This window comes from Parasteatoda tepidariorum, chromosome 10 (assembly GCF_043381705.1).
Source record: "Parasteatoda tepidariorum isolate YZ-2023 chromosome 10, CAS_Ptep_4.0, whole genome shotgun sequence".
NCBI classification, from domain to species: Eukaryota; Metazoa; Arthropoda; class Arachnida; order Araneae; family Theridiidae; genus Parasteatoda; species Parasteatoda tepidariorum.
Window position 1 is genome coordinate 54,755,015 of NC_092213.1, and position 72,089 is coordinate 54,827,103.

A 72,089-nucleotide genomic window follows, 5' to 3' on the forward strand; every position below is an offset into this window, starting at 1 on the left:
GGTTTTTTTATTTTATTTTTTACTAAATGTATGGTAGCAAGAATTATAATTTTGAAAACCAGAATTTCCAGTAAATCGGAAAGCCTGTGCTTTGCATAGAAAGTTTAAGCCAATTTAGATCATTTTAACAGATATTGTAAAAACGGATTTCGACAATATCGAAGCAACTTAATTTTTTTTAATTCCGTTGTTATATATAGAAAGTTTTGACCAATTTAGAATGAACATCAGAACAGAAAATGTAAAAAAAAAAAATGCACTTAGTTTATTTTGAACCAAAGCAAATTACTTTTTTTACTTTCGATGCTTTGTTTAGAAAGTATTTTTCGTCGAAAAACGATCATTACACTGAGGAAAAAAGTATGGTAGATACTACGTATATGGTAAATATACTACGTATATGGTGAATATGGTAAAATTTAACGAGTTTTTGGCTGTATGGCAACACCAGAAAGCTTGATAATTTTTGCCGAAGCGCTTTGGTAATAAAATATAATTATCAAAAATGTAAATTAATATTGTACTAAATGTAGAACTTGATATTAAATGTTTTATTATATTAAATTTATTCCTGCGTTATTTAAAATGCAAAACACATTAAAAGCCTTTAACAAAAATAATAAGGTACATAAAAGGAGTACTCTTAGCTATTATTTAACATGAATTTAGATATTGTAGGCTACCATATATTTGCCCTAAAATAAATCCTGTTAATTTTAATTAGATTATATTAAAACCAATAATAAATGCTTTATATTTTACAATAATAAATTGTAAATATGACATTCAATTCGTGAAAACCAATCCTCTTATATTTAAAAAACAATTTTTAAAAAAAATTATATGGTATTTGGTAAAAATGATATTCCTGATAATTACAGTTAATGACATATAAATGAATTGCATTTTATGCCAATAAAATATAGGAAAGTGATCATTATTTCCTATGTATATTTAATATAGAAAAGTGAGGCATTATTTCCTATGTATATTTAGACAAAATTGTAAAAAAAAAATCAGAATTGATTTGATAGATCTAATAGTTTTGACTTTATAAATATTTTATGAGTAAAAGGTAAAGCAAAAATTGTATATGTCATACGTGAAACCCTCACTTCTTCTAAACAATTAGTTCAAAGGACTATTTATATTGGATTTAGCGTAAAAAAATTATATTTGAAGCAATGTTTTATCTAGTCACTATCACTAATGTCAATTGCGTTAATTGGTATAAGTCAAAGTCAAAAAATAGTACTTAGTACAAACGAAACCTTTATAAATTTTATAACTGCCAAACAATTAAATCAGATTACTTGGTTCTATTCTTATTCGATTTAGCGTAATGATATACATAGGTAACGATACCTCATCTGTCTAGATAGCAATATTAGATACGTAAATAGGTATAAATGAAATACTGTACGTTTAATACATTAAACATAAATAACTTCTAAAATATTACTCACTCGCATTCAATGTTTAAAAAAAAATAGATAGCTATTTATAGATAGTTATAGAAATAGATAGTTATTTAAGTCTATCCTCTTTTAGCCCTTCAATCTTTTAGAAATAGAAAATGAAATTTCTTGATATCTTAGAATAATTTTCACATTATGGGCTAGAAATGATAATCCTTTTTATACCATGCTGCTACAATAATGTGATAATGAAGTGCTCAGAATCTTTAACTGCAGCTGAATAAAGATTTAAAAATGCACAAAATTAAACGAATATCAATCAATATTCTACAAGGTCTGTGATTTCCTTTTTCTTCTTTTACGAACGTCGTTGAGGAACTATGAGTTAATAGCCTCAGACGAGAAAAAAAATATTAGCCAGAAGTTAAGATAAATAACAAAAAATGGTAACCCATTACGCGCCTACGTCCGGGCAAATAAGCAACCCTATGGGCAACTGCTAACCATTAAATTGCCTATAGAGTTATGGATAGAGTGGAGGTAAATTGCTCATATTTTTCTCTATTGTGATAACCGCATTAAAAAAATATTTGCCACTGTTTAAATAATCAATGAATTTTTCTTTTTATGGAAATAAATTGTAATTTCTGAAATTCATTTCGATTGCATATAAATCACCTGCAATTTCCTTTCAAATAAGTTCACAAAACTTCCATCTAACATCCGGAAATATATCATACTTGCCATAAAAACTGTTGCCATTCATTTTTTTTTCTAAATAATATTTAGCTTAAATGCCAGAAGAAAAATAACAGCAACATGTTTGAGGATAAATGGAATATTTTTTCTTAACATCAACGTTGCTTCTTCTGTCTTTTCATTTTTTTTCTTTCTATCTTATCTCTTTTTTTTCTTTTCTTCTTTCTAACGGAACTGGAATTATGGGAAACCCCAACCAAGAGCGTAATATGACGTATTACTATATACATATCTGTGATTCGCAAAAAAAAAAAAGTTAGGAAAGAGTAGACTAAAGCAACTTTAATGTACATACTTGGATTTCCCATTTAGATTGCCTTTTTCTGCTTACGTCAGACCAATGGTCATTTTGTAAGAACAGGGTCAGAGAAACCGATTATTTATTTCCTTTATTGCTTCTAAATAGCAATTATTTCCAGCTATACGCGACTGGAAGAGAAATTAGATACCATACCTCTTAGAATACCTTTTTGTCGGAATTCAAAACAATAAATAATTAATCTGTGATCATCACCATCATTTTTTTTTTAATCGTAACTTAATGTTCTCAATAAGTAAAATGAAATTTTTACAATACTAAATATAAGATACGGAATGTGTAAACTAACTTTCGTTTTTTTTTTTTTAACTCGATAGTGATTTTATTAAAACTATATCTACCGTATTAATTTTTTTTCATATTGATCGAAAGTAGTTTTTCTTGAACTAACATAATATGCAGGAATCTTAAATAATGGAAGAAAAAATCTATTGCACTTAAACACAATTTGTTATATATTAGTTCGGATTTTATACGAATATTACTTAAATGCTAAGATATAATTTTTCACTTTTTTTGGTCACATTTCGCAAACTAGAGTCAAGCCAGACCGCCATTTTAAAATATTAAGTTTTCATGAACTCAAACATTTTCTTTTCCATTCTTGTCTTCTCATCCATCGAATAAAAACGTCATTAATTTTTTAATTCTTTCAATATAAATGCGTGGAATGTGCTGTTGTTGTTGTTACTAATGCCATTTGCCAATATCATCAAGCCTGCTATGTGAATGCAAGCGACTTTTAGGCAGAGGGTGCGTTTCTTAGTTTTCAGTGGCGCCATCTATGGCCAAGTATATGACTTAGTCTCACATACGCCATAGTCGGTTTTACAAGGAGGACCCATTCATACGAGTGATCAAGTGAGAGATCTCAGGTTGTGGTGTTTTGCTCGACATTATGTGACCGGACATTTTACATTCTTAGCGTTGTATCAGTTATTAAAGTCCAGACATTTCTATTCACCAAAATAGTTCTAACTGGTTTAGAATTATAGCATTGCCTCGAGTTTAAGGCACTTGGCAGTGAACTGTTGGGCCTATTTCAGGAAGCATGGAATAAGTGCTTGTGGTAGTCGAGTACCCTTGAAAGCAGGGTCTACAACAGTTCAAAGTTTCTAGGAAAAAGAGACATTTTTTAATAGGCAGCATGTTACGGTATGGAAATAGGCGTAACAGTTTCTTACTTTTAGAGAGTTAAGTAAAAACAATTAATATTTTGATTGGTTGGTTCCAATGCCACTTGCCACACGGGCAAGCCTGCTTGGTGAAACCGAGCAAATTTAAGGCAGAGTGTGCGATTCTTGTATTTTCAGTGGCGCCCTCTATGGCTAAGAATTCGACTTCTGTCACATCATACGTCACACCTGTTTATAAGGCGGACCCATTCATGCATCCATTCATTTATCCACAAATCGTAATTTTGACCTGAATCAGAGAACGATCGATCTCCAATCCAGTATCCCCAGAGGTATTGATTTGTTATGAGAACATGGAGGACTTTGCTACTCGACAAAATTTTAACGTGTATCAGTCACCAACTACACGGGGAGTCTTCGGACGGCGGGGTTCGAACCCACGAACTCTCGGACATGGACCCAGCGCCCTACCGACCAGGCTATCCCGGCCCTTAATATTTTTCAATTAACAATAATCTTAAATAATTAAAAAATAAATAAGTAAACAAAAAGGATTAAATAAATAAAGTGAGCAAAGGTATGATTTACAATTTTATAGCACATATAATTAAACAAGCTAAAAAATACAACAATTATACAAATTACATTTGGAAAAAAAAAATTTCCATGGTAAAAACTATAAACAGGTAAAATTATACTAAAATACTGGGGTCTAGTTATAATCTTTAGGCGCTGTAGTGACGGAACACCTGAACCCCGTCTTGAAATCCGAAAGAGTCAATGAGTCTTANAGTTAATTCTCCATTTACTTCTATACATGCTTTGCTGTTATCATACATATCTTTGATTATGTTAATATATTTTTCTGGTATATTATAAAGACATTATGCATTAATCAACTTTAAAAATAAATAATTGAAAGAAAAAAAAATGTGCCATTCCACTGAAGTGTTTGACTTGGAAAACAATAATAGTTTTTTATACACCTTCAGAACATTAAACAAGTTCGTATCATTGTTCTGGGCTATTCCCAAGATGTTGCTTTAACTAGAGCATGGAGTAAGAAATGACGTAAGGAAAGTTCTGGAAACACCGAGTGGCAACTTGTTTCCAGTTTATATAAACACTGAACTTAACTTCTTGCTAGAGTAATTCCACAACAAGAACTGAGAACAGGTTCACGCTAGAAGCTGAAATTGAAGTTTTATCTAACACTGTTTAGTTCCAGTTGAATAATGACTCATCATCGGCACTCAGTAAGTAGAGTTTAATGTTTCGTAAAATATATTGAAATTCTTTAACATATTTCGAATTTCTGCAATGAACAAACTAGATGCATTTTTCGAATTTTCTAGAATGTTGAGAGAATCGGCATGTTAAGATAGTTTCAAATTTCATTTTTTTTAAATCATTAATCAATTTTTCTCCAGAATGCAGTTATTACATATTCATCCATTAGTAAATATGGTGGGTGCATTATGAAAAAATACTTTTATAAAAAGATGAATTTCTCTATCATTATATTAACAAATATCAAAAGATTAATTTTATTTTCGACGATCATTAACGTGCTATGATGTATTTTTATATTTTTTAAGTTATTGTAATATTTAACAGATAAAGATAGTTTCAATTTTAATTTTTGATACTTTTAATCAATTAGTTTCCAGATGGTAACTATTATATATTTATGTATTAATGGATGAAAGAATAGTGATGGTGGCTAACTTGGAAAAAATGCTGAATTTTTTTTATTATTCAATGCATTTTTGAATTATATAAAATTTTGAAAGCTCTAACACATTAAGATAATTTGCCTTTTTTCATTTATGAAATCATTAATTGTTCCTAGATTTTAACCATTATATATTTATCTACTAATGAATATAAGAGTGAGATGTGGATGGATAAATTGTTGAATCTCTTTACCACATTAATTAACAAATATTAATTAAAAAATATTAATTTTGTTATTTTGTTTTGTTAATATTAATTAAAAAATATTAATTTTTAATTGTTTAATCTAATTTTTATTTTCCTTTCTATAATTGCTAATATACTACAAAACATTTTTTAGTTTTCTAAATAATTGTAATCCTTAAGAGATAAAGATCATTTTATTTTTAATATCCGAAATCCTTAATCAATTCGTCACCAGTTATCGACCATTATATATTTATCCATTTGTAGATATAAAACTGAAAAAGAGCAATTAATAAAATGTTTAAGTTCTTTACTGTTATAAAAGGTTTAACAAATTTCAAAAACATAATTTTAATTTCTGCAATCTTTAACAACATATTTTGGCATTTTTGAATTTTCTAAAATATTAAAAGATTAATAATTTCCTTCTTAATCATTAAATTCCCTAATCATTTTGTCTCCAGCTAAGCGACAATTACATATTTATCCATTTGTTGTATCCATTTGTAGATAAAATGTTGAAGTTCTTTATCGTATTAAAAGATTCAACAAACATCAAAAACATGACTTTAATTTCGGCAGTCTTTAACATACTTATGCATTTTTGAATTTTCTAAAAGATTAAAAAATTTATGATATAAAGATGGTTACCTTTTTAATCATTAAGATTATTAATTCGTCTCCAGCTTGAGACAATTACATATTTATTAATTTGATGTATAAGTAAAAATAAGCTATACTCAGATAAAATGTTGAAGTTCTTTATCGTATTAAAAGATTCAACAAACGAAATGTTGATTCAACAAACGAATGAAATGTTTATTATTAATGTTTATATATAAAATGTTAATTATAATAAAATATATTATAAAATATATACATTNCGTACTAAAAGATTCACCAAACATCAAAAACATGATTTTAATTTCGGCAGTCTTTAACATACTTATGCATTTTTGAATTTTCTAAGAGATTAAAAGATTTATGATATGATATAATACCTTTTTAATCATTGAGATTATTAATTCGTCTCCAGTTTGAAACAATTACATATTTATCCATTTGATATATAAGTAAAAATAAGCTATACTAAGATAAAATGCTGAAGTTCTTTATCGTATTAAAAGATTCAACAAACGAAATGTTGATTCAACAAACGAATGAAATGTTTATATATAAAATGTCAATTATAATAAAATATATTATAAGATATATGCATTATATTATATATTATAATAAATGTATTATAATTTATATATAAAATGTTAATTATTAATGTTTATAATTAGTAATATGCTATCATAATTTTTTAAAATATTAAAACAAAATATAACATAACTGTATGGTTTTATTTTTGATTTTTGTTATTTGTTAACAAGAAAGTGATATAATTAATATACTTGAGTAAAACTTAATTTTCTGTAAGATAACTTTGATAAATATACCACTTATTTTTATTAACGACATAATCTATTTAAAACTCAATTTAATCATCAACAATCGTACAACAATCTCAATTTAATCATTCAACATAATCTATTTAAAATTTCAAACAAAAAGGGAAAAAATTTCATTTTTAAGACTTAGTTTTTTTTTCCTTCTAACTTTTCTTTTCTTTTTTGAAAATTTTTGTAAGCGAATGTGAGATTTTTTTTATACTCTTAAAAAATGTGGAATCTACTATTGACTTTAATTATACACCTATGATATAACGAGGTAAGGGAAAATGAAAATAAATAAATTAAAACTTCATTAAAAACTTGTTTCCGTAAATACACTGCCTACAGTTTAAGAAATTCACGATATTTTGTGTTTTGATAGTGTACTTATGGTTTCCTAATTAGTTATGGACTTCTAATATAATTATTAATTTACTTTTTTTACAAAGAGTAACCTTTTTAACAGATGTTTAACATTTTTATTAGTTTTATAATTAATTGAGAAACTAAATCATGCTATTTATATTTTAATTGTTTGCCAACTAATACGTCTACTTNATTAATTTACTTTTTTTACAAAGAGTAACCTTTTTAACAGATGTTTAACATTTTTATTAGTTTTATGATTAATTTAGAAACTAAATCATGCTATTTATATTTTAATTGTTTGCCAACTAATACGTCTACTTATACTGAAAGTTCTTATTTCATGTCATATAAAATGACTTGTTTAAATAATTATTTTTATCATAATTACCTGATTACTGAAATTATTTATAAATAGTAGTAGTAGTACGTCAGTTACGTCACACTTGAACTACAAAATGAGCTATTGGCGACGGTACCAAACGAAAAGTACTGCTGACTCTGGAGAATTGCGATTTTTTAAAATGGAATAGTTACTAAAAAATTTGAGGTAGTGGAAGAAAATAAAATGATTTTCTTAACGATTTATCAAACCAAACTATTTAATCCTAGGGGGACCGGGAGGAAATGTCATTTCGGTGCATCTGATATTTGTCATAAAGATTTTATTTTTAATCAATAATGTATTCACCTCGTTAGCCACAACCTTTCAATGCGGAATAGAAAATGAATTGGTTTTTAAGACAAACGAATATTTAATGCGCCGAAACGACATTACTCTCCGGTCCCCCTAATATTTTGTTGAAAACACAAACTAGTGATAGTGCCATCTATTTATAAAATGAGAGTAATTGTTAAGAAGGTAAATAAAGAAGTTCTACTCTCTCTGTTAAGTTTATAAACGGAAAAACTCATAAATTCTATTATATCTTTTGCAATAAAAAGTGTTTCTACAACAATTTTGGACCTATCAAAGATTTAAAGAACAATTTCACGCATCTTGGATAATGTAATAATTATATAATTTGTAATTATATAATTTGTAATTATATAATTTGTAATTATATAATTTGTAATTATATTATTTATTTTTTACAGATTGGATTATAAGTTTTTTAAAAAAAATGACCCGACACTCATACTTAAAATAGTTAAATCTCGTAACCGTAGTCACCGCCACTGCTCCAGAAGAATAACTAGAGGAGTTCTTTGCATAGACAAACTATACTAGACCTTGCATAGTCGGGCGACAAACGGTTCTGATAGGTCGGTATCCTGCAGTTATAATGAAAAAGTGACCTTACGGTAAAACAATTTAACAACGATCGATATCGATGTAATATTATAAAAAATTTATAATATACAACGACGCGAAATAAAATAATGGCTTTCATACCCTACGTCGGATGTATACTTCTTGTATAAATGCCCCTTTAAAGACGATTGTATCCACTGTATGGGGAAAAAACAGCTTTTGGATGAACTAAAAAACAATCAAAATCTATAAATACAGTACAAATAAACAATCAAAATCTATAAATACTGTACGAATAATACAAATAAACAATTAAAATCTATAAATACTTTTTGTACAAACGTTAATTAGCGTTATTTTGTATGAGTCAAATCTTTTCCTACAATAATAATAGAATTTCACAAAGAAAAAAAAGTAGTAATAAAGGTAGTTTTATTGTCTTTAGTAGTTAATTGGATACTCTATCAACAGAATGTTTTTAACCTTTTCCCCCTTCGCTCCCCTCTGTAAAATTGTAGTATTCTTTTTCATAATTAACTATAATTAATTTGATACTTCTTGATCTATTAAATACAGTTGCATGTTTTATAAATTCACAATTTATTTTTTTCTTTCTTATAATTCGGTATGGAATTTTAGGAAAAATTAACCATTCATGTAATACTTTTTTTTTTACACTTGAAGAAAAAATCCTAAACACGTACACATATTTAGATCTAAGATACTAAATAAAAACGTGGAAAAAGTTAGTATTTATTATGCTTCGTGCAGAGTTGGTTTTGTTATAAAAGTAATAAATAAATAATAAAATATTACCCATGTTTTGTCTAGGAAGAATTGTTCCTAATTTCCCCGGCTAACCCTACATCATAAAATCGATGTCTTTCTTAAATATCAGTTTGCCTGAAAAATCGAAGAAAATTTATCTTTTCTTTAGAATGAGAAGATAGAAACTGACGTCATAATACATAGAATCAATTTTATAGTCTATAGTGGCCTTAAAAAAAAATTCTTGACAAGTTCAAAATTGCTCCAACTGTAAAGATTTCGTAGTCAACAAAGGAAATTTTTTTTAACAAGCTCAGTGGAGAAGGCGTGAACTTTTTATCGGAAGCAAAGCTTACTGTCAACCAAGCGAATGACCAAAATATAAATATCTTCTAAGGAAATACAGGTTTTGAAACGTTCTTGTTCCTCACACATACACAAACAATCTAAGTTCATAACGTTATAGTGCTGGTTGAATCTGAAGCTCTATCATGGATTCGAATATCAGCAAAAGTTAAGACTGATATTTATATTAAACATGAAACTGTTATTAAGGTTTTTCGAAGCTTTTTCGCCAAGGAAAATAAAGTACCATAGTTTAAGCGTTTTACCCTTGAAGCAAAGTCATAATTTTAAACTGTATATGTGATTTTGCTGTTAAGAACTATCTGGATTTTCGAACGAACAAATAACTAAAATATTTTAAAAGTTATTAAATGTTTTTAAAAAACGTCAATTTTTGGAGACATTTTTTCACCTAGGTAAAAATTATCAAAATCAATGCCTCATTCCCTTTTAGAAAATTTTTTATGAGCCCAAATAATGCAGCATTGGAGTAAGTTTCTAAACATTGAAAAATTAGATTACAAGCGCTTTTCATTTTCTTAAAACTGTGGCTTTTTTATATATTGGCGTCTTGCGCCATTTTCAGATTAAACATAGACGACACTGGCTAAAGATAGGTTAAACTTGACCTAACGGTCACAAGTAACTATTTCAAACTCATATCAGTTATGAAAATAGCATGTTATTCACAAATAAGCATCATTTCATGCTATGACAAAATCTTCGAAAAACAGCCTTAAAGAGGCTTCACCCATAGCTCTTTGTCCTCTTGTTCATACAACAAATGTTAGGTTTTCCTGGCTAGACAGCATTTTCTCACTGCATACGATTTTTTTCGCATGTGAATGAGAACCAGATTGGTAGAAAAAATTTACCCGCCAAAAATTCATGCGTGAGAAAAATCACACCCAGTGAGAATGGCCTTTAAGAGATTTTATTCTTTTCATAGAATATCCCATAGATTTTGCTAATCCATAAAGGGAAAAAAGAAGTCATACTGATAACTGTAAGTGAATAAGAGAGATGCAGTGTGGTTCTGCAAAATCTGTGTTACAAATATTAGAAAAACAATTTAGAGTACAATAATATTAATATATATATTTTCTTTTTGTGTAGGGGCTTCTTGCTTTCGTCGTTTGCGTCTTTCTCATCTTATCGACCGTAAACTGTCAAGACCAAAAGGCGACAACAAATGAGGGATCCAGGACAGAACCAAAAATGTTGCGGGCCCATCTAAGCGGTGGTGCACAGCCTAGGTTTGCAGACTACCCTCTACTCTATTCTCTAGGAATACAGAGGCATCGATAATCACAACAACGATATCAACCAGCGATTCATCTAATCATGTCTCACAATTCCCTTGCCCTTATACAGCAGGACTGTAAGGACAACCCTGCCATCGTACCTATAACCAAAGACTTAATGCGGAGAGCACCACCAAGTTATTAAAATCCGGATTATGTTTTTAAGATTTATTATTTATATTACGTACATAAAATGATATTAGTTGTATCAAGTGCAATATGTTTATTTGTCAATAAAAGTTTTGTAATGTGCGTTTAGAACATTTTTATGAATTAAATTGTACTGACTATAAATATTTCAAAATTATTGGATATTAATTTAAGGCGTATTATATTACTGCTTTATTTTTTTTATTAGTTTTAAAAATAATCAAATTTCGAAAAATTGTAACTAGAGTTCACATGTTATGAACTACCACTTCATTTTGCAAATAGAATCTTGTTTGATTCGATGTGCTGACAACCAAAACGCGCAAAATAAAAGCGAGAATTGAGTTGAATGCAGGGTTTAATGACACAGAGTCCAAAATAAAACATTCTGCACCAAACAAATGTTTTTAAAACAAATCAGTAGGTAAAATATGTGCTACAGGTACTCTTACTACAATGCATGAAACTCATAAACAGTAAAAGACGAAACACGTGCATTTAACAGCGAAATTGTAAATGCGATGAAACAGTTATACACAATATAAAATACCAATTAGATAACAGCAAGTGACGTCATCGTAGGTAAATCATGACATTTATCGATTCAGAAGCCAATCAGGTTCGACACAACGTGACGTTGCTTACAGGTATCCAATTAAATTTAACCTAACAAATCCATCAGAGATAAGATAGAACTACCAAAAAACTGTGTGAAAATTTTAATGTTTCTTATGTCTAACTCAAAATATGCTAAAATATTTGGTACAGGCGAACTTTAACTTACAAAATCAGACACAAAAACATTTTGTAAATAACTTTCTTTTCGTTTGACCGTTCTGTCTCTCAACAATAACTCATAAAAATTAAATTTTATTGTATATTTATTTTAATAGTGGTCAATTTTTTTTGAGTGATAGGACACAGATTTTTGCAATTTTATGACAAAATCCAACATTTGAACTGTCAAACAGCTACAGAGAAATGAAAATTTAAAAAGTTTTTTTAAATATGATTTTGCAAGAAAGAAAAACATTTGCAAGATATCCTACAACATAAACCGTTCTCTTGTTAAACAATTAGAATCAGGACTAGAGAATTGCAGCAATCTCCCATATTTTGCGGATAAGGAATCCAAATCCGCCAAAAAGAAGTATGTTTATTCAGAAAAAGCATGCTCTTTAGTCTGATTTCTTAACTTAAAATATCGTCTGCGCAAGAAATTTAACATATTTCCTTACTTTGACTTGGTCAAAAGAAACAAGTAGTATAAAAAAAATTAAAGTCAACAAAGAAAACTTTTACTTTAATTTTTATTAAAAATTTATTTGATCTTGAGTGGATGAATAAAATGTTATTTTTATTAACGATTGAAAATTTAAACCAGATATAAAGTGTGTGAACTAATAGTAGGAATTAAAAATCACTACTTCTATATCTAGTTGCCTTAAATTTTTCTATAATGTACCCACTTATTGATCCACCTAAATTAAATTCTTGAATTAAAATAATTCCCAGCGTTCCCCATTTCAATGTTAAACAAAAACTTTGAAAAAAAAAATCTTCTGGCTGCAATTTTAAAAATCTTAATTGCATCAAAAAATTCTTTTAAAAAACATTTATAGCAAATAAATTTTAATCAAGTTGCAGTAAAAGTTTAGCCCATTTTATAACCACATAAGAATTTTCATTATCGGCGGCTCTGTTGAATGGCGACAGGAATTATAGCTAAAATCCATTTTTTCTCAAAATTCAATGTTAATTTTGTCTTCTCAAAATATCTAATAATGTTCATTTGATATTTCATTAAAGAACACTATCAGGGGTCTGTCTAGGTTTTTTTTTAGGGGTATCTATTTTACGAAAATTTAGACATTCATTTGTGAAAATTATATTAAAAAATTAACACAAAAATATAGAGTAAGAAAATATTTTCAAAAGTTGTCACTACGAATTAAAATTTATGACTGGTAAATTTCTACATATTTTCCCCCATATATTCAAAAATAATTTTGCTGTTGTTAAATCTTAGGCTTTAATTCGTACCATAATTTAATTGTACCAAAATTAAAAATCATTGCCCATAGTTAAATTTCAAATTGAATTTAATAAAATCGTGCATTTAACAGTTAACTTAAAAGTTATTTTCATTATGAGAACATTTTCGACCAGGTCATACAAAAAAAAAAAAGTTTCATAAAAAATAAAAGGTCTATTAGAATAAACTTACAACAGTGTTTAAGATAATGTTCGAATTTCGACTCCTCGTGAAGTTCATAGAGGGCTCGTCGCTTCATTTTTAGGAACTCTGCGGAAAAAAAAAAAAACTTTGATAAGGCTTAAGTGACCAGTTAGGTTAGGCTTATCACATTGCACTATCTGACCAAACATGTGCTACCTTTTCGTAAAAGACAGTTGGCAGAAAAACTCAGGTCCATGGATTGCAACAAGAACGGGTTTTGCATTAGAATTTGCTTTTTCTATAAGTATTTTGTGAAACTACCGTTTTTCCTTTGTGAAGGTATCGCAAAACGTAGTAAATATACCCTGGCTATGCATCATATAATGTAAATTGACACATTTGCACCCTGGAATAATCCAGTGAAAAAGTTAACATTCTCAACCAATATTTTTCATCTTCATATTGAATTGCTGAAGGATATCCTTAAACTTAATCGACCAGTTTTATTTGCAGTTCTCTTAATTTATCATTCGTTTAAGATACTAGCAGATGTTTATAGAAATAGAAAAAAAAAGTGAGTGAGGGCTTTTAAATATTGTGTATTTAATTTTTCAAGGGTTTTTTCTGTTAGCAATGTAAAATTGAGCACACAGCTTTCGTTTACCCGTGCAATATATTCAAAATACTTCACGCAAAAACCAACCATTAAAAATATTTTTAAAGCAAATTTTACATGATGCTAAGCTAGTCATATTTAATGCTAAACTGTTTAAATAAGGGACCTCAACTTAGCTAGTTTTTACTAAATTATTAGAATTAAACATACCTTTATATTATTTGATTACATTTATGCATCACACTTCTCAGTCTATTTCATCCTTTCCATCTTACTTAAATGTTAAATAAAAGAATAAATTGCCTTAAATATAAGTTTTTTAATACATAGATAAGTAAACAAAACCATTGTAAGAGTAACATATAAAAAAAAGTTTTTAGAGCTATTCCAGAGTTTCCACTTCATTTTTTTTAATAAAAATTAAGAACTTTTCAATGACTTTCAATAATTGCTGCATACTAAAAGTACATGTCAATCAGATTTTATAATTACATAGCAGCAGAAATTTTAATGACAATGCTTATCTGACAACAAATTCTTTTAAAATTAAATTTAACAGCTAATAATACAAATGGTTGATAGTTTACATTGCTGTTTCAAAACACTAGCATCAGTGAGACTTTTTATGAAAACTCAATGAAGTGAATTAGAATTAATGAAACTGAATGAATGTATAATGCACATTATATCTTAATATGAATTCTGATGAGCAATTTGCAAATCACTTAGTAATATTAGACACGTGATTCAGTAATCACTTTCAGGTAAACCGTAATTCGTAGAACATTTCTTATGAATTCCCATCCGTAAATCAAGAATCTTTTTAATGTGAATTACGATGTTTATTCATAATCAATGAAACCTGCAGAACTAAATTTTATTTATTAGCAGTAAAAACTTGACTGTAAATTAATTATTCTTTGTACACAAATTAAAAGAACAAATAGGATAACAATAACCTGCTGTAATAATGGAGTTAAAGTTTTCAAATGATTCAATGTTTTGACTAAAAAACCTAAAATTCGCTAGAAATTTTAGCTTTCAAAACATCAAGTCTGAAAAATCTAGGAGAGAAAAGTTTTGCATCCTCTTTAACCCCTTTTGCACTTCAAGCATTAAAAATTGCATCAATCAGAATTTCTATAATTTTCCTTTGAATCTATTTATTACTCTTTTGGAAGAAAAATCAATAGTATTTTAATTCCTGTAAAATTAAGTACTTTTCAAGAACCCTATGGCAGAATTCAAGGATTTATCAGGGCCCTGATTCTTTTCAACCAAATTCAAAGACTTTCAAGTACTGGGGGAACCCTGTATTATGACAAAACAAAATCACATAAAACGGTCAATTCTACGCAATGAAGCAGATTAATTCCTTTTATTTTGAAGGCAGCTAAAAATATACCAACACATTTTAAATTAACTTTGGTACAAACAGTAGATGAGAGATTTCACCGCACTCACAATTTGGTTGGACAATATAAATATAAAGTACCCTGTGCACAAGTCAGTATAGTTTATAAAGAAATAAATCAAACAAGACTTTTCTAATACTTTTTTTTCATATATTTATTCAGCGTTATACAGATTCCAGAACAGGTGGTTCATAACCTTCTGGCCTATCGATCTTAGTACCTTCTTCACCCACTTTAGCTGTGGTAGTTGTTTTTCCACTACCTTCACCATGTAGCTCCATTAGTTTACTTACTGCAAATATAAATGATTTAAATTGTTAAAGATTACAAACAAAAAATATATAACTATACAGAAATGAATTTGTTTTTAAAAACTTGTATCATTATGCAACGAAGCGACAAGACGAATAATAAAAACCTGATTTGACAACTAACTATATCAAACCAATAAATACAACATTAGATTATACAATTGTTAACGAGCAATAACAGATTAGCAAACCGCTCTTCACTAATTCAATAGATATAGGATTGATAGACTTGAAAGAGAACAATTTAAAATAAAGCAAATTTAAAAAACAGAAGTATCTTTTTTTTTTTGTCATACAATTTCAAACATTACTTTTGCTTATACTATATATTGATACACGGCATTAAAAGTATCAGTACTAAACTAAAGTACTAAAAAGTAACTAAAATTGTGAAAAAGGGGAAATTATCTGGGAAGAATAGTATAGTAATACATTAGGCTTTGAAAAAAATAATAAAATTGATAAATAACCCTCGCATTTAAAGATAATTTTTGAAATTTATCAACTTAAAACAATGATGGCCAAAGAAGTGAAGCGTATGAAGCTCTTAATTGAGTAATATCTTGTCACTTTATTTTCTTGGGATTATTTAACAGTTTTAAATGATAAGAGAAGAATTACAATTCTCAACAACCATCAAAATATATATATAATATACAAAATGGAATACTTATTAAGAATTCTAATTCCACCAAGTTAAAAATTGTAGTTCTTTAATATAAATAAGAAAGCTTAAGAAACCATACAAAATTCTGGTATGATAACCAGAATTACTTGTCTGTTGTAAATTAGTTCTGATAGTTGAAATTCTATTTTTTACTAACCATAAACTTAAAAATAACAACTTTCCATTTAAACACAGATTATGAAAAATAATATGATCCGCGATAAAAAAAGATATTTTAATTTTTATAACGAAATTTATATTTTAACTTGTTTAAACTTCAACAAGTCAAAGAAACAATTTTTTTCACGTTGGACTTTTACTAATGAATTACAAAGGCATAATTCATTTATCAAGTAAGTGAAATTTCATAACACACTAGCAAAAATGGCTACATAAATTCATTATGCAACACTAACAAATGTGTACAAATGAGAAGACAATTTTTTTATCACAATTAAAAATAGAAGCTTGAAATCACACCCAGCATTTAAGGACTTATACATAAGAAAATCTAAGGCATTCCATAAACACAATAGCAGATTACAGACAAATAGTGTTTTCACTACAGCGCGAGAACCTCGCATATCTTTTTATTTTCTCGCATTAAAAAATTATTACCGTGAGAAATTAGCGCATTCTATAAATTAATTTCAAAATTCGCGAATTTCTTGCATTTTGGAAAAAGCTTCGAATTACGCCATTTAGAATAAAACCCGTTTCACTTTTCTTACTGGATCTTCCATTATTTTCAACATCTGCCCCATTATCTAGCCTCCCTATTTACCAGTATTGTTCAGAACCTTTTCGAACAACAGAACACAACCACGGAACCCCCTTCAGAACACATTTGTCTGCAACCACGCGTATACCGTAGGTAAGGTTTCTTCACGTAAGACGTTCAAATTTTTTATGCACTTATGCAAGATGGACAAATACCTTGTAAAGGCAAAATCTTCTATGATGATGCATCAAAAATATTCAATGCTTTAAAAAATAGAAGACGTTAAAAATGTATTATAATTAAAGAAATGATTTTTTTTCAAGAGTTTGTGTTCTTTTTAGAAATCTCACTTAACTTTTTTAAATCTCACCCTGTGTTTGAGAAAGGGTGAGAAATTCTAACCCATTTTTTCCTATGATGAAAACAGTGAGTGGACAACTGTACAATTTATATTGTAAGAAGCTAAAATTGGCAAATCCAAAACAAGGGAGTTATCACCTTTTAAAAATTAGATCAATTACTGCGAAGGCTCAATATAAAATTTCTAGTAAGAACTGAAGAAAAACAAAAATGTGCAAAATTAAGAGGTGTTTCTTTAACTTCTGCCTGTTTTACATTGAGTAAATAAGAGGATGAGCAAAGAGTTGATTTAGGAGAATTACTATCCCTGTTGACATATCAATCAGAGGGGGGTAAGCATCTCCACAGTGCATTTCAAAAAACTGGATTTTAATACTAACTATTAAATTTAGGTTAAAGGTCAAAATTAGGTCATAGTCAAAGAAATAATTTTGTCACATTGGACTTTTACTAATGAATTACAAAGGTATAATTCATTCATCAATTAAGTGAAATTTTATACACACTAGCAAAAATGACCACATAAATTCATTACACAACATTAACAAATGTGTACAAATGAGAACAGAATTTTTATTATCACAATTAAAAATAGAAGCTTGAAATCACACCCGGCATAATTTCAAAGGGTTGTTTCACCACATATATCTAAACAATTACAATGGTTTAATTTTAAATTCATACTTACTATCAAATTTAGGTTTCTTTAGCACTTTAACTTTTCTAATCATTACATCGTGTAATGGATAAATACCCTGGCAGGCTTTCTCTATATCTCGACCAATGCTGTCTGGAATTCTGAAAGAAAGTTAGCTGGCTTAGATATAATTTAAACCTGTCTAAGTTTTGGTACATTCCTTGTATATAAAGGGAAAAACATTTACGGGCACAGGCACAGCAGCAGAGGTTCTTGGTATTTCTTTGAGAATACATTTATATCATTTACGTTGATTAAATCTGCTAATACATTTTGAACAGAAAAAAAAAAAGAATAAATGGCTAAATTTGAGTTATCTTGCTCAACATGTAAGTTGCTTTCCTAGTACAGTACTGAGCAGTTCCCCGCGTTACTTATGCATTCAAAAAGCTGAACTTTTCTTTTTTCTAGTCTTTGTGCAGATTTCAATGCAGTATCAAGAAGCAAAAATCTGCCAAATTGCTAGAATCAAATTCAGAAAAATCACATGGATACAAATATCCTGTTGAAGGGACTGAGCTCTAAACTTTCATTGGGAAATAAGTCCCTGATTTGCAGAAGCCCGCGAACCAATGGTTTTGTACTACACAAAATTCTACGATATATACAGAAAAATGACACGCCTAGCTCCTTTGGAATTTCAGGGTACATCTGGAATATTATCACCCATATTTTTTTTTTTAAAGACTGAATTTTATTTCTGACATAAGTATTTCCTGTGCATCGTGCTCTACATTTTACAAGGCTAATTATTTTAAAAAATAAATAAATTATAAGATACAAATTATAGGCAGACAAAAATATTTTACAAATTTTAAAAGGTTCAAGAATCAAACAAAATTGTATATAATCAGTCTGCCTGATATACAATTAACAGCTATATATCAGAGGATGAGCTTAGAATTGCTATAGGAGTATCAATATCCCAAGTAATATTAATTCAATGGGAGGTAAGCAACTCCAATATATTACATCAAAAAACATAGCCACAATTAAATACAAAAATATTACTTACAATTTATTGACTACTTCCTTTAAATCTGAAGAAGAGACCTCTCTAATCATTGTTTCAGTCATCTTTTTTCTGATTAATTTTACCTACAAGGGAAAATAGGCAACCATTAAGAGATGCAGTCTCAAATTGATGGTTAATTTATAGCTGTTAAATAATACAAATGCAGAAGTTCTTTTGCAAAAAGAAATACATCACCATGAACAAAATAAACAGTTTCTGATAAATATTGCACGGAAAACTGAAAATCATTTAGAACGACAATCGACACAGCAAAGAAAAAAAGATCTTAACCCTAAGCACCTTGTTAATTTAACCGATCTGTCTCAAAATATCATTCTATCTTTAAACTTTAGTCCAGTAGAAAGACTAATAAAATATTGGGCAAAAAAAATCATATTTGCAGGAACTCACATAAAATCATATGGAACTTTACAAAAGCTTGATATACACTCCTCCCCCAAGAAAGGAAGAAAAATAGCAAAGTTCTTTTATGAAAAAGACATACAAAATTAAATGCCTTTTCATAACAACTTAGTTTCATTACTTGCAAATAAAGCAGCTGAAAAAATATATAACTTACACATCATTAACAGTGTTAGCAAAGCAACATTGAAATTTAATTAATAATGTATCTCATTTGCGTAACAATTGAAGGAAAAAAAAAACTAATGGCAAAAGTGAAATTAAATACCTAAAAACAAAATTAAAAGGCGAAATGTATACTTAAGACAAAAATAGCCACAGATTCAATTCTTTTAATTCATGTTTATAATTAAATTATCTACTCGTGAAGAATATAATCAATTAAGAAAAAAACATACGAGATGCAAAGCTCTTAAATCATGTGTAAATACAAGAAAAAATAAATAATACTCAACAATTAGACACATATCAATATGAATAGCAACACACGACTAAAAAAAAGCACATGAATACGAGCCACAAAATTGGTCGTAGAAATATGCCAACACAAATTGCAATACAATATTTTTAAATAGCATGAATACGAATTGATATATGCAACTACAAACCAATTAAATAGTTGAAAGAATCACAAGCATAAGCCAATCAGGGGTAATTATGACACAAAGTGAAAAACAATACCAACCTTAACTAATCACATTTCATAATTTTTAAAAATAACAGCTTAAATTAAAGTACCTATCAGTTACATAAAAAAAACTGATGTTAAATGTCGCCAGATTCAAGGTATCGGGTACATGCTAGATTTTAGAATCCACGACTAACACCAAGATTTTTTTTAACGACTTAACGTGGTTACTATTTTCTCCGACAAACAAAACAATTAAAAAAAAAAAAGCATTATAATAACATTAATTGAAATGATAGGTATAACCAAAACTGTTATACTCAGTAATTCCATATTTATAGATTTCACTTTAAAAAACAGAGTAAAGAAAGAGTTGAAGCAACAATAAAGTAGCTGAAAAAAAAAATGCAAAAGCAAATAATATCCTTTTTTTGTCTTTCTCCCAGCAGAATTTTATTCTAATTCTAAAAATACTTTTCTTGTTCATCAGAAAGGAAAAAAACACTCCTTATTTTTCTGTTCATTTCCGAAATTTTTTTTGGCCAATCTTGCTTCAACTAGAATTTTAAATTGATGAAAAAATAATAATAATACTAATAATGTTCTGAAATCTAAGATGCTTGAAAGATAATTCGCTCTAGAAATGCTTATTCTTTCATCTTTTATGAGAACAGCATAATTTTTAAAGAACATAGTTTTTTTAATTAAATATTTTAATAAAATATGACTGAGCAGAGATTTATTACACATTCAGAACACAATGAAGTCATTAGACTTTCTGGTGACGTAAATCCATGACTTATTATTTCAACAGCATAAAAATCACACACACTGCATTTATCTTTTAGACCCACCCAGAACTGAAGAATGTACCGAAAAACCAAAACATTCTGACCTAAAATCCCATTTTTAGAACAAAGCTAGTACAAATACAATCAAGCCTAAATAATTAGCAGTTATACACACACAATGTCCTGTTCACAGGATTTAATGAGTCTCATAATTTTGCGGAAGTCAGGTCTTGAGAATTGCAGAATCCTATAACAAAAAAAAAATTTCAAGCCCCATTTTTAGACCAGAAATAGTGATACGAAAAAGACAAAATCCTGGATACACTCAGACTGCCTCTGCATTATTTGATAACCATTTGTAATTCCTTTTCGTTGTTGCAAAGATTGACATCATATATTATGGATCACAGACACAAGTGAGAATTCAGTTGAAAGAATAAAACTTATAAAAGCTTAAGGCAATCTATAGAATTCTTATAAATGACAAATAAAAATAAAATATTAACACCTCTGCAATGAACCACTCATTAATGATAGTAACGAAGCAAGAATGACTTCAGGTGTTTTTCTACAGCATTTTAATTCCCATTATTTTAAAGAAAACACATTAATCTTTCCAACATGATTATATACATGGTAACATATCAATACCAATGCAGATATTTATTTGAAAAAACTCAATATTATGATACTGTAAAAACAAACTGTTTCTAAGCTTTAAAATGCAGCACAACGGATGTGCACATATGATATAGCTAAGACTTTCTATAGGAGAATTTACCACCTTCATTGATACTAATTCAACAAGGGGTATACTTCTCCACAAATTTTAAAAGCAATGTGAATTAAATAATATGCTATTAATCTGAAATATTAAAAATTACATTCAGTTGTCCAAATAAATACGGATTCTTATTTGAAAAATTCAACCATATGGTACTATATAAAAAAAAAACTGTATCTAAACTTTAGATTGCAGCACAACGGATGTGCGCCACATGATATAGCTTAGACTTTCTGTAGGAGAATTTACCACCTTAATTGATACTAATTCAACAAGGGGTATACTTCTCCACGAATTTTAAAAGCAAGGCATATTTAATAATATGCTTTTAAATTGACATATAACAAATTCCTATCAGTGATCCTGCTTGTCAAGAACAAAATTATTAACGCACGTTTTATGAAAAATTTTATATTATCATACAGAATGATTTGGTAAGTTCTTTAACACGAAATAGCGATAGAAATTCAAGCGGTACCAGCCTACTTATACACTTAAACAAAATTAGCAAAAAGTAACACAGATAAACAGGGAAAAATATAAAAACTATTGTACCTGTGAATGTTGAGCGTAGCATGTTTTCTTAACTTGTGAAGTACCCCACCGCTTAGTGAACCCAATGCAAAACATCCTTAACAGATAGCCGTCGGTGGTTTTAACATCAACATTAGCCTCTATCAGTGTTTGCCATTTCTTGACCATAGATCTTAATTTATCGGTTGTTAAGTCCATACCGTGGAAATTTGTTAGCACAGCACGTCCTTGCACATCTTCAGCAATAAGGCGAAACTTTCTGAAGGCAATTTCATCGTTTTGTAGATCAGCAAGTGAAATTTCAAACACTCGGCCTTTCAAACCTTCGGATGCAATTTCTATAAACAAAACAATTATTGTGACAATCAGTAACGAACGTATATATGACATGTTACTATTCTATTAATAATGGTTAAAGAATTTTAGCCTACTTGTTCCTTGTGTCCTATTGACCAGGGTTTTTCCGATGTTTCGGATTGTAAACATTGCAGGAGCTTTAACATCGTACCAATCTTTTCGTGTGAAAGGATCAACACTAAAATTAAGAAATCAAACAATAAGTATTAGGTAAGTTTAGAAAACAGTAAGGTTCACCTAGAAACTACATCCGATTACATCCACTAACTTAACGAAAAATATCGCTTTAGTAGAACAAAAACACAATTATACAGATGTTAAAATTCTAAATTAATTTTTATAATACTTACACCTTCTTCTTAACACCCTTCTTTCCTCCCTTAGCTAAACCCTTATTTTTACCGACGGCCATGGTGATTCCGTATGTTAACAAATAATAAAATGCGAGTATGGATGGCGAGAAGTGATGCCAACTTGACGGAAAAAACAAGTAACAATATGCATGATGAAAACAGTTACAGTTAAAATGCTACTTCAGACTAAAAAATTATCTTTTAGCTTGCTTTATCTTAAAGTATTTTTTTAATTGATTTATTAAGCAAATATTAAAATTTTAAGGTAGAATAATCATTAAAAATCCATTATTTACGATGCTTTTCCAAATATGTTTTTATTTTACTGCCCCCTAGTTGTACATTACGCAACTTCATTTTCAGGGACACGGATGAATGAAACTATTGTACTAGAAGTGATTCATATTTATCCTTAATAGTTGTTGATTGACATTTAACTATATTGTTGATTTATTTAAAACGCCAGAGAGAGCCAACTAATTATACTGAAAGCAAATCATATACACTGCATTTGACATAATTTACTACTTTAAATTTTGCTAATAATGCTTTGCTAAGTGGTCGATAGGTAAAGAATCGGTACTTCTGTCACTTGAGTTAGTAACGCAAGTAAAACATATACAATTTAAGATATTTGAATCAAAATGTTATATAATCAATTTACATTTCTCCAAAAATGAATTGTGTTCTTCTACATAATCTGGATAGCAATGAACCAGTTTATGGAATGTCGTTGTATTAGTGATACTTGCAGCATCGTAAGAAATGATAGCGTTTCTTTTCAATTATGGCATTTTCAAACTCTATTCTAAGTAGTCCTGGAGCTTCTTTACGGAACATAGATAGAATATTTGAAGATGCGCAATTGAAAGGGAAACTAGAACTAAACTGTAGGAAACTAAAAGAGTTTCCGAAAATAGCTTGTAAATATGATTTATCTGACGTTGTCTCTGCAGGTAAATAATGCATACATGTATTTATTTAATAAAATAGCTTCTAAATATTTGTTTCGTAAATAAATAGTTCTTTTGGAATAAAAGTAAGATATCTCAGTTTTCTATATCAGTTACTAATTTTCACTAGTGATTAAAGATTAACTACTCTACTATTTACATTCTTGATTTACTCTACAATTAGAGCGAGCAATTTATTATGTACCATTGCATTCCATAGATGAGAACAGTAAGCAGATACCTATCTTTTTAGGATGCTTGCTGAATATTCATTAAACTATGTCATCAAATGGGTGTGGTTTGCAAAATAATTATATCTGTTCTTACCAAAGGATTGAAAAGTCGTCTTTTTTTAATCTTCCTTAAATCTTCTCTCAAAGCCTATTTTAATGGGCTTCCCTTTAAATAGTTTCTAACTTAATCTACAGTAGTCATGGTTTAATTGCTTCATGCATTTATTGCTTTATTATTAAAACATTATTGTTTAACCTAATAATAACTGTAGGTATCTAACTTAAGACTGATAACTTTATAGTTATCAGTCTTAAGTTAGATACCTACAGTTAATATTAGGTTATTCTTTGTAGTTCTCTCCTCTCATAATTATAATCTTTATTGTGAGCAAATACTAAAACTGAAATATTCCCAAGTTCTATCTATGAGTTTACTACAAGGATGTGAAATAATACATTAATAAAAGCTGTCCATAAGAACTAACTCATTGAGAGTTAGTCCGGCTTTTTTCCAATCTTTTAGATGCAGGCTTTCCTGCATCAAAATACTAGTTTCTTAATGTAATTGAATAGGAAGCTAGTGCAGAGCAATGAAAATGTTGTGCAATTTTATGAAGGGGTTTGGAGGGTTAAAAATTTGCATCTTAAAATTGTCTATTTAAATTTTATAGCATTATTAGGTTGCAGATGAGGATATATTGATTTTTATCTGAATTTATCAGGCCTGTGTTGTATACACTTAATTTTGTAACTGGAATAAAAATCATTAAGCACACTACCTTAGATTTTAATTTAAAAATGAGTCAATTCATAGTAATTTAATCAGTTATTATATGTATATGAAGCATTTTAAAGTCAAAGTATGGCATTATCTTTTACACTGAAAAAATATGAAAAATATCTCATAAAAATTCCATTTTTGCCTCTATAATATTAGATTTTTATTTTAAGAAGATTCTTACAAAATGTTTATAAGCTAGATTCTGGAATTAATGCCTATTAAATTAACTTTGAAACCTTTTTTTTTTCAAATGTGTCATTACTGAAATCTGTGTTATGTAAAAGATGTATTATAATACGATACTATTTGATAGCTGGATACAATAATTTGCATAGTGTTAATTAATTTTTAATTTTTTTCTTCCATTTTTAAATGTGTAATTAAAAAGTATCCGTGCACCCGGAAAGTCATGAATTTCATTATTGAACAAAATTTGTAATGAAATGTCATTATTTTAACTTATTTATTTGTTATTTAATTTATTTGTCATTATTTAACCCCCCAAATTTCATGATGTTCCGAATATCTGAATTTGTTATAAAATCCCTACTCACACTCTTTATTTTATTCAAATATAAAATTTTTCACACAGAAGCTTAAAAGATAATTCTAGAGTGAATTATCTTTTAAACTTCTGTGATTTCTGATTTTTGTAATTTATTATTTTTATTTTGTCAGTTTCAAAGTCTAGCTGAAGCAAGCCAGTCATTGGCAAATTTCTTTTATTCTGAAATGAGAACAGAAAAATCAGAAGTATTTCTTTCCTTTCCGAAGAACAAGAAAAGTATCTGTAGGATATAATTCTATTGAAAAAAATTATTTGCTTTTGTATTTTCACCCCAGCTATTTTTTTGGTTCAACTCTTATTTTTACTCTGATTTTTGAACTTAAAATTGATAAATATGAAGATGTACAACAGTTTTGGTTATATCTATAATTTAAATTAAATGTTATTACAATGCTTTTTCAAATCAATTGTTGCGTTTTTGTCGGAGAAATTAGCAACTTCGTTAAGTCATGAAAAATTCTTGGAATTAGTCATGGAAAGTTATGAAAAGTCATAGATTTGAAAATCTAAAATGTAGCAAATACCATGTATAATTACTTTTATCAAATTTTGGAATTATCTGTATTTTCCAAAAAAAACGAATTTGAATATTTTCAATAGATTCTCAACTCTTTCAGCGACATTTAATATTAAAAAAAAATAATAAATTTAAAAAATTTATGAGTATGAGAGAGAAAGAAATATTGTGTAACCCACTTAGAGTGTCAAGTGCAATTAATTAATAAATAATGGGGTTCCTTGTAAAAAAATGTTTATAATTTTCTTTTTTTAACATAACTTGTTTTCCGTAGATTTATCGAAAAATCGCCTTGGTGAATTGCCTGAGGAAATTTGCTCATTGTCTCTTCTAGAGGAATTAAAGTGCTACAATAATGTGATACGTTCCGTTCCAGAGGTTGTCATCAATCTTCAGTCATTAACATACATAGATTTAAGGTATAATTTAAGTTTATTTGTCCTTGAAATCTTATCTATGTTATTAACATCTATATTTTGTTACAAGTTAGAAGAAAGTTGAATGTAGTTATTTTTACTTTATTAGCCATAAGAAAACTTAGTTTCAACAACACTAATTAAAGTTGGTAGCAACCAGAACAGTTAGTAGATGCATAGACTTTGGACAGAGTGGACTTTTCTGTTCCTCTCTTCCAGGACCGGATTACCCATTAGCCAGACTAGGCCATGGACTGGGGCCCCTTTTAAAGAATTTTTTTTGAATTAACAAAAACAATTTTTTTAAGTTTGATTTTTTCGGATTTTTTAAAAAAAAATATCAATTTCATGTATATATTAATAAAATATGAAAATTTTTTTAGTTCTAATTTAACAAAATAAAGTGAAATTTAACTTTTTTTATTTTAAATTTGCAACTTAAATGAAAAAATGTATAAATACTTTTTATATTTGAATAAATAAAAAATATATGAGGAAAAAAATTTATTCTAATGGTCCCAAAAGTTTGAATGGCCTAGGGTTTCGCTTGCGCTTAATCCGGCCCTGCTCCCTCCTCATAGTTATTCAAATTTATGTTTGTCCTTGTGCTATTTAATACAGTACAGAACCCGTTATCTGAAAAACCGGAACGAAATTCGATGAATGTTCCCAGCATTTAAAAAAAATTTTTTTTTTCCTCATAAGATCTTAGGATTTTTCTTTCGGTTTTGAAAGATGTTTATACCTTACCTTCATTTTGGAATCATTAGTGTATTACTTCATCGTTTATTCTTCTTTTTAAGATTATTTCCCCAATTTTTTTTTTTTTAGTTGGGTTCAACAATTAAAAAAAAAAGCGGCTTTTTGAAACGATTCAGAAAACCGGAAAAATCAGTTATCCAGAATAACAATTATCCAGATCGTTCCGGATAATCGGTAGTAATAAAAGTACTTGGCACTAAGCTTTTCTTTATTTCAATCCCCCAAGCTCTAGCCATGGTCCCATGTTGGGCACCAATATGGCCTGGGCTAGAGCTCAGGGGTTGAGTTTGAAAAAAAGCACTGTAACAACTATAGTGCCATCTGAACAGTTAGTAGATGCTCCTTTTACTCCCTTCTCGTAAATATTAAAATTTATGTTTGTCCGTATACTATTTTATATCATATAAAATATTTGGCATTAAGCGTCCCTGTATTTCAACCCCCCGAGCTCTAGCCAATGCCACAAGCTTCTTTTATCTAGTAGTATTTTGTCTGGTTTATAGTATTTGTGAAGAAATAAATGTTATGATCAATGTAATTAATTATCATCAATGCTACTATTTTTAAAGGGAATTTTTTTTTGTATCGAAACTATTTAAATATATTTTTTTTATGTATTGAACATTTGGATTTAGTTTTTGAAAATTTTTTCGAAGTTTAAACTTAATTTTACTTATTTAATGAAACAATAATTAAATGTTTTTAATTGTTTTATATAAATGGTACTTTTATGCAAGGGTGCAGAAAATTCTCAGGGTCTAATATTTTCTCAGAGCATAGTTTTTATTTATTTAAAATTTCCAAGAAAAATCTCTCTCTTTTTTTAAAAGTTATAATAGTTTTTTAAAAATGTTTTTAGAAAGTTTGTATATTGTTAAAATTTTTTGATAAGTTTTTATTTAATAAAGAAGAAAGACTTTAAAAGGATTTAATTTTAAGCTAGCATATGTGCTAAAGATTGAAATAAAAATTTATTTAAATACTAGTTATTCGCAAAACTAAATTTAAGGTCCTACTTATAAACTTTAGGAATTCAAACTAATGATCAAACAAATTGTTTTGAAGTTATGTGTTATATTTAACATTCATTACAGAAAATATTCTTTTATTTTTAAAAAAATAGAAAATATTCTTTTACTAGGCAGTCCTCATTCTTCTTTCTTGGAAGATTTTTTTCTTCAAATAATTTTTCCTTCAAATTTTTTTTCTTTTTAAATATATTTTTTTTTGCATTAAAAATTTTGTAGCAATATTTTCGAATTAGACCCAAAATTCCCAATACTGCATGAATTTCCCAGAAACCTCTTTCACAGGATCAGTCTGTACCCTTGCGTTAATATTTTGATTTTTGAAGAGATAGCTGGGTATTGTCCAAGTTAGAGGATTAAAATGAGAGATTAATTAAAGAGTGCCAAAGCCAATAAAAATGAAATAGGTTTTCTAGAAGTGTGGTAAATGTACAAAAAATTTATGTATTTTTATTATTATCACAGTACATTGTGATTGTGCGTATTTTTTTAAAAATGTCCAAGCATTGAGTCCCTGGGAAAAATACTAAAATTTTCTTGCTAAGCACTATTTTTCAATTGAATAACATGGGAAAAACTTGTTTTTTTGTGGCAGAAAAGCCTATAGTTAAAAAAAAAGAAAGATCAGATTTTGTTCTCAGAAAAATACATATTTTTTGCCCTGTGTGTGTTGTACGTATTTGGCTAAATTTGTTTATGGCCATACATGTGATATCTAATGCAGCATTATTATGTATATGTTACCATAGAATGTAATTTTCTCTCAAATTTTTTCTGATTTGTTTCAATTTTGTCATTTTTAGCCGTAATCAACTTACAGTTATACCAGTTGCACTATGCCATCTTCCATTGCAAGTCTGTAATTTGAGAAACAACCGTTTAGTATCTATTCCAGAAGAAATATCGTCAATGAAATGCTTAAGAGACTTGGTAATTTTTTCTATGAAAAAATTTTTTTTTTATTGAAATGAAGAAATTTAAATTAAAAATAATAGCATTTTCTACTATCTTTTTTCAAAATATTTATTGTATCTTTAATATTTTGTATTTTTGCTCTTTTTTTTTTTTTTAATTGTTTTATATATATACATACAGGGGTCTGTCCAGGCTAAATTTACTACCGTTTAGAGGCACCTTCACAAATTCAACTTTAGGAAAAGTGGTAGTTTCACAAAATACTTACATCTTAAAATTTTATTAGAATAAGAAAGGATAAATCTGTATTTTTTGTTGATTTTTTAATATAATTTTTAATTTTCACAAATTATCTCTAAATTTTTACAAAATAGGTACCTCTCAAAAAAACCTAGACAGACCCCTGATGTAACATGCCATGATTTATCAAACAATATTTCACTCAATTTTTTCAGGATGTTAGTTGCAACGAAATAACTATAATCCCTCCTCAGTTGGGCCATGTTCAAACTCTGCAAAAGCTCAATTTAAAAAGAAATTTACTTTTGGAAATACCCCTTGGTAAGTATATTTTAATATTGTATAAATTATATGAAATTATTGAAAAATGATAGCAAGCAGAAGGCTAAGTCCTCTAGTTATTACTAAAAATTTACAGAAGCATGTGTTATGTTCACTATTTTTTACGCTTGGAGGGGAAAATAATTTTGTTTGGTATGTATATTTTAATGTAATGTAAATTATGTTAGATTATTGGCGAGTGGTAGCGAGCTTAAGGCCAAGTTCCCCAGTTATTACTATAAAGCTTTGAGCGCTAATTATATGTTCAATATTTTTTAAATATTGAGAAAATATGAGAATAATATTGCTCTAATGTGTGTATTTATGTATATTTTCTCCATTATGTGTGACAGTCAAGAGAAATAAAACAGGTCTTCTGAAATATTTTTTAAATGCTAATTATTAATGAAATTACCCGTGGTTGATTGTCATGAGACATACCTAGGTGCAAATTTCAGACGTGCCAACNTGTATTTATGTATATTTTCTCCATTATGTGTGACAGTCAAGAGAAATAAAACAGGTCTTCTGAAATATTTTTTAAATGCTAATTATTAATGAAATTACCCGTGGTTGACTGTCATGAAACATACCTAGGTGCAAATTTTATATGCACGTAAAGTTTCCCCCTTAGTATTTTCATCAAATATATATTAGTACGAAATCCCATATCCCGACATCCATTTACCAGAAAGGTCTATTTCGCAGACACTTTTTGAAAATCTAAATAAACATAACTCTTTTTCCTTTTGAAGAAAAATTTTTTTTTGTCAGCACTTGCGATTTGTTAAAAAAGGGAAAAAAGTATGCAGGGATGAAAATCTTCTGCTAGTTATCACTTTCTTATGAATTTTACACAATTTCAGATATTAGTTTGAATTAAATCCAATTTCTGCTACAATATAAAAAAATCAAAATACTTGAGTAAGAAAATAAAATCACATAAGACCTTAGTAAAACAAATAATTTTGTATGGAAGTAAATGCTGGAAAATGAATAAATCAGAAAAAAAGTAGATAACTTATTTGCAAGCAAAAGATTCTAAGAACAATTGTTGGTGCAGTTTAGCAGACTGAGATACAACTTTATAATATTATAACTTTATTATTTTTGTATAAGCACATAATATAAACTCTATCTGTATTTTCAGAGCTATGTCAGCTGAGGTTGATCTTTTTAGACATTTCTGCCAACAGGATTTCTACCATACCCACACAAATGCGTTACATGACTTCTTTGCAAGATTTAATTTTAGATCATAACCCAATGACATTCCCTCCAGCTGTGGTACGTATTCGTGTGTTCATGTTGTTTAAAATATTTCTAGAATTGAGTGTTATGTTAAATTTTCTTTTGGGGCATTTTTAATGATATTTAAAAAAAAATTCTTTACTGACATTCTGTTTTACAAATTTTTTTACTGATCACTTTTATTTTAGTTTAATATGAAGATTGATGTATGTTTTTTTTATTGTACACTCCTAACATTCACTGACTTTTTTCAGACAATCCTTGAGAAGTTCTTTCTTAAATTTCAAATATGAAATTCTCTTTTCCAATCAAGACTTCAAAAATCTTTAATCAAAAATCCACTGTGGCCAGAAATTTCCTGCTCTCTTTTAAAGTTGAGAAATTTCTTGTAGATTTATTTTCTTTCAAAATGTATATCTTTTCATCTTTATTGGGCTGATCCAAAATTATCGCACTGTTTGATGATATAACCTTGTTAATTTGATAAGTTATGTAACTGCAATTTCAAGTTTTCCAAGTTCCTAAAATTTTCAGTGAAACTTTTGTTTAGAGAAAAAAGGTTTCAAAGTTTAGTAAAGTGCTGAAACATTCTTTAGACTTATGGGCTATTAAATAAAAGAAAAAAACAAACGATTTCTGTAAAAAAGGAAGTTATTGGCAGCGCATATAGTTACAAAAATATAGAAAAAATATGTATTTGTATCTCACGAAGGCAAAAAAATATTGATACATAGTATTATTTAAATAGTGAACATGTGTGGTTTCCCAACATTCTGTAATCTTCATTTGATTTATCTTATATTTATCATGTTTAGTATTTAATTGAAACTGAGTAATTTCTCTTATTAATTTAAATGGGAATTCTATATAATTTAATTAAATTTGAGTAATATTTTTTTAAAACTGTTTTCAACTTGAGAATTTAGCAATTAATCTTTTTTTCTTTTCACTTTAAAGGTACCGAAATAATATTGAGCTTAAATAGTTATGCCTTTAATTTTTTCAATGCTGTTTCTTATCGTTATTTTTAGCTTTGCAAAAGAGGAAGAATTCATGTTTTCAAGTTCCTTGAAATCCAAGCTATCAAAGAAGATAAGCGTGGAATAGTTTTAGAAACAGAATTCCAAAAATACAGAAGTCCTTCCATTTTGTAAGTTATTTAAAATTTAAACACTTGTTTTTAAATATTTATTTTGGATGTTTAAATAAATATTAAAATTCTTTTTTATTTTAGATCTGATTCAAGGTTTCAGAACGGCTTTACTTCTGGTAGTTGTAGAAAAAGTTATACATTTGATTCAGGCTACAGCACATCAGATGGTGACTGCAGATCTCAAGAATCTCAAGATGTAAGTAATGTTTTGTTTTTAAATTAGGTATGATTATATTTAATGGTTACATGAGTTTACCAGTTTAAATAATTTGGTCTTTATCTATTTATGAAATTAGAGCTAGACCTTTAACTGTATTTTTTTGGATTTATAAAATTTTAGTTAGATGGTACACTTTCTCAGATGTTACTACAGTAGAGAACCATTTATCCGGTATCCAGATAACCGGAAAGCCGGGAAAAATTTTGCTTGGTTTACCCACCATTTTAAACTAGAACAATTATGAAAAAAAAACTGAAATTGGACTCATCCTTGAAGTTCAGTAGAGGAAAATGTGAGGAAGGGGAGAATCCTTTTNCCCCCCCGTTTACTCAGAGAAACATTATTTCTTCCGTGACCTTAAAGATCTTAGATCGATAGGAGGCAGGGAACGGACGAATGTTTAATTTTCTCCTTTAGGCCGTCAATCAAACTCAAAGGAATGGCATGCTGATTTCACTTTATCTTTGATTTAGGGGGGGGGGAATGCATTGCACATGCATATCAGTGAACAGAAGATGAAAGAGAGAAATATATTTATCTATTTGACATTGCTTTTCTTTTGAATAAATTCTGATTCTTTGGAAGTGTGGTATTATTTGCAAGTTTTTCTTGATGTTGAATCACATCTGCTTTAATTAAAAATCGTGTTTTTGTAAAAAAATAAATAAAAGGAGAATTGTTTATTAATTTAAACATACGATTATTTTATGAAGTAGATTGCAGTTTTGTTTTACTGATTCTACTACGTTTGATTTTTTTTCCCACGATAAATTTCACTCAATAAATAATTCTTTTTATTCATAAGTTGTATAATTTTTTTTAAAATTCCGTTGATCTTGCCTTGCTCCAGGTTTTAATATTTATGCTAGTGCCTTTTTAAACTATTGTTTCGGTTCGATAATTTTCAAGTGTTTTTATTTAGATTAATAAGTTTTCCTTTTATTTTATCGTTTCTCCCCGTATAATTAGGTATGAAATATATTGCGTTATTTAATCATTGGTTTTGTTTATATTATTTAATTTAGGAATTGTAATTATTTTTAAAAAATAAATATGAGAATTTTGTATTTTTTAAACTTGATTTTCTTGTCTAAACTTGCAAATTTTTTTATTCTTTTAAATGTTATATTTCTACCATTTTTTTTTNCCTTTTTTTTTAATTTAGGAGATCTTTTCATTTTTTTCGTACTTTAAAATGTGTTTCACTTTTTCCTTGTAATTCGGGTTCGATAAAACATCGATTAACGACACTTTTTGGTCAATCCAGAAAACCGGGAAATTCAGACATCCGGAATAGCGATGGTCCTGAGCATCCCAGATAATTGTTTCTCTACTGTAGTATGAAATATTTTCATAAAATTAACTTTCTAAAACTAAACTCAGTGATGCGACAGCCCATAGAGAACCAAGGCCTACTGTTCCCTACTTAGTTTTCTTGACCTTGAACTCTGGGATGCAGCAGCAGATCTGGAAGGTCAACCAAGCAAGGAACTCCCGGTGTTTAGTCCCCAAGCATGCTTGATACTTTTTTTATTGACCCATTGAAGTCAACCTTGCTCAGCCTAGAGATCGAGCCCAGGACCTGTGGCTCGAAAGCACAAAGTTCTACCACCACCAGGTGTCACATTAGTTTTCTAACAAAATGAATATGGCAGGTTATAAAATTAATTATTAAGAAGAATCTTTATTTTAGTATATTTGAAAAAGATGCTACTAATTTAGTTTCAAAATAGTGGAACTATGAAGGAAATAAAGATTTCTTATCATCCATTTGACTATAAAAATTTCAGTACTTTTTGCTAAAATCTTTTCTATTAGCTTTCTCTTCTATTATATGGATTAGTACCCAGAAGTATTATATTATTACTTTCCTCAAAGAAAACTAAAAAAAAAAAATTATAATAATTAAGGTTTTTATTTTTCGTTTGCAAAAGTTTGTTTCCATAATGCTATTCTTATTAAGCTAAAAAAAATAAAATTAAAAAATTTATGCCCTTCCCCCCCTTTTTTTGTTGTTGCTTATATAAGTTTTTAGTGAAAATTTGTTTTGTGTTTATTTAATTTTTTCTTATTATAGCTCACTCTTGGCTTCAAAAAATACTCAGCCGAATCTCCTAGATGGGAAAATGTTGGAAGTTTGGCTGTTAGAAATCAAAACACAAAGTGAGATTTTCAACTTTATTTTTATTACATTATTCTACTTGTATTTATAATATAGCATTACCAGCAGTTATCATTTTTTTATTCGATTGCCCTTAATGTTATTTGATTTTCCATTATTCTAGTCTTCTATTTTGTTTTTATTATTACAGGAGAGTACCATATATACTGGTGTATAAGCAGCCTTTTCAATCTATAAAAATTTTCCGAAAATCAAGTCATCGACTTATACACCGGCAATTAATTTGGGCATTTCTTGATCGTGAGTTATCAGTGTATATATATAATGAGATAGATGTGGATAACTCTATCAATTTACCCCCTTTTAAAAACTCTTTCTGATAAGTTATATATTTCACAATTTCTCTTACATATAAAGTTTTTTTTTAAATACTATTTGAGGGGATGTCTCATGTCATCTTTATTTATGCGCATATGTGTCATCTTATTTTATTTTATAACTGTTGTTGAACAGCCAACCTAATTTTTGGGTTTAGGACTACTAATGTTCAACTATGTAGCCTTGTAATTTTGTACCCAATCCAGACGACAAGGGAACTCCTGGATCAAGTATTGAAAGAAATTTTGGTGGATTTTTGGGGCTTTTTGATGGAACTAACCCACATTTTTGTAACATGGAGTGAAAAACCACAAAAATCTGCCACGGTTAGCCTGACGGCAAGGGGACTCTAACCCGTGATTCTTCTACCACTGCGGATATTTTATATTATCACTGTAGCTGGTGCAAGCCGGATGTGGAATTCATATCGACCAGTTATCGTTGAGATTCAAACCTGGTCCACATCATTGGAAGGCGAGTGCTTTATTCCCAGAGCCATCACGGCTCATGTGTCATACCTGGAGAGTTTTTTTTTTTTAAATTTTATTTCCACGCATATTATGAATTTATGAGCAAATTGAACTACAGAAGGTGCTAAAAGTTATGGCCTGGCATGTTACACCTATGTTGCACCTAATGTCTCGCCTTCTCAAAGAAACTAAAATTATCTCCATCTCCTGCATCAGTATTGGTTGTAAATGTGTAATAAGTGTAGAAACATAATAAAATAATATTCTATAGATGTTTAAATAAAAGGGTGCATATTTGTTTATTTTCCTTGCATATTGCATACAATTTGCAAGCCTTTCTATCTGTTTCTAAAAGCATTAGTGACTTAATGTTACTTTGTGATATTTAATTCTTTATGCATACGTCATTTTCCCTTTTATTCTAGTCATGTTTTTTTTTTTTTAAACACTCTGTATATAAATGTTCCATTCAAATGAGGATAGGGCTATTTATGATAGAGCTAAACAAAATGAATAAAGTTCTAATAAACATGCAGAGATGGTCATACTGTAGTTTTGGTTCTGTAAACAACTTATCTTTAGTAACTTTTTTTTTGTATTTAAGACCCTAAAGAATGTTCATAGAACTTAAATTGTAATATATCTATTTCTGTATGTTTATTTGTATTTTATTCATGTCATTTTGCTTTATCATTAAATTATTCAACTCACAAAAAGCCTTCTTTTTGGTATACTCATATAGTTAAAAACTAGAAGTGATTTAACGTCTGTTAGATGACTGCTTTCTTTATTCCAGCATTTATAATGGCTTTTTTGTTTAAAATATGTAAAAGTACAGTTATAATAAATGAGTCATTATTTTATTTCTAGCACCTTATTTAATTATATCCCAGTAAATGGAGATGATGGTAAATTTTCTGAAGAAAATAGTTCTGATCCTGTCTCCACTGTCCAAACTTTCAAGGAATATAAGGAAGCTTTAAAGAAGAAAAGAGAATCGGAAACTACAAATATCTACAAAAAAACACCTCCGGAAGAAAATGGGTAAGCTTATGATTTTTTTATTCTGAACATTGTCTTTGAATTTCTTTTGAATCGTGAAAAATTTAATTATGTTGCACATTGTTTCAAATCCAATAAATGTGATATTCATAAGTTAGAACTGTTTTTAAACAATTGAAGTTTGTGAGTTTTGAATTATACTTCGAAGTTATTTTTAAAGTAATATTTAAAGATTTGCTCCTTTTTTATAAATATTTTACACTCCAAAAGATCTGATGCTTGATAATGTGACCTTTTAAGACCTTTATTTTAATTTGCATGTAAATATTAGTCTGATTGTTTTTAAAATTTGTTATTTTGGAATTAAAAAAAATGTTTAACAAGTTAAAATGTAAAAATAATTAAACTCACATTTTTCTGTATACTAATTTACCCATATTCGAAGTATTAATGTAGTGAGGTACATAAAGATTCAAAATATCTTTGTGTAATTCTGCTTTAAATTTTTTTTTATATATGTGTGTTTTTTCTACTCAGCTATAACAGAAATTGTCATGTCTATTATCAAAATTTTTCCTTGTTATAAATAAGACAAAATTTTTATGATACAGTGAAGCTAAATTATCTTAATTGAACTTCAGTTTACTTAAATATTCTTTAAAAAAATAGCAAAGAAAGGAAAATGCTACTAAATTGCTTTAAAAGCTAGGCAACACACATGATTTTTTTTCTCAAATCTGTAAAATTATTGGTTAAACTAAGAAATATTTTATTGCTAATACTTTAATTGTTATTATGGTAATTTATTTTATGATTATGCTGTTTTGAAATTATTTTATCTTATGATATATTAATAATTTTTATCGACTGGACGTATTAATATTTGTTCATTAAACATAGTATATTGCAAAGTTCATTACCTTACCTGTTAAAGAAATGTTAAACTGGTGGAGGGTTTTAAGAATTTTATTCTATTTTCCTCAATTTATTATATTTTGTAAAGTTTCTTACAGTGACTGTAAAATAGGTACATGTTAACACATTAGTAAAGTACATGTTAAAATGAGAGCTAGTTTTCCCTAAAATACAAATATTAATAAAAAATTTTTTGTTTCATGCTTAATAAATATAGATTTAAGCTTTAATTTAATATATTGGATAAAATGTTAGTAATCTAGAAAATATATAAAATTTTGTTCTTTCTTGTGCAGATAAAAAGTTTTGATAGTAATGCTATTTTTTGTTCAAATCCCTGAATTAACTCAAAAGATAGTTTCAATTTATAATTATCATTTTTAGAGTTGAGCTTTCTCCCAAGCTTCCAATATCGAAAACAAAAACATCTGTAGCTTCCAAGCAAGTTCTTCGCAGAAACGAAAATGCTGCTCCACTGGTAAATATACATTATATAGAATAGTTTATGAAAAAGCTATAACATTTCTAAATAATTATATGTATATATATAGTAATTTTACTATGCATAGTAATTTTCAATTACTTTCATGATTAAAATAATTGTGTGTTGTGTTTTAGAGACGAATAAAATTATTATACAGATAGCTCTTTGTTTAATTACTTTGAAGGGACTGTGAGAAATTATTCTTAATTAAAGTACATTCTTAAACAGAATTTGTGAGAAAAAAAAAATATTCAAGAAATTTTTCCTTCAACATTTTTGCAGGTTTATGTTTGTAAATTCATTTCCTAATACATTGGAGTGTTTAAAAATGTTCTGTTTTGTTTTTTTATTGTTCAAATTACATTAATAAAATAAAATAACAATAAAGTAAAATAACAAGAATGAAATTGATAGTTTTGATAATTGACAAGAATGAATAGATAATTGAATTGCAGTTGTTTGCTGCCTTCTCAAACAACTGCAATTAAATTCAATTATCTATTCATTCTTGTCAATTATCAAAACTATCAATTTCATTCTTGTTATTTTACTTTATTGTTATTCTATTTTATTAGAAGGCAGTAGTGATTTATTTATTGCTTCATTTTCAAAGTCACTTTCTTCATCATTTACGTTTATAATGTGTTTGTAAATTTCATCTACCTATATTAGTTGCTAAAATATCTTCATCATAGTTAAAAAATATCTTTTTACCAAGCATTTTATCCACCCCATAACAATCAATTTAATTTCCAATCTTAGAAAAATGCTTCATTGAGGTTAAAATTATTGCATGTTCAAAATTTCCGTATTAGGCAGAGACGCATTAAGCATGTTCAAAATTTTCGTATTAAGCAGGGGAAAAAAGGCAGGAGAAAGAACTTAAAGGTTTAATGCAATGACAAGGTAAACAAAAATACCTCATTTTGACTGTAGACTATACAGCTGCTTAACTAGCACAGATTCCGGGCACTAATGTACAATCAGATCTCTTCTGCATTATAAATATCTTGAACAAAAACTACACAACCCTATTTTTTTTAAATTTATTTATCTCTCATTAACCATTTGTGATTTTGAACTTACTTTGCTCTTGCTCCAAGCCATTTAATTGTTTTATTATGCAATTATCAAAATTGTGTACTTATATTTTAAGATATATTCCTCAAAAACATATGTTCCCAAAACAATATATAATCGTCCAAAAGGAAATCTTCCTTCAGTCTGATTTTCCACAAACTTATGTTCCTGAACCTGAAGTAATAAATGCTATTTTTCAAGTTGTGTACTCATATTTTTGTATTCAAGAGATTTTTTGTAAATTTTCCATTGTATATGTCCCTCAATGAAAGCTAAATGGAAGCTATGCTATTCCTTTTCTTGTATATATGGATTGCATGATTCTATGACTTTGAGATCTTTGCTTTTATTCTGCCATTAAATTCTACACTCAGTCAGTTTACGCAGACAAAAATAAAATTACCTTATGAACCATTTCTTACATAGAGGGTTTACTATGCCTATTTTTACTTTAAAGACTTATGTTATTTGAGGAACTTTAATTTAACAGATAATTAAAGAGTTTAATCTCTTATATTTTAAATTTCCTTTCATAACCTTTTCAGTCTGAAGATGGATCCAAAGGAAACAACAATTCCCTAGTCAATCAATGGCATTCAGAGTCAGTGGTGCAACCAGATAGTCCTGGGGAAAATATGCCAAAGATGACTTATTCCCCAAACAATGATAGTCGAAAAGTAAGCATCTTTAAATATTTTAATATATTGTTTCACAGTGATTCAATAGGGAAAAGCTTTTTAATTGGTGTGAGTATTCATGTCATTAACAGCTAGTAATTGCAGATGTGAGCTTCTTTGTAAATGGTCAGTTTAGGGCATTTTTTTTTTAAGTCTGTTCAATGATAAGTATGAATCCTCAATGGACATCAAACATATCATACAATTTATAAATTGTGAATAAAGGAATAAACCTCTAAATTATGTTCTAAATTGTTAAACTGCATAATCACTGTGTTTTCATTTTGAGATTATTGAAATCCACTTTAAAATTACTTATTTACGAAGTCTTCTAATTGATTATGAATTTGAATTAAGTGTTAGTGTGAATGATTATTAAACAATAATTGATACTAGTTATTTTTTAATGCATCAGAAATGTATATGAATTTTCTTTATATTGATCTCAAATTATTATGAGTTGTTTACTGCTCCATTAATGAAATTATGCTGGAAATTATTAAAAGCTTTCAATTCTAAACAAGTGAACCTGAAATTAAAAAAAGTATATTTTATAATAACTTGCAAGATCTGGCAGCAAAAATAATTGTGTGGAGAAATGTTATCGAGAAGGCCAAGTTCCTTCCTTGGCTGTTGAATCAATGGTTATTTTATTATTCTTTGGTGATAAAGTTGGCCGTTATAGCAAATTTTATTTTTAATTTGAGCAAATTATTTTTTTTTAAGTGGAGCAAATTATTAATAAGAAGAGCAAATTATATTTTTCTTTAGTTTGTTATTTGCTCTTTATAAAAATAGTCTGGTAAGTTAGTAAGTGTATACTGTTCCAGAAAATTTTCTGATATTTGTGTCTGTACTTATCACTCAAATAAATTTTTATTTTATATGAGAAATATGCAGGACATATATCAGGACAGAATTCTTCAAAATGTATCCAAGTAAATGGGGGTACACTTTGTTGTGGATGAGAAAATTTTCAGAAAAATTAGCTGTAAATAGCAACTTATCATTATTTCTGTTAATCAATTTATAGTTCATAAAATTAGCATCAAAATCATCTTAATAAGCCTTGTGTTTATAAATATTTTATTAATATGATGTTTTAAGTTTCATAAATATTTTAATTTATATTGTGTCTGTTGTATTTATGATATTTTTCCTAATTTTTAGAAAATGAACTCAGCAGATAAAATATTTAGTCAGGAAGATAAAGGCTCTCCATCTTTGAGTAATGACAATTCTCAAAGTAACTTTACATGGCCAAAAACAAGTATGTTTTAAAATCCTTTATAAGTTTCTCCTGTAATTTTATGTGTAGGGAACAGGGTTCGTGATTATTTAGATTTTTAAAAAAAAAATCAAATCAATCCGATTTTTTTGATTTAAATCAGATTTTTTTGATTTTTATTCGAACACATTGTAAGAACTTTAATTTATGATTAAAAAAACTTTATAAATGTTTAGTCAAAATTAAATTAATATTAAAACTATATTATAACAATATTTTAGAAGCTCTGACTTACCAAAATAATTTTTCATTAAGATACATAGTTTTGAATGCATAGCAACCATTTTGAAACAAATGCATGATTGAAATTTAAAGATTAGAGGAAATAGAAAATATAAATTATACTTAAAACAAGGTTTCAATTAGCAAACCATAAGTTTAATTTCAAATTGTGATTTCTTTTTTTTTCATGATTTTTAAAATGACAAAATCAATGTATCAGATTGTGTTTATAAATGTAGTCATTCATCAAAAAATAAATATTTAATCTATATATTTTTATATTGAAATATTCATCTTTAATCCTATATCAAAATAGATTAGTTAAGCTAAAAAAAATTTTTAAAAAAATCTACGTGCTCATTGGAATTTTTTTTCCACAAAATTTCTTTATAGAAAATCTGATGACGAAAAAGATACTGTAAACATATTATAAGAAGAAAAAAAAAAAACCAGCTAATAACCCTACTGCTTCAAATAGACTTTGAAAGGGAAGAATTAGACTATAGCAGGAAAAAAATATCTGAAATCATCAGCCTTTTTGTTTCTTTTTCTATTTTTGGCTTAATAAGGGAATTTTTTTTAATATAACCTCGAGCTTTAGAAATATACATTTTCTACCAATAAAATATAATTTAGATTATAATTCCATGCTTTTACAATCTAACGGTAGAATTTTAATTAACATTATTTGCACCTTCTTTCTTGAAAAAAAGTCATGTTTATTAAATACTTTCTACAGCTAAGCAAGTTTATATTAAGACAGCATTAAATGTTTACTTTAATCAGTACTTTCAATCTCAAGAATCAAAATATTTTTAAAAATGTAATTTCAAATGTGTTGGAATTTAACACACACCAAGAAAGAAATTTCGTTAACTAAAATTTATTAATGCAGCAATTTATTTAAAATAAATTTTAGAACTAAGAAAAGAAAATAACAAAATTATCAATTATTTAAAACACTGTTTTTTAACTTTTGATATCAATATATATATATAAAAATAATTTGTTGATTTAAATCAATGATTTTTTAAAAAAAATCATTTGATTTAAGTCATGATTTAAATCGTGATTTAAATCAAGATGATTTAAATCAACGAACCCTGGTAGAGAATAAGGCTTATAAATTTATTTATCAACAATTTCTTTAATAAAGAAGAAAAATATAAAGCTAAAATGAATTATTTTAATTTAAATAATTAAAAAAATTTTTTCTTTCTATTTTCTTTTCAAACTCTTTCGTGTGGGTGCTTTTCAGCCTTCAAATGGTTAGTTCATGCTATATAGTGTACATTTAAGAAGAAGGAAAAAAGATTGAAAGTATAATTTTGTTAAAAGATAAATTTATTTTCTCTTTTCTTTCTTTTTCTTTTTACTTTTTTTTAAAACTAATTGTTCAATCACTGAAAAATTTTATTTATTTAGGTATAATTTAAAAATATAAGCTTTATTTTGTTAACTTGCCTTCGCTGAAAAAGTAAAATTGTTATTATTATTTAGCTACTACTCCTCCTAAGCCTTTGAAATCCAGTTTCACAATGAAAAGAGAATTTGACAAGGCTAGAGAAGAACAAGAGCTAATATCCAGATTACGAGAGGTAGTGGTTTTAATCTTTTTAATTTATGCAGAAATGTCTTAAATTTAATTTCATTATTTTTTGCCCAATGCGCCTAACAGTTATGTACAACTTTGCTTAAATTAATAACAAATGCTCTATATTGGACTGGTAAGAAATTAGTTTCATTTTGAATAAATATTGTAATTCTGCAGTTAAATAATAAGTAAAAAATAATAGTCTTAAGTTTGTTTAAAGCTGATGAAAAGTTTTGCTTTAGCTACAACTTGAATTGCTTGATATGTTAAGAAATTGCAATAATGAATACAGTTCTTTTAAATTCTTTATATTTGTGGAAATAGCAAATTTTTTGTTTCTTTTAAATTGAAAAAGTTTATCTGCCGCTATTTAAATTTTATACAATTTCAGAAATGAATAATTGTGTAAATCAAACTTACTTTTTTGACTTGACAACCTAGTTATACTAAGTCATTATTAAGACTAAATGATTAACTTTTTGCATACTGCAGGTACAATATGTAGACTAGAATAACAGGCTTAAGCATCTGAAACAAGGTACTTGAAAGATTAAATTAATAGAGATGTTTACAAAACTAAGTAACATACTGTGCAATTACTTTCTTAAGAAGCATAATGAAACTCTATGAATCATTATGCTTTTTTCTTGTTTAATTACTATGATGCTTATATTATGTTCTGTTATGATCCAAGCACATATCCAAGAATACATATGAGAGTCAGTCTTTTATCTGCTGTTACTCACAGCTAAAAGTGCTCATGACTGAGTAATTGATAATTTTTGTGGCTTTTTAACTGCACAAAAATGGCCACTTTATCCACCAGACTTTAATTTGATGAAATTTTCATTTGATCTATATTGAAGACATGTGTTTGTGCTAAACCTTATAAGACATTAGAAAAAATCCTGCAAAAAAAAAAAAGAAAATATTGGACAAGATAAGTCGTGGCGCGTAGCTGAAAATTTTTTGATACCGTAACAGCATAGCATTTACTTTTTTGTAGTTAGTAATGTTTTCATGTTTGCATTTGAAAGTTTATTTGTGATATTTTAATAAGCATTAAATTGAAAGATATATGTGTACAAATTATTTCTTGTCATTATGTATGATGAAAGGCTTATTCTTTTATGTAGATACTAGAATGTAGGCTAAAACTGAAACTTCCTGATGATCTAGAGTCTGCATTAAATGATGGTGTGTTCCTGTGTCATCTAGCAAATAATATTAAAGCTAATTCTGTTACATGTATTCATGTGCCTTCTCCTGCAGTGGTAATTATTTATAATTTTCTCCTTTGTATTGCTTATTTATTTCATTCACTAAAAAATGCACACTTATTCTCATAGCCATGACTCAGTTTCATAGTCATGGATTGGTAGAATCTCATATAAACTAGCATCCTAATACAGGGTGCGTAGCATTTTTAAAAAGTGCTTAAAGGTGCTTATTTTTATTTTTTAAAAGCCCTTAAAGGTGCTTTTTTTAATTGGGTGTTTCTAAAAGTGCTTAATTTTCCCTTTTTCGAAATGAGATTTTTTCCTTTACTATGTTGATTTTTGCTTCAAGTTTGTTCTATTAAACATTTTCATAATTAATTCAACCCCAATCTATTTCGACTTATTGTCAGTCCGTGGCGTATGAAAACGTCATTCGTTTTACATGATTCAAAATTTCATGATTTTTGACAATTGTCAAAAAACGATGCCAAAAGGTTTTTTTCCTTCTTTGACATGGCGGTTAAAACTAGATAAAACCGTCAATTGTCTAAAACTTTCCAGTCTTTTCCAAACTTTTTCTAAAATTTTCCTGCCTAATTATGATATTGTTTTTAAGTGCTTAAAAGTATTTTTTGAGTGCTTGAAAGGTGCTTATTTTTTGTAATAGGCAATTTTTATTTGAAATTTTATTTAGAAAACATAACATTGTTATTTAACTGGAGCTTAATTATTTAATTTATACAAAAGGCAGGTAACCTGAATTTAATGGTTATATTCATATTTACAATTACTAAGTATCATATGAATTTAAGATCAGCTGGATGAGTCTAATTTATAGGAAAATTTTAGAATAATGTTGTCTTTCCTCATATTCCACACCTATCTGAGAAAATGTTCAATTTAAATAATCTGTACTGTATCTTTGTTAGTTCAGTCTTATAAGGTAAAACTCTACAAAGCTTTTGATAATTTTTTTTCCGAAGTAAGTCTGATTAACAATCATGGTGAAAAATCTGATTTTGACAGGGAAATTCGAAATTTTTTATCAAATTCTGCTCAGTTGCATCACAATATAAAGTAATTTGATAAAATTTGCACTGAGCTGTGGAATATTTGCAAAATTCCGCCTGAACACTTCAAGTGTTTCTTGGTTAGTAACACAATTATTCTCATTTATGCTTCTCGTAACATTTAGGGAATTAATATGACTATGCAGAATATTGTTTGCATAACAAGTGCAATCTTGAGTATTAGGTGGGATATTTGTTCTGCTATGCAATAGCCGAATCAACGTAAGCAACAAAAAATTCAAAATTGTGATTTTTATATTTTTGTATAGTAAGCTACCTATTAAAGAAAAAGAAAATTTTGCTCAAAAATGAATTTTTTTTATATCAGTTTTTTTAAAATTCTATTTTAGCATTCATAACATTAGTAATAGAAAGAAAGTAGTTTTAAGCCACTTTTTTCAAATTCTATAGGAAGCACTTACATTGTTTTTTCAATCGCAAAGCAGTGTTATAATTCAGATTTATTATTCTTTTCAACACTTAATCGCAACAATTTGTGTTATGTGTTATTTGTGTTAGTATAAATTCCATATGAGTACTAAATGTAATAATTAAAAATTTATTTATGTATAATTCGTATGGTTACAGCTGAGAGTACTAATGCTGAAATGTTCAAAATTTTTGCTCTAAAAAATTTTGCTCTCAAGTCACATCATGATAAATACTACTCTCCTGATACCTCAAATTTATAGATATTTAGCATAATCTATTTTATTAAATGTGGAATATAATTCTATTTTTTGTTTATAGTGCTAATTTAATTGGCTATTATATATAAAATATGCTGATTTTCTTTTCGTGTAATTTATCCAGAAAATTATTGGATTTTGCTTTGATTTTTTCCTTTTTTTAAAAAAAAAAAATTAGTAATATCTTTCCTATTTTAATCAAATTATTCACAAGTCTTTGATTTGTTCGTGAAAAGACTTGGTGTTTTTTGTGATCTCCATCCATCTGTAATAGCAGCGCTTGTAACTTCCTGCTTTTGTCTTCTATTACACAGGGTACATAGAGTTTTTAAAAAGTGCTTAAAGGTGCTTATTTTCGATGTTCCTTTTTTTAAAAGCCCTTAAAGGTGCTTTTTTCAATGGGTGTTTTTAAAAAGGGCTTAATTTTCCCTTTTTCAAAGTGATTTTTTTCCTTTACTATGTTGATTATAGCTTCGAATTATGCAAAAAGACACAGTTCACATTGCGTTAATTCAACCCCAATCTATTTCGGCGTCCATAGCATATGAAAACGATTAAAGCAAGATAAAACCGTCAATTGTAAAAAAAACTTCCAATCCTGCCTAATTATGATATTTTTTTAAAGTGCTTAAAAATATTTTTTGAGTCTTGAAAATTGTTTAAAAGATGCTTATTTTTGTTGCATAATTTGGCTATGCACCCTGTTACAAAATTGTTTTGTAAGAGGATTAAGTCATACAAAATTTTTTTAATTATAACGATTATCTTAGTCTTTTTTAGATACCTTGAGTTTTTTGATTAATTAAAAATTTGTAATATCTTGATAGTCATAATGGTATGCAACTGCATCAATTCTTGCTATCACTGCTCCTATTTGTTTTATGTTATATGCATAATGAAGTTTTTGAAAAAATTTCTTTTTTAGCCTAAGTTGACTGTTGCCAAGTGCAGAAGGAACGCAGATAATTTTTTAGAGGCTTGCAGGCGTTTAGGGGTGCCAAATGTGAGTATTTATGATTAGAACATTATTTTTTTGTTGTTCTATGTTTGTTCTACTAAATTTTATATTTTTCATGCATGTGTTCAAGTTGTTAGCTAAGGTATTCATCTACTGTACTGCATAAAAGTTCAATTTACAGTTCAAATACAGCCTTTCAGTTTACAACAATTTACAGTTTGCTTTAAATGACACCCTCTCTTGTGAGTGGGGTAATTATACTGAGTGAGGTCTTTGTTTACTGACCTCTTTATGATCTGCCTAATTATATATATATATATATATATTGGGGGTCTGTCCAAGCCAAATTTACTACCGTTTAGCGGTACCTTCTCAAATTCAACTTAAGGAAAAACAGTAGTCTTTCAAAATACTTTTTCTTAAAATTTTATTTTTGTGTCTTGTAAGAAACGATAAATCCATATTTTTACCATATTTTTGTGTTAATTTTTTTAATTTTCACAAATTATGTCTACATTCTCACAAAATTGGTACCTCTTAGAAAAACCTAGACAAACCCCTGTATATATATATATATTTTCTTTTTTTGCAAGTTGTGCAAATATTCTGCAGCTGAGCAGAATCACTTTCTGTACTTGATGAAATGAGGCATGCCCTAACTCAACTAACGGAGCCGTATTTCCAATTACCAGCTCTGCATTTGTGATTAAATATTAGAACTGTCAACTAAGTTTGATAGTTTAAAAAAGTTTTCAAATTAAACTAAGTACGTTTAGATTATCTGACCTCAATGAAGTGGTGTGTTGAGGTGTTTTGAAATCAGACGAAAGCAGTTTTCTTCTATTTATATATAAAAAAGATAATTATGTGTTGTCCTCTCTTCACCTGCCAAATTATCACACCTTAAGACAACATTATTTTGATTTAATATTATTATTACAATTAATGCATTTCAATATTTTAACTTCCTACGTTCTTTTTCGTCTATTCATGGTTTCATCTAACAAACAATTCTTACTGCTGCATTTGTTTACATTTAAAAAAAATTTCATATTTTTTATGAATTTATAATAGTTGTGGTCAAAACTTTTAGCTTGACTAGTATCTTTGGAACTGAAATTTCATGCCCTGATTTATGCCATCTATGATTCACTATATGTGCTTTGCTTAACTGCGTTCATGTAAAATTTATTTTTATTGCTTTAAAAATCATATATAACTGTGAACTCATATCAAACTCTTGTATTAAAGTATATTTTTATTATTGTTTTGTGTGACAATAAATTTTCCATATAAATGAATGTAAGACAAAGAATATGCAGCAATTGAAATTAGTCACAAAATTAGTCATATGACACTCACAGCTATTAATAAAAAAAGTTTTAAAAATTTTTCTCTAAGTTTGTGGTATCATCTTTTCAATTCTGAAGAAGAAAAAAAAATTCTACGCATAGTATTACTCTATACAGAGTGGCCTCAGGGCAGAGAGAATAGGTAAAAGTAAAGAAAATTAGTCAATCTGAAAAAAAAAAAATTTGTCAATTTAACTAAAATGCCCAATATGTAATGGTAAATGAATTATATTATAAGGTACCTAAAAGTTCATTTTTTTTTTGTAAAAAAATTGATCTTACAGTAATTCTTTTTTTTTTTTTTAATTTTGTTTAAACTCTAATGGGAAATATAAGTGTTGTGTAATTTATTTAATGTTTAAGGATAATATATAACTTAAAGATTAGCAATTAAATAATAATTCATAGACAAATTCAATGAAATCAGTATTTTAAAGTCAAGGAAATTCTTTTTCTAAGCGTTTATGACTGCTCTTTACAAAGTATTTTAAGTGCTATAGTTGAGCCTAAATTACATTTTTATACTCTTTTATGACCTGGAATAGACCCTACTTAAAATCTTTAGCATAATGTTTAATCTTAGAGTATCCTAAATAGAAAAAATTGAGAGAGTATTCTGATATACTGTAGAATAATATATGATCTACAGTATACAAACATATTTGTAACACTGAAATTCCCCATGGCAGAATCACGCCGACGTTGTCGCAGAACGTTAAGAGTGCTTGCAGAAAGAGTTTTCTTTTAGAAAGTAAAAAATTTTGATTTTCTTTTCTGCAGAAATGTTTGAAAGAATTTTTTTTCTCTCCATAATTATATTCAAAATATGCCTTTTTTGTGCATAAGAGGGGAAAGAAATGCTCACAAAATAATTATAAAAATTTCGACATCATTTTTATTTAATTTTTCTATCACACAAGTATGGTCCAAATCTGTATCAGGAGTTGAACTCTCTGTTAATATTGTTTTAAAATGCTGACATTTTTATTTCTTAAAATAACACTGCTCATAATTTTGAAAATTTTTTATTCATTTATACTTTAATATATAGGTTTTAAAATTTAGTGAATAAGGCTGAAAAGAAATATATCAATTTCTCATTTATGTAATTTATAATTTTGTAATAATAGAAATTGTCCAATCAATGAATATGTATGCAGTTTTTTCCTAACGTTTCAGGCATATTTTGATGAAGCCGCAATCTCTTGATTAAGATGTAAAAGGTTATTTTTTAGTGCAAATCATATATGAAATGGTTAAAAGATAGTTTAACCAATAATTTTACAGATTTGAAGAAAAAAAAATCATGTGTGTTGCCTAGCTTTTAACGCAATTTAGTAGCATTTTCCTTTCTTTGCTATTTTTTTCTTTATGTCTGGTGTGTGCAATAACTAATGTAAAATTTAGTTAAAATACGGCTGATGATTTTAAACAATTTGTATTTCATTTGCTTTTTTGGAACTACATAGATAAATGCTGAATCAGATCTTTTAAGTGTATAAAAATATTCAAACAATTCGTTTCTTTCTTCCTTTTTTTTTTGTTTCTTTTTTTTTTAATGCAGCAATATTATAAATAATCTCCGAATCTTTATTTCAACTCTTCTTTTCAGCTTTTTATATTCTTTTTAATTGTGATTAGTACTAGTTTATGTTGCGTTTTGTTATACTTTAAAATTTGCCAAAAAAAGCAGTTAAAATTACAATTGTAGATGAGTAATTTCTTGTTTTCTATTTGTATGTTTGCATTTTTGTTGCTGTTTGATATATTTCAGTTAATAGTCTTGCTTTTCAAATCAATTATCTCAATACAAGATTGTATATTTGTCATCGTGTGCTTCTGAGGTAGTTTTATTTACTCATATGTGGTCAATTAGTGTTGCTAAATTGGTGTCTGCAATGTTTCAGACATTTGATCCTCTTTGCTTTTATGGTAGTTTTGTTTGCTCTTGTATGGCCAATTAGTATTTCAAATACTATTGCCCAGTTGGTGTCTGCATTGTATCAAAGATATTTGATCCTCTTTGCTTCCGTGGTAGTTTTGTTTGCTCTTATATGATCTATTAGTTTTTCTAATACAATTGCTCAGTTGTTGTTCATAATAAGTAAAAGATATTCCATCCTCTTTGCTTTTGTGGTAGTTTTGTTTGTTGTTGTTTGGCTAATTAGTATTTCAAATACTATTTCTAAGTTGCTGTTTGTAGTAAATAAAAAGTATATGATCCTATTGTGCTTCAGTGGTAGTTTTCTTTACTCTTGTATAGTCAATTAGTATTTAAATAGTTGGTGTCTGTAATAAATAAAAGATATTCGATCCTCTTTTCTTTGTGGTAGTTTTGTTTGCTCTTGTTTGGCTAATTAGTATTTCAAATACTATTTTTAAGTTGGTGTTTGTAGTAAATAAAAAGTATAGGATCCTATTGTGCTTCAGTGGTAGTTTACTTTACTCTTGTATAGTTAATTAGTATTTATAGTTGGTGTCTGTAATAAATAAAAGATACTCGATTCTCATTGCTTTTGTGGTAGTTTCGTTTACTCTTGTTTGGCTAATTAGTATTTCAAATACTATTGCTGAGTTGATGTCTAATAAATAAAAGATATTTGGTGCTATAAGGCTTCTGTGGTAGTTTTGTTTACTCTTGTATGGCAAATTAATTTCAAATACTATCGCTGTATTCGAATAAGTTGAAAGATATTTTACCTTTTTGTGCTGTGTAATAATTTTTCAGTTCTTGTATAGCCAAAGAATATTTCAAAAATCAATGCTAAGTTGATATCTGTAGGGAATTATCAAATTACGAATATATTCTGCGTTGCTTCTGTAGTAGCTTTATTTGCTCTTATATTGCCAGTTAGTATTTTAAATGTTATCAAAGTTTAATAAAGGAGTGGGGTTGAAACTGTTGCCAATGATCATAGGGAGTATTCTATTATATGGCTATTAATTAAAAAATCAAGCCAAAGTGCAGTTTTAAAAGGTGGTTTCAAATTAAATGTTTTTTAGGAAGTTAAAACTAAGTTTAAAATTTTTTTTAATTTTAACTACAATTCATGTTAAATATACAGATGTTTTCTAAATTTGTATATCAGAAGATTACTGTTTTTTTTATTTTTGCTTATTTTTTTTATTTAAAATTATGAACTAAGTTTTTTTATAATTTCAGTCACCATATTAGATGTTACTTGATATTTAAAAACTGAAGGAAATATTTTCATAATGGTTTGTTGTATAAGATATTGGTTAAGACATTTTGTGTTTTAAACATTAACATTTTTCAATAATCTGTCTTCAAATTTTTTTTTATCTAGTTTCAACTGTTTTAAACAGTATTAAAAGATGTTTCTTCTATTTAACACTATATTTTTTATTTATTTCTATAATTTCAATAGAATAATTATTGCAGATTTCTTTAATTATGATTTCAAGTGTCCACTTCTTTTGTAGAATTGTTTAATCGTGAAAGTGTATAAGTAAACTCATATTTGTCCATAAACTGTAAAAAAATAATCTAATGAATTTATATTTCAGTTTTGTTTGGCAAAATGTACTGATATAATTTTTTCCCCCGTTTACTTTTGCAAACTAAATTCTGATTGCAATCAACTCTTGTGTGGAATGCCTTCAATAAAACAAGTTTTATTTCTTCAAATTTTAAAGCAATAAACTTTTATCGTTAGTTAATTTCTAGAAAGAATCCTCATATTTTTACCACAGATTAATTGAAACACTTCATAACACTTTTACACAATTTGTTTAAGTAAAATTTAAAATTATTTTTATTTTTCCTTGTTTTATTCAAAATTTTATGAGTTGAAATTTTAATTCGTATGTTCTCGCCTGTTTTCTCGTTCCAGGCAGAACTTCAAAGTTGGGCAGAATCCTTTCTTGAAACACAAGCTGCTTCCTTGAAAAATACCAAAGAAATGCCTAATTTGGCTGCTTCCTCAACGAGTCAAGTCATTTTATCCTATTTTTTGCTTACTGTCTTGATTGGCACTGCTTTTTTCCTTTACACTTTTCCTTCACCCGACTGAAAACAAAGTGGCAACTATTTTTTTATAATTCGCTACAACTAAATCAAACAAATTATGCAGAATTATATATATATACATATATATTTACTCCTTTTATGTATTGCAAATATATTAAATTCCTATTTATGAAACAGAGGTTGTCTCATTTATTCATGCTGCTCAATATAGTTACTGCACACACCAGATGTTTTCATTATTTTCTATCTATACCTATTTTTTGCTTCTATATATTCTTAAAAAATGCTTCTAAGATTATTTTTTTAAAAATTAATTTCAATATTGACAGAACTGTATAACTAGATTTAATTAATATTGCTAGTAGCAAGTTGATGTAAATACAGAAAATTAGTAAAGAAATAGCTGATCTTCTGTTTATCAAAGTATAAAATTTTATTTGAACAATTTAATAAGCTTTAATTTGCTTTCTATTTTATTACTTTTTTTTTGTAGTTAGTTACTTTGATATTTATTATGTAGTTTTTTTACAATCTTGCTTTTTTAACTTGCACATTATTTCCAATCTCTCTTTTACAAATTGTTAAAAAATACCTTTAAGCTAAAAAGAATTATTATCAATGTTAAAATAACTATATATAATGAATATTTTTTGTAGAAAATTAATTAAAACAATTTACTGATTTTACTGCTTATTTAACAAATTATGCAACTTTAGTAAAGTTATTTAATTATAATTTGTTTGATACCTTTAGTTTTAGATTGACTTACATTGATGTATATTATGTAGTTTTTACAACTTGCTTTTTTTTTTTAAAACTTGCACATTCTTTTAATTTATTTGTGTGAATTTTTCCTTCGTCTTTAAATAGCATTAATGCAGTCAATGTACAGTTATACTAGATATAACAATTCCTCTCCTCCAATGAAAATAATTGTGTACTGTTGCTGTATGGTGATTAAAGACAAATATAAAGTTATAACTGAAAATACTTAATAAATCAAATAACTTAACCGAAATTGCTAAGTTGATCTATTTCACAATATTTACACAACACGAGCGTTGATGCTATCTTGAAAAGTGAAGTAGAGTTGTAAAAGATGTTATTGAAATACAAATTTGTGTTAAATATTGACTACAAATAAATAAAGTACTTTATTTTAAGTAAATTTATTTATTGGTAATTTAAAAAATAATAAAAACTCAAGGAATTTAATATGGGTTTAGTGTTTATATGTTTTCCATTTTTGTGGGAAATTTGAGTTATCTCCACTTCTTCAATTACACTAAAATGAAATTATTGTTGGAAATTTTTTTGTTAAATAGAGAAAAATTTAAACTATTAAAATGGCAATTTGTTTCAATATTGTTAAAAGTGGTTTTTTGCACTCTTAGCTGTCTCAATTTGTAAAAAAAAAAAAAAAATAAAAAATAATATTTTATCTAAGTATTGCATAATAAAGAAAATTGTCTGATCTTTAATAATTTTAATTGGTTAAACAAAATAAATCAATAAACAATGCTTAGTGATTAGAAAATATTCAATCAGACACTTTGTTAAAAAGAGTAGAGGGAGCCAGGCATGTATAATAAACATAAACACCTGTAAGTTGTTTTTGGGAAATTTGTGATTGACAAAGTACCATGCACATTATAAAAAAAATGCAGCATGCAGTTTCATGTAGCCAATTTTGCAAAATCCGAATACAGCAGAAAATTTGGTAAGTCAATAACTAATTTTATATCTCTAAACAATTGCTTAATGTATAGAAATATATGCTGGTATATATAATGATCAATAAATAGTTTTTCTAAAAATGTAAACACTTTTTAAAACATCAGTGATTTTTGAGCAAATATCGTCAAAGTAGCTGGCTATGAAAGACCTGAAACAAGTAACCAGAGTCAATAAATTGCTCGCAAAAGTTTTTTTTTTTTTTTTTTTATGATATGTTATATCTGCTGCAAGTTTTTTATTTTGTCCTGGAGGAGGCATTGAAAAATTTTAAAATGTTAAATTTGTTTTCGAATGGCAAATTGCATGTGATTGGATGCATTTAAATTTATATAATTAATTTGAAACCCACTGAGTTCTGGGTGAAAAGCTGTTTTTCGAAGGCTCTGTAGTTGCATGAAATTATGTTTTTTTGTAATATTCTATCCTGCTATGATATGCAGGATAATATGTTATTTGAATAACTGATGTGAGTTTGCAACAGTTATTCGTGATTGTTCGGTGAAGTTTAGCCTATCTTTCAGCGATGTTGATATGGAGAGAACAACAGTTTTGAGAAAATGAAAAACGTTTGGGGTGTTATTCTTTTATATTTTAAAACTTACTCCAATGCTGAATTATTTGGGCTCATGAAAATTTGAAAAAATGTGAATAAGGCATTGATTTTTAAAATTTTTAGCTAGGTGAAGAAAATGTCGCTAAATTGGTGATTTTTAAAAAGTTTAATGACTTCTAAAATATTTTACACTGCTTGACAATTGCTAAGGAACAATTACATTTTTCGGAATAACTAATAACAGACATTGTTTGAAGAAATTAACACAAGTACATATTTATTGGTGACAATGTACATTTATAGTAATGCAAAATTGTACCAATATTGTCACATCAAAAATTGAATGTAAAAAACACGCTCCTTAGACGATTTCCAAACAGTCAAGAAAAATGAGTCTTCTTGCCAGAATGAAACAGGTATGAGTATTTCAGTAAGATCACCTCAGGCACTAATGCTTGTTTTGCATTTATTATTTTAGCTGTTCACTGTATTATCAGGGTGTACCTTGGATATTATTCCACTCTTCTGTCAAAGCTCAGTGAGAGCGTGTTCTTTGTAAAACACGCCTGCCTAGGGCATCCCAGACAGGCTGTATAGGATTCAGGTCTGGGAAGTATGCAGGCAACTGCATACGGTCATTACCTTTACTTCCAGTGTGCTCAGCGCTCTTGTGTGGCTGTATATTGTCATTTGTAAATAGAAATTTTGGACCTACCACACCCCTAAATAGACAAACATGATAAAGAATAAGCTCTCTGCAATATTGCTGAGATTTAGCACTACCTCGCTCAAAGATATGAAGTGATATTCTGAAATTGTGCACGACGCCTGCCGACACTGCTTGGGTCACACCAATAACGTTCCTGAACATACTGTTGTGCATAACATGTTCCCCATCTCTCCATACTAATTGTTTGTTAGAATAACTTGTCACATTGAAATGAGATTCATCGTAGAACATCACTCTGGACCACTGCTGGTGACCCCAACCAATAGGTTCTTTACACCAACGTAATCTTTATCGACGATAGTGTGATTGTCAAATACTTAGCGGCAGGAATTTTCGCTCTTTATACATGTAAATGTTTTTATAATATGATTTAGGTGCCCCAACAAGATCTTGAATAAAAATGAATTAACTTTACAAAGTGAAGGGCGTCTTTACTCTGTGGTTCATCTTTTTAAATTTTAATTCAATTTTTAACTTTCAATAATTTTAAGCGTAGTTATAATATATATATATATATATTGATGGATATATTTTCTATTTTGCAGGAACTCTTGTGTTCACCTCAAGATATTCTTGGTGAACAAGGAGGACTAGTGCGTATTGCTATAACTGTTCAGGAACTAATGCAGATCATTAAAACTTAGCAAAAATAGATATTATCCCAATTTTAACTAGTCTACACTCAACACATCTCAATAGTATTCATTTATATGAAGGGGAAAAAAAAGATTGAACACAAATACAGAACTGCTTTGAATTGAGTACTTAACAGATTGAAGAATAAATCCTGAATGCAAAATATAAACTTTTAGTAAAATGAACATTCTAGAATTTATAGATGATGGTGCGTAACCCATTTCTTCTTCATTATCTAGTCATTCATCTCTTTTATCAATAAAATATCTCCCACAAGACCAATAAAGTTTTTTCAAGTACATGAATATTAACCAAAAAATTTGTAATTTCATAAGAGATTTTATTTTACAAATAAACACAATTGGTTTTTAGAAAATAAACTGATTTTAAAACCATTTTATAACAAAAATCAGTGTCTTATGTCTTCTAAAAAACATTTTGTGTTTTGCATATTTAGCTCTGTTGAGTTTTTGTTATTTACCTCAAACTTATTTCTGTATAAATTTTTGAATATATTCAATTAATTGTTAATTTTTATGTATTTAACTAATTATAATGGGTTCTTAAACTAAGGTTGCTGAAAACTTATAACAGCACTAAAAAGAATCATTTATTAATTTTATAAACTAAAACTTTACTTTATTTGGTTTTAACTCTTAATGATTCAAAGAGTGTACTTTGAAAACAAATTTGCTATGAGATAAAAATACTTCTGATCATTAAAAATTTTTTATTTGGTCTTCAATCTTAATGATTCAATGAGTATGCTTTGAAAATATATTCGTTAAAAAATAAGAATACTTTTGATCATTAAGGATTAATATAATTAAATTTTAGATATATATTTTTGTATTTTATAATTTTTTATATTTTTATTTATGTAAAATTTGCTTTAATTTATAAACAATACTGTAACAAAATATCTATATTCCTTTTAATAGAATTTGATGAATATTATATTTAATCGCACCAAATTAGGTTGTACTGTATACTATAATATTATGAGTAAATTTAAAAATTATATAATTTTTGTTGATTGGACATCACTAATTTTCCCTGATGAAATTTTAACTTTTTAATTACCAGGATTGAAAATCATATTTTTTTCAATTAGTTTCTCTTACTTTTTTTACGTTGGAAGTTTTAATGTCTAAGCTTAATAGTTTATTCTTTTAAAGCATTATTTAATTACCTCAATTAATATGTATGCACTGTAGGACCCACTAATAATATCCAGCATTTATTTAGATTTTGTATTTAACCAGTAAAATTGAGTCTTTTTTTTTTTTCTTAGGCACAAGACTCCTAATTTAGAAATTATGCATTTAAGGGTTCACTTTAAACTTAAACCGGTTTAAATACATCTAATTTTTTATATCTGTGGTTTTGATTTCAATAAATAGTTTTCATCCGCGAGGCCCCTAGAAGTATCAAGAGCACTGAATTCTATAACTATGCTTTGGTTATTCTCTCTATGCTTAAGACAGGATGTGAATAATAAAGCTTGAGAAAGCATTTAATTTTGAATAAATTAAGAAGGAGAATTTAGATAAAGAAACAACATAAAAAGATTATTTAAAGCTTTTTATGTGACACATATATATATAATACACAATCAATCCAAGATGAAAACATTTCCACTTCTCACTAAAGATTATCTAAAAGCAACTCGTGTAAGTTTTTTTTTCTTCTAAAATATTAGTACTAACCTTGGATTCTGGTCTTGAAAGTACCCATATTTAATGAGCATTTTCTCTTTAAGTAGGGGTCCTACTGTTCATACATATATATGTACCATATATTTTATATGCAAAAGCTTCCTATTCACACAAGTCTTCCTAATAAAATTTTTAATATTCTGCCTACACTCTTTGTTTTAATAAAATTATTAGAATAATTTGAGTTTATAGATTTTTTGAATAACAAGTTGAAAAATTTATTATTTTTTTTAGAAGATTATAGTATGTTCTTTCTATTCAGTGAGTTCCATAAAAGATATTCTATATGTGGGTGTCAAAAAAAATAAATAAATAATAATGAAAACACTGCTACATTAACTATTTCTGAATGTTTATAAAACTCACTATTATATACTGCAGTTTCATAAGTAAATCTGACATTATGTAATGTTATAGTATTCATATTAAAAGTAAATACTTTTTTTTTATAGCACACCAATTTTGATTGAATCAAAAACCCACATTATAGACTTATCATTAGTTTCTAATACCAAGAACATGGGATTATTATATTTTAATTTCCACTTGTTAATACTAGCTTACTTAATGTTACCACATTTATTTAAAATTAGCTTTTGAATAAGTTTCTTTTCTTTAAATTTAACAATGACAACTGTTCTTTTAAAATTTTAAACTGAATCGTTTTTGCTGACCAAAAATGTGGCCCTGTGTTTAGTTTTATATGGTTAACAAGTCATATTTTCATTAACTCCAATGGTTAATGTTTTAACAATTAAATTTATTTCTTGAAAAATACAGTTCATAGAATATCCATTTAATGTTTAATTTGGAATTTTAAAATTATTACGGAAAGTATATAAAACATTATGCAAGCTGTTAAGGAACACTTTGTAAACATTGCTACATGAAAGCATTACTTCAGAATCAAAAATTTACTTCTTAACTTAAAAATATCAACATTTAGTATATATATATATGAATTGTTTTGAATTCAATAATTTGATCAACTTTATTATTAAACAAAAATAAAATTAAAGTTTTATTATTACAGAACTTTACAATTAAAGTGGATAATTTCTTTATGTATTGATGTATAAAAAATGCACTTGTTATTTGTTATGTTTGTCTTAAATTAAGTTTTGCAGTAATATGTTTTTCTTTTTTTAAAAAAAATATTCTGACACAAGTACTTATTTTTGTTGTATTTTGTTTAAAATTTGATTTGTTATTCTTGTTTGTGAATAATTTGTTATCTTAAATATTTTCTGTGTCTTTCAAGTTAATGTAATATTTAGATTTTGATTTATAAAAAGTATGCTTTTTTACTTTTATCAGGAAAAAAAAATGCATTTTTTTTTTTTTAATCCACCTGACTACTTTTTAGTTTAAACTTGACCAAATTGTTTTTTTTTTCTCCCTTTTTTTTTCACTTCTGTAAACGATGCACAATTTTTGTGAATAATTATACATTTATTAATGTATTAATATTTTATATATATTTAGATTTTAGACATTATTTACTGATTATGTATTAAGTATTTTATACTTTTTAAATTTCATTTTGTAAAAAAATCACATTTATTTTATTTATTATTTGAAAATCATGAAAATTGTAAATTTTTTATCTAATTTCCTTTGTATCAAGGCAATTTGAATTTTTATAATAAGCATTGAATTTAATTCGTATTTCGACACATTATAAGTATTTGTACAGTATTATTTATTATTCAGAATAATATATAATAAAGTATGAATATTTATAAAAATTTATTTGTTATTTGAAAATTGTAAATTTTTTGTTTAATTTTTTAACATTGACATTATTTGAATTTTCATAATGAACAATGAATTGATTTAAAATTTTTACATGTTATAAATATTCGTACAGTATTATTTAATTTGACAAAATTACTGTTATTGATTTAAAATGTTTAAAAATATTTTTGATGATTTTTAAACTAATTTTTTAACTGCCAACTCTGAATTCAATTTAGGGTATAGACAGATTGCTTTGCTTCACAAAAAGAAAGCAGTTTGTTTCTCTTATAAATGCTGAAGCAGTGTTTGGCATGAATATACTACCAAAGCAAATTTTTACAAACTTGCCCAAAATAGCTGGATAGCTAAAATGTTAAATTATAACTTCAAGCAATTTTTTTTATAAAACAATTTAAATCATAAATAGTGTTCAATGACATTTTGTTGGTTTGATATAATTATTTACTAAGGCTTTGGATTGAATTAGTATGCTGTGCCAATCTTTTATACATAAATATACAAATGAAAACTAAAAATTCATTCTTGATAGTTTTTTCTTAGTGACTAAGGCAATTTTTATCAAATATAACATCACACATACAAGAACTATTTATTAAAAGTAATTTAGTATTTTTTTACTTTAAACTTAATATTTGCTGCAAAATATAGAAAATGATTTTGAAATTAGAACAAAATAAAGTAAATAATGAAAATTTTTAAAAAATTCTAGCTTCTTTTCTTGGTGTTAATAAGAGTAACAAACTAAGAAGTATGTCTCTCTAAAAAGTGAACTTCTGAGTCCAGGGCTTTGTGGCTATGAGGAGAAAAGCACATTTTAAAGAAGGGAGCCTTCAATACTAAGGCTATTCAAATTTTTGGGGCCCTCAGATTAAATATTTTTTCTCGTATATTTATATATTCAAATATAAAACAATTTATTTATCTTTTTATTTAAGAGAGCATATTTAAAATTAAAATAAATAATAATAAATTAAATTTTACTTTATTCTGTTGAATTAGAACTAAAAAAATTATCGTATTTAATTAATGTATATTTGAAATTGATTTTTTTTAAAAAAATCATTGTTTTTCTTAATTTTTTAAAATTTATTTAAAAAAAATTTTTTTTAAGGGGGCCCCTAAACATTAGGGGCCCCCTTAAAAAATCATTGTTTTTCTTAATTTTTTAAAATTTATTTTCAAAATTTTTTTTAAGGGGGCCCCTAAACATTAGGGGCCCCAGGCCATGGCCTAATGGGTAATCCAGCCCTGTAACTGACCAATCTATCCCGAATATTTACCCCATAAGTGAAAAAATTTAACCATTTATCATAGTCAATGACAGTGCTTTAACTAGCGAGAAGAATTCTTCTGTTTGTGCATAAGTAAAAAAAAAAAAAAAGAGTTGTGGTTAAAAGTGTATTCTTAATATGTTTTCTGTTTATGTCCTAAACAATAGAGTCATAAAAAAATTATGTAGTTTTAAAATTCATAGAGAAAATGTCACTGCTCATACATGCTTCGTATAATAATCTTTGAACTTATTAGCATGGAATAATTAGAGGCGTGCAGAAATGTGTGGATGCTCAGGGTAAACCGTTTGATTAAACACCCTAGAAAAGGAGTGGAAGGGGCAAAAAGTGCCAATTTAAACTAAATGAAATAACAAACAGTATAGCAATTATGGATAATCATAAAAATGTAAATCCCTATTTTATACTCAATTTTATGTAAATTATATAAATAAATTTTTACATAAAATAGTTACATATTTACGATAATAATTTATTTCCAACAAATAATTCCTAAATCTTCCCATGCATTTGATTTTGCTTGAGTCAACTATTTACTTAGTAAAAAATTTAAAATCATTATAATAATCTGTATGGTTTTGTAACCTTTAGTTAGTTGTCAATTGGATGTCCTTTTGTCTAATTTACTGGGGCCATTGCTCCCTTTATCCACCTCTCAGCACGCCTCTGGGACTAAGTAAGGTTTAATACATTTACATTCTCACTCTTGTTTCAATCTAAAGCTTTAGTATAAAATGGTAAATATCTATAGAAAAAATGAGTTGGAAAATGCTCAAAATTTTTGTAACTACTTTTATGTTAAATGCAATTTTTAAATAAATGCATTCTTTTGGTTTTCTTGTGTTTCCTGTAATATTATTCTCTCTTCAAATGGCACAAACTAGCTGAAACTCATCTACGGTTACGTTCGAATATTTCATAAAATTTTGACCCTCAGGTAGCAAAATATTCACATCACAAACCCTCCATATAAAAATGTTGCAGCACCTCTTCTTCCCCCTTTTTTTCTGGAACTTTTACTGTAGTAATTTAATCCAGTCGACGTGCCATTTAACTTGTGGTCTTAAGAAAATTAACGTTGTAATGTGAGATTGCTATAACATCTGTATATTCGCTCAATGCTGGACGTAATTTAAAAAAAAAACTCACTACAAATCCAATCAATTTACTTCCTTTTAAATCTATTCTAAGCATATGGCATTATTTTAATAAGAAACAGCCATTTTAGTAAAATAACATGTCCAGTGAACTGAAACTTTTTTAAATCTCCAAAATAACTAATTTATTGCTAAACTTCACAAAAAGAGTAAAGAAAGTTTTCAGACAAGAAAAATATGACTGATGAATCAATTGAAGCATTAAAAAAAAAAACATTTACAAAGATCTATGAATGCATACAAGAGACTCTGGTTTCCTGCCGAGAATTCAATACACGCCTGTAATTCTCAATATTAAAAACAATTGATATTTTGCTATCTTTTTGACTGTAGATAATGCCATGGACCACCTAGAATAAAAATGGGTGCTCTTTGCTATATTGAAATGAACGGTTCAGTTCAGCCACTGTAATTGGTGTTAAAAAAACATTGCGTCTATGGAATAGTAAATGGCACATCATAGTAATGGGTGATCATATTAAACAGAGTAGACTACATTAGGATTAAGTTGAAAGATGTAACTTAGCATAAGAAAAAATTAACATTTTAATTTATAAAATGTATGTATAANTAGCTAAAATAAGTAAAAATGCGGAAGGGTTAGCAGCTAGGGCGTAGATTGAATTTTCTGTTTATCTTTGAAAATCGTAAATAAATATAATTATTTTACTTCAATGACTGAATTTAAAAAAAACGGGATATTTATTTAAAAAAACGAAACTTTTAGAGAATCGGAGTTTTTGATAAAAAGGCTGAAATTCGAGAGACAAAAAAAATCTCATCCCTGTATAAAGGTCAACCAGTTTTATCCCAAGGAAATGATTTTTAGAGAAACTTCAGAGGGAGGAAAAGGGACTTCAACAATTTCCCTCCGCGGAAAATTAAATTCCTCATAGAACATTTTAACTTGGGCAAAAAAAAATTTCAGCGGAAATTAGCGGGAAAAATGGAAAAATCTCATTCCTGGTTGAAAGAAAGCATAAGAAAAAATTAACATTTTAATTTATAAAATTTTCTTTTAGAAAATATTTGTTTTCCTTCTGTATTCAAAACTCTTGATCTATGAAAGTCCTTGAAGAAATTTTTTCCCGCTTTTCCTTTCCACAAATATAATTTTTGTCAAGTGTATTTTTTCATTTCAGTGTTTTAAGTACACATTGCTTTTGAATTAATTATTTTTTTCTTTATAAATTAACATAAATTTTGTATTAAATTCTGTCATTTTAAATATCTTTCATTAACAAATGTTGATGCTGAACAAACCTTTTCAAAATATAAAAATTTGCTTCTAGACATTTGGCGATCTTTCAATTTCATCAACAAAAAAAAAGAAAATTATAATACAATAGACTTTTGAAGTTCTTGAAAATAGTGACAAAAAATTAATAAATTCTTATTTATCTCTATCAGGTATTTATTATATTCATAAATTATATATTATGATTTGTACTTTTTTAAAAAATAATGTAAAACATGTTTCCAAAAAATTTTTAAGGGCATTTTTCATTTTAAGTTCATTTTCGATGGTTTCTAAAGACTTTGCATATCTTATTCATAGATCATTGGCATCTCTAATGTATAGGAATAAACTATCCTGGTTATGCATCATAAAAGAAAAAAAAACTAGATTTATATTATCAAACTTTATGGCGCCGCACAGTATTTTGCTGAAGCTTACTTGTTCAAAACAATGATTTATACAGTAGGGAACCGATTATCCGGAACGATCGGGACCATTGCTATTCCGGATAACTAATTTTTCCCGTTTTCTGAATTGCTACAAAAAGCAGTTTTTTTATTGTTAAACCCAACTGAAAAAAAAAATATTTGGAAATAATTGTGAAAAGAAGAAAAAACTATGAAGTAATACACTAATGATTATTTTCAAAATGATGGTAAGGTAAACATCTTTCAAAAAAGAAAGAAAAATCTTATGAGGGAAATTTTTTATTTTATTTTTAAAATGGCGAGAAAATTTATCGAATTTCGTTCCGGATAATGGGTTCTGTACTGTACATTTTATATAAAAGCAAAAAATGTGAGGACACACCCAATTACAACTCAAATTAACAAATTGGAAATTTAAGTAATAAATAAGAAACACTGGACAAAAAGGGAATTTAAATTGAATAAATCAGAACAGTTAAACTGTACTCTATTTAAAAACCTTTATTAAATAACCATTCTTTAATTTCTTCTACTCTATCACCTTCAAAACTAACCCAACATCCAATTTCATTAACATGTGATTCGATCTTAGTTCCAAACTTTTCTTCTAGATGAGTTTTCAAATCATGTTCAAACACCTACAAATAGAAGCAGAAATGTATCCATCAAAATTTGGTTTTCTTCATTTCACATTTTTAATACAGTCAATTATTACAGGGCTTCCAGTTATGGGATTCAGATGTTAGGCACATGCAGTTTCTTAATATGAAAATAATGTATGACTCATTGCTTTAATTCCTGTGGTAAATATATATGCAGTAAACGCTTGATATAACGAGTACAGCATATTACAAGAAGTCTGCAATTATGACAAATTTCCAAGTCGTCGCCAATCAATAATTCAAGTTTTTTTTTTTTTTTTTTTAATTTTTTTTGGATGAAGGTCTTTTAGTTTTGTGCTTAAATAAAAATAAATAATATAAAAGAAATTGAAATTACTTCCATCTGGCTAATCAATAAGTACCAAATAATCATATCCTTGGTAAGTAGATGGATTTGAAAAAATTGTATACTTTTGCAACATGAATATTAACTTTTTAAGTACAAAAGGGTTATAAAAATATTGCATATGCAGTGCAAAGTCCCATATTCGGAAGTCCATTTAAGAGAAGGATCTTTTTTCTGGAACTTTTTAACAAAACTCTTTTTCCCTTAATTATTATTTATATATAGAATATATTTTTCATTTGCGACTTGTTGAAAAAATATATGCAGGGATGAGAATCCTCCGTTTTTCCGCTGCTTTTTGATTTTTACCAGACTTCCGATTCTTGTTCGATTTTAATTCGATTTCCGCTCAATATGTAAAAAAAAAAAAATGGATATCACGTAAACGAAATTCGACATTTCACTACAGCGCGAAAAAAATCGCGTATTTTTTTCACGTCTCGCATAAAAGGATTATTACCACCAAAAATCACGCATTCAATTTCAGTGTGCGAAAAAAATTTCAAATTTTGAAAAAATTGTGGATTTGAGATTAAATTGTTATGACTAAAGCAGGTCATTAATTGATTATTCATATATAACAGTATTCGAATAATCGATATTCAAATTCATATAACAGTATTCGAATTTTGCGTATCATAATAATATTTTATTAAAAATGAAATGGACGTGGAAATCCCAGAATGCTGAAATGGCGATCGGCCAAACCGCAAAGACAATAAAATCGTCACAAATCAAGTTATCAAAAGGTAATTCTTCAGATGCGCGATTCGAGATTTCGTGTGTATGAAAATGTAGCATAAAAAAATAGTGAAAATCGGTAATAATAACTGACAAAAATGAGATCGTAAATCTACGTGAGATTGCAGGTGAATTGTCAATAATTGAGCGCAAATCGAAGTTTGCTGATCAAAGTAATATATTCTATTAAAGCATTGAAATTTAAAAAACGCAATGAAAATTCGTTTTAATTGACAATTGGCAAAACCACGCGGACTTACTGTGGAATCGTCGATAATCGGGTAGATTGAGAAATGATTATAAACTGAAATGCGTGATTCAGAATTTGTATCGAGATTTTAAAAACCATGTGGAAATCTGTAACAAAATCTTTCGAAATAGTGCAACCAAGCAAACTAAGTGGATTTATTCACTGTTTATTAAAATTGGCGTTAATTATCGTCTATTTGTTATTTTTTATTAACTATCTGGACTTGCAGACATCCCGTCGATTCTGAATATGAACCTTCTGTATTTAAAAAATGTAAATGATATAACTTTGAAACTTATTTACAGTTAAAAATAAACTACTTAAAATACGCAAATTTTGTTGCACTTTCATACCAGGAAAATATCGAAATATATAAGTAATATCTCTCAAATTATTTGTAATATTTATTAAATGCATAGCAGAAGGATGTTCATAAAGGTTTTTTATAAAGAGTAAAATTTCACTTTATTTTTCCCTGTTACATTTTAGATTAAAACTGTTAATATTAAAAAGTAAAAAAAAAGTGAAAAATACAGATGACAAGTTCTAAAAGCAAGACTATTGTAATGTTGAAATATTATAAATTCATGATGTAAAATTTGTAACAAAATTTCAAACTAGAAATTCAAAGGTTAGAAAAGAAAGATTTTAAAATAACATTCAGAAGCAAAGGCCCACTATGGTTTGAAGTGCCATAAAAGGCCTCACATTCTCGATGTCATTAATAGAATTAATTATGTGATTAGAAAAAATTTTTATTGGCGAGATACTACAATTTATAGAGCAGTGAAAAATTAAAAAAAAAAAGAACTATAAAAATAATATTAAAGGAAAGAAATAACAGTAGCAGATTAATTAAACATAGTTTCTCAGGTGCTTAAAAATAAAATAAATGATCTGGCAAAACACTTACATATATGTCACCATTTACATTTTTAACTCTAGTTGTAAAATATCGATGTTTAGTTTCAAGATCTTCATAAACTGGTAACATATGATTTCTAGTCCTTCCAACATTATATGGAACATTAGGTAGAGTTTCTGAAAAATGAATAAATGAGATAAGAAAAAGCATAAATGTTGTAGTTAAATATGAAAATAATTCAGCCAAAACTTATCTAGAATTAAATTATGAACTAATAAATTTTGAAAGACTGATAGTGTTTTTCTCAATACATTAAAAGCTCAATACAACAATATTAAAAGTCTACTATTATGTCCTCATCAGTTTGCCCAGATTGCTTTTTCCAGGTGTGCGCAATACACCTTTTCCGAAACAGGAAATTTATCTCTTTAAGGGTGAAGTTAGACACTCGAGTTGCCAGACATGCTCTTTGAGACAGTTAATGGTGAGATAATTTAAGGGCTTTTTCCTTAACTTCATCAGCAAAAAATCCAAACACATAGTGCACAATTTTAGGTGCTTGTGATTTTAAAGATGAAAAATAGAAAATGAATTTACTAAAAGAATAAATTTTTTGAAATAGAAACTTTAGAAAAAATTAAAAGACAAAAAAAGAATTGCACGCTATAAACGATATTTCAGGCGTGAATGCTCATTCCTCTTCACTCTAGGACTAACACAATAGACCAAAGAAAAAAATTCTCTTTCTCTCGCTGACCTGAGCCTAAACCTGTCCTAAAAAGGGACCCCACCCCTACTTGAAATACTTATACCTCGTTACCTTAGTCACAACCACGGTACCAGACGAATGGCTTGGGGAGTTCTTACTTTAGACAAATTTTATAATAATATATATCACTCAACCACGTCCAAGCACCTAACCCCATTTTTAGAGCTCTATTATTTAATGGCCGTGGTAGGAATACCACATTTTAACCCTGGTCAGACGACGTGACAGCGTCTGAGCTGGTACCTCTCTATCCAAACTTCCACACCACAGAGAATTTTTGCCCAAGACCAGGGTTGGGTTTTTGCCGTCAAAAACTGGTTTTTGACATGACAGTGGTAAAAACTGTGTTTTTACCGGTAAAAACCGTCAAAAACCTACTGTTTTCTTTAATTTATGGCATATAGTGGACAATATATTATTTTCACTTAATTGCCTTTATAAATGAATGCTGTAAATGATTGCTATTGATTTTGCAACTATATACATGTTTTCTTATAGAAGGATATACATTCATACAGAAATACTGTAACATACTTATTGAAAATAGTGATACTTAATTTTTATCATATCATTATAGCTTGATTTGCAAAGGATTCAAAATTTTGCACATCTTAATTGTTAGAAATAAACAAACAAACAAACAAAAATACTTGAAACTATTAATAAATTCAAGAACTAAAAAGAAGAATTTGAAATTTGGCATTTCTTAAATATTAGAAATAAGCTAAACAAAACTTGTAACTACTAAACTACTAACAAACTCTAAGTCAGGAATGACTTGACATTCTTCAGTAATGTAATATAATATGCCAAACAAAATGATGCTTGGAAATGTTGAAAATTTTGTTTAGTATCCTAATATTTTACTTCAAATAGTATGATTCGATATAATCATGTTGGGAAAATGCAAAAATCTGTTCTTAAATATCTTTTAACAACTTTTTTTCTAATTTTATTGCCCAAAAATGAATTAATTTTAAATCATAAGCAGTTAAACTCAAATTAAAATACAGTTTTATCAAAACTATGGGTTTTTGACAGTTTTCGACAGAGGGTTTTTTGACATGACGGTAAAAACCATGGTATAAACCGGTAAAACCGTCATGTGTCAGGAACTTGCCAACCCTGCCCAAGACAAATTTAAAGTGCACCTCGCTGCATATACACTTGGGCTATTTTGTCGGTTACCAAAATTGAACCCAGTACCCTCAGCTCTCCAACCAGTGGTCAGAGTGACACCTTAACCGACTGAGCAATTGGAATACCCACTTACTATTATAACATTAAATATGTGCTTTTGCTTATATAGCGACAATTCCATCTGCTATTGTGAATTGTTACTATAATGAATTTCTACTGTACTTATCCAAGTTCTGTGAACTTCTTTTCTATCATTTATATAAGATTATCTTCTTTTTTTAATTATAAATATAACAATAAGAGCTTTAAATGTTTATAGACCGGGAACTTTCTTACTGCAAAAGGACAATTAGCAAAATTTTACCCATATATGTAAGCAGTTTAAAATTGTTTTTCTTATTTTTTGTTTTAATATATTTATTCCCCTAATGTGATTTTTGGAATAATAATAATGTTAAAACATTGTTAATGTTTTAATGTGACATTACATTAATGTGATTTTTTAATAAAAATTTTGAAACATTAACTATTAATCGATTTAATCAGACAATCCATCAAACCCCAGTATCAATTCCTGTTAGTTTAAGCAGATTGTGCAAGTAAAATTGGTGATACAGCTCACCTTAGAAATTCAAAAAGCCTAGGACTTTTTGTAATCGCAGCTAAGGGTAATAATAAACAAATAAAAAAATTCATACATCCTTTAAATTAAGTAACATTTTACCCCTAAAAACTAAAAATAATAAACTAATATTTTTTTAAAACATATTGACTGATTGATTTAGCCATTTTTTAAAAAAAATTATGCAAGAAATTTTCTAAAACACTTTTGGGTTTGTCTTCCCAGTCAACAAATTTTAGAAGTTTGTTTTGACAAGAACAGAATTAAATCTAGATTTTTATCATGCGGTTAAATTTTCTATCACAGGTCGCATCTCTGTGAGGAACAGTTAATGCGGTCTGCTTTAACTTTGCTAACACACTGTAAGTATTACTTTTCCTGTATCTGATTTTATGCCATTTTGTATCAATATTTATCAATGAGAATAAAAAACTGCTCTAAATTTAAATATTATTCAAATTCGCTATTTTTGAAAACTTAAGATATCACACGCTTTGTTGATGCAATGCATTGTTTAAAACATTGCTACACTTTAAGTTTAATTTGACATTTTAGAATAATTAAAAAAAGGTTCCAAAAATGAAATAAAATGATAAACTATACAAAATTACAGGCAAGGAAAAAAAGTTTTGAGAGTTGCATACAAAATGTAAAAAGATCCACTCATGAATATATTAGGACAAAAAAAAATGTCTAAGAAAATNAGTCTGAGAAAATATTTTGGTGGCCTAATTCAGTGTTTTCACTACAGTGCGAGAACCTCGCATATTTTTTTTCTTTTCTCGCAATAAAAAATTATTAACGCGAGAAGTTCGTGCACTCTATTAATCAATTTCAAAATGCGCAAATTTTGCAAACAAATTCGTCTTTTGCTATTTTAAATAATATCCGTTTCACTTATCTTCCTTGATCTTTCATTATTTTGAACATCGGTCCTTGTTATCTAGCTTCCCTACTTACCAGTATTGTTCAGAACCGGTGCCCCCCCCCCGAATCACGGAACCCCTTTCAGAACACATTTCTCTGCAATCACGTGTTCACCGTAGGTAAGGTTTCTTCATGTAAGACGTTTACATTTGTTGTACATGAATGTAAGATGGACAAATACCTTGTTAAAGCGACATCTTCTACTCTGTAACAGACAAATGAAAATTAAACAAATGTCGGTAGAAACGGTCAAAACGAAACAAATACGGATATTTTTCAGCCAAATAAATATAATAGCTGATGAAAAAGTAGATATAGAACATTTTCCATATGATGATGCAGCAAAAGTATTCAATTAGAAGATGTTAAAAATTTATTATAATTCAAGAAATAATTTTTTTCCAAGTCTCTTCATATTTTTTTAATTTTTAGAAATCTCACCCTGTTTTTGAAAAAGGGTGTGAAATTCTCTCCCATTTTTTTCCTGTAATGAAAACACTGCTAATTAGACACAAAAGCCTGATTATTGGCAGATCTGTTGATATGACTTTTTTGACAAACACAATAGTTTAATATAGTTGCTTTTGAATTAGTATTATTAAATAATTAGTATTATTAAACAATTACCCTGTATTATTTGCACTTTGTGCAATATAAATTGATTTGAAAGATTGAGAATTCAAAAGTAAATAAATGAACAAAAATACTTATAAATTTTTTTTAAACGAATGAAGAGAGATTTTCGAGAAAATAAGGTAACTTTACGGTTAGCTATTAACCATTATTAACAAAATGAAAATAAGGTAACTTTATTCAGACACAAAAATTATAACCCTAACATTTTCTTTCATAATTTTAGATCAAAAGAATTTACAATACTAGTTTAACAAATAATAGTAATACTAATAAAACAAAATAAGATACCTGAGGGTGCTTTCCAACCTGTGCTTGACACTTTTTTAGGAGGAGTTGGTATTCTTAATTTGGGAAATAATTGCTCAACATATTGCCAGTGACCTTTAACTTCTTCATATCCAGTATATTTAGGATCCTTGTTATCGTCCCATATATCTTTGGGTATTTCATGTTCTTTAGCACGAAAATGCTTACTCTGTAAAATATTAACATGTAAACATGAATAAAGCATATATATGAATATAAATGTATGTAAAGCATGTTAATATTATTCACAAGAATCATATTTCTAGGGGAGTATAGACAGTTGCTTAGTTTTTATTGATATTTAACACTCATTGGTAAAATATTATTTTTACAAACAGCAAGCCTAATCTTTAAACATTGTTTATACTATGATTTGTAATGTTCAGATATTATAGAGGATAGCATTAATATTAATCAGGCTTCATAGTGGTTCAAAGTAAAAATTAGAACAACATTTTACAAAAAAAATCAGGATATTTTTTGATGCATTACATACGAGACTATTTTTAGGCAGTTGAAAGGAAAGGCTAAAAAATAGTGCAATGCACTGCATTTTGTGCAGCATATTTTTTTAATTATCCGTAACATTAAAAAAACAAAACATGGGCAACACTCAACTTTTTCAAACAAAAAATTAAAATAGGAAGAAGTGTTGATCAGAAATGATTTTGAAAAAAAAAAACAAAAAAAATTTGATTTTGCACATTTGTAAATACAGTAAGAAATTTTGGAATCTGAATTCTCTTAACTCAGAAATTAATTGAGTTGGGAATAAAAAATAAATTCATAATAAGATAGATCAAAATACACTAAAAAGGAAACTGATAATTATAGTTATTCTCATGTAAAAATAAATTACTTCAAAAGTAAATTGATAAATAATCTACATACTAAAGATTAAACATATAAAAAAATNCTTCGCTGTGTTAAAAAAAAAAAAAAAAAAGGAGAAAATTTAATGCATGGTAACCTGCAAAGCTTTATTCTTTCAAACTTTATAATACTGGAATATGCTTTGTGCTTTTGTCATTTACAGTGTTCATTAAAAGCGGAGTTAGTGGAATGCACCACTTGGTTTGACTTATGCATACAAAAAATTTGAACCCCAAATGTCTTTTGATACTAATTAAGTACCAAGATTAATAAAAAAAATGGTCTATTTTCATAGTGTTCCTAATGAATCTGCTTAGTTTTAATAATTTGTTTGAGGCTGAGTTTGACCACTTTTATGATTCCATGTCTTTTTCAGATAATTTTTTCAGCAGTTAGGTATTGTTTCTCTGGTTATTTCCGAAATGTTTTTAAAATCATGATATCTTAAATGCAATTTGATTACAACAATCGAATTTTAAATTAATGCATTAGTTTCATACAGGCAGGGTCTATTTTCATAGTGTTCCTAATGAATATGCTTAGTTTTAATAATTTGTTTGAGGCTGTGTTTGACCACTTTTATGATTCCATGTCTTTTTCAGATAATTTTTTCAGCAGTTATTGTTTCTCTGGTTATTTCCGCAATGTTTTTAAAATCATGATATCTTAAATGCAATTTGATTACAACAATCGAATTTTAAATTAATGCATTAGTTTCATACAGGCAGGGCCGTTTTATCCATTAGGCACTGTAGGCAACTGCCTAGAGGCCCTGCCATGACCATGCTCAGGGGCCC

General features: G+C 27.7%; 3 protein-coding genes and 1 long non-coding RNA gene across 5 annotated transcripts in view; 2 read left to right on the top strand and 2 right to left on the bottom strand.

The window, feature by feature from the left end:
• Nucleotides 1-4,558: 4,558 nt before the first annotated feature.
• LOC107443009 (uncharacterized) lies at nt 4,559-11,284 on the top strand. The gene is made up of 2 exons (XR_001583946.2): nt 4,559-4,888; nt 10,845-11,284. It is a non-coding gene; the product is annotated as an uncharacterized lncRNA (long non-coding RNA).
• A 4,236-nt stretch (nt 11,285-15,520) lies between these two features.
• On the bottom strand, nt 15,521-23,216 carry LOC107443010 (ribosomal protein S3A). The gene is made up of 6 exons (XM_016056740.4): nt 23,031-23,216; nt 22,755-22,858; nt 22,345-22,661; nt 19,164-19,246; nt 18,140-18,249; nt 15,521-15,684 (listed from the first exon to the last, which is right to left on the bottom strand). The coding sequence occupies exons 1-6, from the start codon at nt 23,090-23,092 to the stop codon at nt 15,557-15,559; spliced, it is 804 nt and encodes a 267-aa protein (XP_015912226.1). The 5' UTR covers nt 23,093-23,216; the 3' UTR covers nt 15,521-15,556.
• Nucleotides 23,198-55,823, top strand: LOC107439569 (Leucine-rich-repeats and calponin homology domain protein). 2 transcript variants are annotated; one of them, XM_043038753.2, is made up of 16 exons: nt 23,198-23,989; nt 26,360-26,504; nt 29,095-29,221; nt 29,662-29,767; nt 30,918-31,054; nt 32,050-32,168; nt 32,253-32,367; nt 34,469-34,554; nt 36,232-36,405; nt 37,663-37,756; nt 39,388-39,519; nt 40,690-40,789; nt 42,530-42,627; nt 43,760-43,897; nt 46,528-46,605; nt 55,469-55,823. In XM_043038753.2, the coding sequence occupies exons 1-16, from the start codon at nt 23,821-23,823 to the stop codon at nt 55,565-55,567; spliced, it is 1,917 nt and encodes a 638-aa protein (XP_042894687.1). In that variant the 5' UTR covers nt 23,198-23,820; the 3' UTR covers nt 55,568-55,823. The 2 variants fall into 2 exon arrangements, with proteins under 2 accessions (XP_042894687.1, XP_042894651.1); XM_043038717.2 differs by lacking the exon at nt 55,469-55,823 and adding an exon at nt 51,767-52,079.
• A 7,818-nt stretch (nt 55,824-63,641) lies between these two features.
• LOC107439571 (large ribosomal subunit protein mL49) overlaps nt 63,642-72,089 on the bottom strand; it is a 12,121-nt gene continuing 3,673 nt past the window's right edge. The window contains exons 2-4 of the mRNA XM_016052214.3: nt 70,402-70,588; nt 66,068-66,195; nt 63,642-63,793 (exon numbers count right to left, since the gene is read on the bottom strand). Of these exons, the coding sequence (XP_015907700.2) occupies nt 63,647-63,793; nt 66,068-66,195; nt 70,402-70,588 (462 nt within the window). The 3' untranslated portion in view covers nt 63,642-63,646. The remainder of the gene's footprint in view (nt 63,794-66,067; nt 66,196-70,401; nt 70,589-72,089) is intronic.

Excerpts from the sequence above, each read along its gene's own strand:
- LOC107443010 (XM_016056740.4), bottom strand. The coding sequence starts at position 23,092 with ATGGCCGTCGGTAAAAATAAGGGTTTAGCTAAGGGAGGAAAGAAGGGT. Across the intron at positions 22,859-23,030 it reads AAGGGTGTTAAGAAGAAGGT|TGTTGATCCTTTCACACGAA; the intron begins GTAAGTATTATA and ends TCTTAATTTTAG. Across the intron at positions 18,250-19,163 it reads AAGGAAGTAGTCAATAAATT|AATTCCAGACAGCATTGGTC; the intron begins GTAAGTAATATT and ends ACTTTCTTTCAG.
- LOC107439569 (XM_043038717.2), top strand. The coding sequence starts at position 23,821 with ATGGCATTTTCAAACTCTATTCTAAGTAGTCCTGGAGCTTCTTTACGG. Across the intron at positions 43,898-46,527 it reads ATGTGCCTTCTCCTGCAGTG|CCTAAGTTGACTGTTGCCAA; the intron begins GTAATTATTTAT and ends TTTCTTTTTTAG. Across the intron at positions 46,606-51,766 it reads GGCGTTTAGGGGTGCCAAAT|GCAGAACTTCAAAGTTGGGC; the intron begins GTGAGTATTTAT and ends TTCTCGTTCCAG.